We start from the raw sequence: 72,089 nt of genomic DNA on the forward strand, positions 1-72,089 counted from the left end.
ATATTTCTTTGTAAGTGGGTATATAAAAGATAAATCCCAAGCTAGGCGTTGCCTTAATTGATATTATTGATTTACAGTTACAGGTTATTAGCTTTGTATCGGGAAATATGCACGAGTTCTTCAGTGGAAATATTGCGCAACTTTAGGAGCGCAATATTCTTCCGCAGAAGAACGTGTGCATATTTCCCGATGCAAAGATAGAAACGAGTATGTAATAATATCACATATTTAATGCATGGGTTACAATTTAATGTTCATTGTCAGCCTACTTTTACGTAAAGACGCATGAACACACATTGACACAGAGGTGATTTGTAATGAATATGCATGAGTTAAGACAGGCGTCCTAATGGTAATCTCAATTAAGTGAGCAATGTCAACTACAAGCGTTCCATCTCAAGAGCATGAACCATAAGTGAAATAGTTACATATATTCACTCGCTTATCATTTGGAATTTTATCTCTTTGGAAAACGTAGTTGGGGCACTGGCTAGTTTTCTTTCATAGTCAAACCATGGAGATAATTGCATGTCTTCTTTTAACTGCAGTAGCAGGTATACTTTAGCTGAATTTTAACCAGCTTATATCGCTTTTTACATTCGTTTTTCACACTTTATTTTAGTAATCAGCATGAAATGATCATTTACAAATGATTCCTATAAAATATGTAATGCCATTTTAGAATAACATGAAATTACATGTAAGGCAAATACAGTTGATTATCACGACAACTTCCACGTTATAATTATATGTTGAAATTTCGCCGAAACCATTTTTGAATGGTTTCAAGAGAAACTAAGCTTTCAAAATGTAAAGCATATCATCAAAAAAAGCGATTTTCGTGAAATTATTTTTCATACGTTTTTAGATACTTCTTTGTATATGGACCTTTTATCGTTATTATTGTTTTCACTGTTTCTAGATATCTTAAATCTTACATTAGACATTTGCAAATTAATACGTGTGAAAACAGAGGACGATTAATTTTTTCAAGTGGGTCATCTCAACATCATTTGATTAAATTATGCGCAGTAAGAAAAACATACGTTTAACGGTGATAAGATCTGTCTTTTTATGCTAACACGATGCGTTCAGGATATAATTTTGGATTTGTTTGTTCGTCCGTCCGCCTGTCCATCAGACAAAAAGTTGTGTTACACATATCGCCGAACGAATTGAACGGCCGTCATGAAATTGTATAGGAATGTTATTCAACATTAGGAGTTGCGCACTCTAGTTTTAGCACATCTGATCACAAAGTGCTCATTGGTAGCACATGTGTCTGTCGTCAGTCGTCGTCCGTCGGTCGTTCAACTTTATCCCAATTGTTATGAAAGTTAGACAGAATATTTAAGCTTACACCTCTTAGCAGATTTTTCACCTATGTCATCTTGGCTCAAATACTAGGTGACAAGTGTTATTTTTATTTTGTAAATTTGCTTCTGAGAATGAATAAAAGGTTTATGGAGCCATGTTTGTTTAAAGAATTGTGTAAAAGTATTAAACAAGAGGACCAAAATGGTCCTAGGTCGCTCACCTGAGAACAGCTAGAACAAGGTACTTCTTCGATTTGACCGGTTGAGCTATTTTTTGACCAAAGATGACCCATATACGAATCTGGCCTAGATTTCATAAAAACAATCGCCAGGAGGAAATTTTGTGAATATCTAGTCTAAAGTGCAGCCCCTAACGCTTACACAAGGTATTTCTTTTGTTTGACCGGGTGACCTAGGTTTTGACCCAAAATGACCCATATTTGAACCTGACATAGATTTTAACCAGACAAACAGTCTGATAAAACTTAACGAGTATCCAATTTAAAATGCAGCCCTTAATGCATATATAATGTATTTCTTTGATTCGAACGGATGACCTAGCTTTTGATTCAATATGACCCGTGTTTGAACCTGCTCTAGATTGCATCAAAAGAAACATTTTGATCAAGTTTAATCAATAGCCTGCTTAAAATGCGACCCCTTTTGCACAGGTAAGGTATTTCTTTGATTTGACTAGGTCGTCTATTTCTTTATCCTGCATAACCCATATTTGAACTCGACCTAGCTTTCATCAGTACAAACATTCTGATCAAAATGCATGAAGATCCATTGAAAAATGCAGCCCCTATTGCATACACATGGTTATTCTTTGATCTGACCAAGAGACCTTTTTATGACCTAATATGACCCATATTTGAACTTGACCTAACTTTTATCAAAGCAAACATTTTCATCAAGTTTCATGAACATCCTGCCTTATATGTAGCCCTATTGCATTCACAGCGTTTTTCTTTGATTTTACGGGGTATCCTAGTTCTTGACCCTGATGACCTCTATTTTAACTCGACCTAGATTTCATCAAGACAAACATTCTGATCAAATTTCATGAAGATCCAGTGAAAATTGCAGCTCCTATCGCACACACAAGGTTATTCTTTGTTTTGACCAGGTGACCTAGAACCTTACATTACATGACCGAAATTTGAACTTGACCTAGATTTCATCAAAGCAAACATTTTGATCAAATTTTATGAATATCCTGTCTAAAATGTAGCCCCTATTACATTCACACAGGTTTTTTGGATTTTACTGGGTGACCTAATGTTTGACCCCAGATGACCCCCTATTTAAAATCGACCTAGATGTCATCAAGACAAACATTCTGATCAAATGTCATGAATATCAAGTGTAAAATGCAGCCACTATTGCATACACAAGGTTTTGCTTTGATTTGACCGGGTGACCTAGCTTTTTACCCCAGATGACCCATATTTGAATTAAGTTTTTGACCCAACATGACCCATATTTGAACTTGACCTAAATTTCATCAAAGCAAACATGTTCATCATATTTCATGAACATCCTGCCTAAAATGTAGCCCCTATTGCATTCACAAAGTTTTTCCTTGACTTTACAGGGTGACCTAGATTTTTATCCCAGATGACCTCTATTTGAACTCGACCTAGATTTCTTGAAGACAAATATTTTAATCAAAGTTCATAAATATCTAATGTAAAATGCAGCCAGTATTATATACACTAGTGTTTTCTTTAATTTGACCGGGTGACCTAGTTTTTAAACCCAGATGACTCATATTCAAACTTGTCTTATATTTTATCAAGGCAAATATTGTGCTCAAATTTCATAAAGATCCATTGTAAAATGCAGTCCCTATTGCATACACAACGTTTTTCTTTGATTTGACCTAGCGACCTAGTTTTTGACCCCGAATTATTCATGATATTCAAACTTAACCTAGATTTTATCAAGGCACCCATTCTGACTAAATTTGGTGAATATCCAGTGTAAAATGCGTACACAAGGTTTTTTCTTTGATTTGACCGGCTAAACTAGTTGTTGACCCCAGATGACTCATATTTCAACTTGACCTAGATTTTATCCAGATAATCATTCTGATCCGCTGTAAAATGCAGTCCCTGTTGCATACACAAGGTTTTTCTTTGATTTGACCTAGTGACCTAGCTTTTGACCACAGATGACCCATATTCGAACTTGAAAAATATTTCACCAAGGCAATCAATTTCACGAAGATCAGTTGAAAAATACAGCCTCTTTCGCATACACAAGCTAAATGTTGACAGACGACAGACGACGAAAATCGAGCGATCACAATAACTCACCTGAGCATTGCTCAGGTGTGCTAAAAAATAAGAATGTAACGGCACTTGTCCCGAAACTTTCCGAACAACCCTCGTATTAAGTGATATCTTGAAATATTACAATGATATCAGTAAGTTTAGTTTATATATTTTTAATGCATTGTATGTTCTCATGGTTTTTTTTTAAATCCGAACATTAATTAAAGCTATCAACGAATAATTGTTGAATAGCTATGTCTTCTTTTCATATATTAATAAATTTGTTGGTTACGAATTTGCCCTCCTACTATCAAAAAGGATTCGGTGCGTGCTTACGTGCGTGCAAATGTATGTGTAGCCGTTACCGTTAATCATATGGGTGATTCCTCCAGAAGACTGGTTGTAATGTTTAGTAAGAAGATAGTGCAATATACAGAAGACGTCCTAAAGTGTAATTTCTACATCATCAACACATATACAAATGCTGGATATGGCTTTTTTCCAGGCATAAGAGACTATTTTATTGACACGTATTCAAATTTAAAGGGACTTTTCCACACATTTAGGCGAAAAATAATTTCTCCAAAAAAAAAAAAAACGAAAAATAAAAACATAAAAAGTGAGTACTCTGAAAGTGACTATTGCTACAAACTTATGGACGCAGATTGTTTGCAAGATATTCCTATAAATAACCAAAATCATTGTGCAGAAATTAGTAAACCGTTGCAACACCTTCGAAATAATGCAGAAAATTTACATCTTTCTTGCATTTTTAGCAATATCTTACTTTTATTTTCACATACTTTATCATTTTATATGCTTAATTCAGAAGAAATAAAGATATTGAAACACTTCCCAAATGTTGGCGAGTAGCTTTAAAGATTTGAAAGTGATACTGTATTAAAATTGCCATCGAGCGTGTGTTCACAACCGCCCTGCAATGGGTCCGCGCTGATGCTAACACACAGGTATTGAATCAATAACAACAATTTCATAATCGTTAGAATAACAACTAAATGTGGGATCGTTACTCCTGCAATTATAATCATTGCTATAGTCATTCCCCTGATGTTTGTTGGCAGATTAACAAGAGCTTGATCATAAATTCATTAAATTGTAAACTCTAATGATATAGAAACTTTCAGTTTGTGGACTTTCGGTTATTTCCGTGTTGTTACGTATTTTCTATAGGAGTTTCGGCATTTTTTGGGCTTAAAGTAGTTCAACTCACACCTAACATTTCGGAAAATGAAGAAAGGCATACGGAGAATACGTCATTTGCCGATTGTCATTCCGAGTCCACTACCTTTATAAATTCAAAAATATTATATTTTTCACAGTACAAGGATCGCATTCTGACCACCACCATCACCTGCACACTGACATCACAACTGACCAATCTCTTCCAGACCAACATTCACCTGACTGTCACGGACCTGAATGCGACCTTGTGAACCAAGCCATCAACAATATCGGCATGTTCTTTGATGAACACCTGTGTCATGCTTTCATTCATGTTGATTGCAACAACCATGTATTACCTAATGATGAACAAATATGTGCATCAGACGGACAAACGTATGATAATCAGTAAGTTATCTAATCTAAAGTGGCGCAAGTTCCGTTTTAACTTCGAGAGGTTTTTCATCTGTTTGTGCACATTATCAAACTTTCTTGTTATCAGAATATAAGCGTATCAGTTAAAAGTTTGGAAAACAGTTTAGTTCCCTTTAGTTTTGCACGGCTGACAAAATCACAAAATGTCCCAGTTTTTTTAAAAGATCCTTAGTTAAGCAATATATTGTTACATAATGAAACAAATCACTTTAATAAAAGTGTTTTCCCGGATAAAACTTTATAAAAAAAAAAGTCAGCGTCAATTGAAAAGTAACAGAAATGCCCCTACCTTTGATGCGAAAAATGGAAACGAAGACCAGTAAATTAATTTTCATATTGAATGCACATAGATATGCAGTGCATTCTGACCTATAGTTATGGAGCTCATTTCAACATTTTACTGGTGTTAACTGGTGAAATACTGGATAATAGCATTGAGATATAAATCAATATCACCCACAGTTGTTGTTGTTGCCAAAGTAAACATAACTGGATTACTTCCCTTGCCAACATGACGTTATCAGTTACATCCCTGGAATAGCGTATGTAGCAACAGATACCGAGGTCTCCTGAATAACGATGACAATTTGGATGAAGGGTTGTTGCAGTCGTTATTTGATGATAATATGATGAAAAACTTGGATGATTTTCCTACTGTTGAGCTAGATTTTAACATTTTACATCAAATTCCCTCTACAGCATCAAGCAGCTCAGTTGAACAGAGGTTTAAAGCTGCGTCATCTGAGAATGTAGAGAATCCAAAACAAAAACGTCTATCCTAGCGCATCTCACATATATGGGAAAGTCAACTGTTCTGAATTTAATGATATCCTTTAATGCAAACTATCTCTATATATTCAATGTATCATCGAAATCCTGTTAACTTTCAGAGAGAAAAACTGTAGCTTCTCTGGTTCCAGTCAGTTAAAAAGACTAAAGTTTCGCCATTGATTTGTGAGACATTAAAATAAAGATCTGAGTATATATATATGCAAATGTTGAACCAGTACGAATGTGTAGTGCAATTCGGGTGTGTATATAAAGCAGCATCGAAACTAATCTTATTGGGTTAGTTTTTAGTTCGTATAAACTCTCTCTCTCTCTCTCTCTCTCTCTCTCTCTCTCTCTCTTTCTCTCTCTCTCTCTCTCTCTCTCTCTCTCTCCTTCACATGATGCTAAACTTTTCTCATCTGCCATATCGGTTTAAGATATTTCTCTGTCGAGTTGTCAAAGGGCATATGAAGAAAGCTAAATTTTAATGCAAATTTTAACATGGCATAAACATTAAAAGTTGATGCTGAGTTTCGAAACCACACGGCATAACCCTTGTTTAGCTGTATACCTTACCACTAAGCTATTGTACTATTTATTTGAACTGTCAAAACATGTTTCTGGCTTTCATGTTAATCTTATTTACGCGTGAACAGAATATAATGAAAGCCGGGAACATATTTTGACAGGTCAAATAAATAGTACAATAATTTGTAACTGGTACTAAAACTAGAAAAGAAATACTTATATTTTAACAAGTTAGAAAAATGTTGAATTCCCAATGTTCCATTTTAATCTATATATTGTCATGGTTATCGTTGGGGCATAGTATTTACAACAATCCGTTGCTTCAATAATGGTCGCTTCGGTACCTTTAGTTTTTTAAAGTAACAGGAGAAAATATGCCATTTCTTAAACGGGAGATTTGTGGACTTTTCACCTTTTATATAGGTAGGTTGAATTACAGTGCATGACATGGTACGATATATGTCGGCGCGCGCGCGCTCTGCGGTGCAGGAGCGTAGCCCAAAAAATCGGGTGCCAATGAGCGTATGTAGCAACAGATACCGAGGTCTCCTGAATAACGATGGCAATTTGGATGAAGGGTTATTGCAGTCGTTATTTGATGATAATATGATGAAAAACTTGGATGATTTTCCTACTGTTGAGCTAGATTTTAACATTTTACATCAACTTTCCTCTACAGCATCAACCAGCTCAGTTGAACAGAGGTTTAAAGCTGCGTCTTCTGAGAATGTAGAGAATCCAAAACAAAAACTTCTATCCTAGCGCATCTCACATATATGGGAAAGTCAACTGTTCTGAATTTAATGACATCCCTTAATGCAAACTATCTCTATATATTCAATGTATCATCGAAATCCTGTTAACTTTCAGAGAGAAAAACTGTAGCTTCTCTGGTCGGTCCCAATCAGTTAAAAAGACTAAAGTGTCGCCATTGATTTGTGAGACATCAAAATAGAGATTTGAGTATATATATATGCAAATGTTGGACCAGTACGAATGTGTAGTGCAATTTGGGTGTGTATATAAAGCAGCATCGAAACTAATCTTATTGGGTTAGTTTTTAGTTCGTATAAAGTCTCTCTCTCTCCCCCCCCCCCTCTCCCCCCCTCTCTCTCCCCCCCCCCCCCCTCTGTATATATATATATATATATATATATATATATTGTGTATTCATTACGCTTTAGTAATGCTAGGTCATATGGCGACTTTCCTGCTTTAATGGTGAAGGAAGACCCCCAAGGTGCCATTCCGTGCATTATTTCATCACGAGCGGGCACCTGGGTAGAACCACTGACCTTCCGTAAGCCAGCTGAATGGCTTCCTCACATGAAGAACTCGACGCCCCGAGTGAGGCTCGAACCCACATCTTTGTTTTGTTTTGTTTCGTTTTGTTTTATTCATTTTTATTTGTTTACGCTGCGCTGCGTAGTTATGACTGTTTCCAGTCAAACTAATCAATCGTAGGCCCAGCGAGATTTGAATTTTGAGACCCGTTGCCAGATACAATACAGGTCGAAGTCTGGATTGTTTCCAAAGAATTAGATTCATATGATATAATTAAACGGGGGCCTTAATTCAAGGCCCGGGTGTTAGTTTTTGAACACGTCTGGGTCTTGGCTGGAGTATTTGTTGTTATTGTAATGTTTTGAAATGTTATACCCCCCTAAATTATGTCTAAATTGCCAAAAAATAAATAGATTATGAGATATATATTTAAATTTATTAAAGGACATCGGACATTATGCTAGGGATTTTGCCCTAAGTTCAATGCTATTTCTTGACTTCAGTAGCTGATAGTTTTATATAACAGCTTCAAATACTGATAAATAAGTTATATTCCTATCAAACTGTCACAAAAAATAGTTTTATTTTATATTCGTTTTCTTGAAATTCGAACAGTTTGTAACTAAGGGTCATATTTTTGAAAAATTTTAAATGTGTATTTTTAGTTAAAATAAGCATTGGTATTTAAGGTATGTCTACTATGAAATATTTTAACACAATAAATAAACTGATACCATAGAGATTATCAGTTTTATTGACATTTTTCAAAATAAACGAAACGGAAAAAAATAAGAGTGGAACAAAACATTTGGTCCCTAACTGTACTTCAAGTTATTTCCACCCGAGTGCCCATGATAACACTGATGCATTGATCATATCCTATTGTTTGTTTTCTATATATCTATTGCTATATACTGTATTTATACACATGTACAATAGTGACCGGTCATTATGTGGAGGATTATTATTGAATACATGCAGTGGTGTAGCTGGCCACACATTGGCGTAGTTGGCCTTTTTCGGTTGAAACGGAGGGGTGCAGGAGACTGCCTATTCCATTACGGGTTCCGGGATGCCTTACTTTTAGCATTTTATATCAGTGGAACTTCACTAGCTAGTATCAACCTTATTTATATAGATATTCTTGGGGTGTCTGTGTTAGTTCTTTGAGGTCCTTACTAGTATTTCGGTTGGCTTTGAAATAAGTTTCAGATGTGTGAGCGAATTGATGTTAATTCTGGCGGTGTCAGTGTTAGTTATGGGCGAGTCCGTATTAGTTCTATGGGTGTCATTATAAGTTCTGGAAGCAATTAGGTTAGTTAATGTGATGGTGTCTGGTGTAGTTTTTGTTAGGGTATAGGATGCTGGATCAAATGAAAACAAATGTTGCTCTTAAAATGCATTCTATGTCCGCTTCAGCTGTGTCCTGCAAAAGGTAAAAAAATTGCACCTAAGTGGCACTATTCCCATAAAAGTTTGTCTGTATTTCTTTGTCTACTTTACGTTGAAGATGCATATGTAATATGTCGAAGCCACTTGCATGGTTCTTGACTTATGACAGATGCAGTTGTCTCAATCCTGATAACACTCAATCGATGGACTTAGACTGTCAAGAGGTAACAGATCTGATTGCAAAATTCATAAGATATACTTATAAAGATCTGTCTGCTTTCTAGCTTCACTTTCTGTGTCCCCTATTTATTTAGTTTAGTGTTTTCTGTGCTTGAAATATTTACAAAAATGAATACACTTTGTATATATGTAAGGTTTAGGAAACACATGCAATGAGTGTCAAATATTTATGTTAAAATTTATTTGCTGACACCCTGTACGTAGTTTTTTTCAATTTTAAACACTTTCCCACCCGTGACCATGTGTCATTTTTGCAGCATACGTATATAATAATTATTTACAAAGGCATGTGAACTATTTTGTTGCGTCACTGGTGGGAAAGATGTTTTAAACGTAAAAATGATTTATGTTCATATTTTAATAGAAAAGAGAGTGAGAAATGTCTACAAAGTCTTCTTTTTTGTTCATAAACTTGTAAAATGAAGTCGCGTTTATCAAGAAATGGTCTTCAACTATCATAACTATGCAATTTCAGAAGTCTATCCCTATGTCAAGTTTTCCTTAATCGGATAGGCAATCTGAATAGGAAAATGTCCGAGGTCCTTTGGTCATCCAGGGTAAGAGCCGCGATTACCTTACTTACACTCCTGAAACGCCTAAGAAAAACTGCCACTGACCATGGACTACATCTATACTCTACTGCTTTATTAACCATAAACTTTTTAAAACTTTAAAACTTTAAAAACACATCTATTACAAAACATTTATATACGTCCGATTGTTGCCGGTGCACAGGTTATTTATAGATTACACGCCACGCCTACTGCATAAATGTGTCTTATCGATAAATATGCTTATTCTATATTCTCGTAAGCATTCAATGTACAGTCTGTGTCTGATAACTTCGGAGTGACTATTTGGACGAGTCCAAGTCAGGGGGGTCATCGATACTTATCATTATCTAAGTGTACACTTTTATATTATACTACTAACTGGAAGGTTTACTTTGAAGTAGAAGATTAGTACCGGCCGTAGAGCGTTAGCCTTACATGTGCAATTCTCTTTATTTTCATTTTCGCGTTGGTTCGAATCCCACTGTGATTTATACTTTTTTGTATCTTTGTTTTTTATTAATGTTTTAAATACATTTTTTCAAAGACAATGAAAATATTCAAAATGCAGTAATACAGCACTACGGTATATATACAATGACGAAATATGGAAAAATGATGTCGCTTGAAATTTGTAGTATGCATTTATCACCATTCTTATACTGAACAATGTTTTTCTTTGCAACAACAGACGTGGACGCCTCTGACATGTTGACTACACTAAATACTGGCAATATACCAGAGAGGAATTTAACCTGCACGAAATTTCCGAGTGTTTTTGTGACTATGCATTCATAATACGATGTGTTTACACAGAGCTGATGGCTGGTCACCTTTAAACAGAAATTAATTTAATATATTTCTAAATATATTAATACATTTCAGGAAAAATGAATGATTATGGTGGTTACCCTGAAAGAGAAAAAAAAACTTTAAAAAAACACATACAGTGTTTCGAACTTACGACCCACATAATTCGACATTTCAAACATCAATGCTTAACCACTGAGCTACCGGGACTGACAGACGTGTTGCAATAAAATATACCTAATATTATTGTTTATGTAAGCTGCTTTACCTATTTTGTTAGTTTTATAAGTCCAGAAAACATAAACAAACGTGACGTCACTCCGAAGTTATCAGTCACGGACTGTACTTTACCGATACCGTTTTACTCTATGTTTTTAAAATGCTGTCATTTTGTCTTTTTTTAATGTTTTTCATATCTGTTTTTTGCACTTTATAGCCCAAAGTCTAAATTGTGTCCCCTTTCACCTAGAATTTAAGGTTAATTTTGATGTATTTTCACTATATCTCATTCTGATTGGCTTAGAGCCAAAGGGAAGTAACCTTTTTTTAACTTTTGTACTGAGTTTCTTCCCTTTAAATTCCAGGAATTAGTCTATTTTTAGAAATCCTATTTTTAGATTTTCAATATTTTAGGTATTTTTCTAACTTTTTTATTATAAGTCCTTTGTAAAAAGTAAATACATTTTTCTGTGGTAACATGGGTCGGTAAGACATTTTTTTGTATTCACTTTTAGTGTATCTCTAATATTAGAGATTTAATATATTTACTAGTATTACTATACTAGTATTATACTAGTACATTTGTGTATTATTTATATGTGGAAGCCCAGAATGAAGTACTCCAAAGACTAAGTATTTTTAAGATTTCTTATGGTTGCCATTCTTCTGTGACAAGACGGTATGGTGGGGTTATGAGTCACTCCTGTGACAGTTCTAGTTTATTTAATAGACCTATACTTATGAACTGTTTGCTTAATTATCTATCTTATTTGTAAATGCACAATATATGTCAAATCGTCAATTTTCTATATTGTACACTATGTCCTAGATACTGACTCTCTATAAGTCAGTATAAACCTTATAATTTATCTACACTAACAGTAAAGTGCTGTGGTGTTAGTTAATCCTATTGTACCTACACGATCAGTTAACCTTATATCGCCTGCGGCCTAACAATGTAAAGCGACGCGCACGATTTTTATGTGAAAGTTATGAATTTAACCTATTTTTAAGTGTTAGTTTGAGTGCTTTACGATCAGGTATTTTGATCATCAAGATCAAAATACCTTCACGTAGATAGATAGACCCTAAATACCTTAAAAGTGGCAGTTGTCCGGTGTCCAACGCAGATTTCCAACGACGGCCAATTAATCGAGTGGTTCTATGAGCATACCGTTGTAAGGAATAAGTCACAGGACGAGCCTATTTGCCCTACTCGAGAACCTACCGAAGCTAAGTATGACACTTGTCGATACTTTGCTATACCATACGTACGGTCAACGCACCGATAAAAATAACGTCTTATCGCTACGTAGCCAATATGGTTTATGAAGATGAAGATCGAACCCACATCGATGAGGGGCAAGTGATTTGAAGTCAGTGACCTTAACCACTCGGCCACGGAGGCCCCTGTATAATTATTAAGCAGTCGTATCAGACGGTCGTTTTATTTACTTGCAGTTGTTCCTACGCTAAAGCTCGATGTGACAGAGTACTTGACAAAAGAAATTACTACAATGGTGCGCTGACAAACCCGCTTTTATTGACAAATCATGGACCCTGCATTGTAGTGTCTACTGTCCCAGTGGCGACAACGACTATTTCCCGCATGGCAGTGTCCACAGATACTACAGGAAGCGGAAGTAGGTTTAACCGATCAAAAACAGTGGCTTTTCATTACTATTTTATCTTGAGAGGCACATATCAAAATCAGAAAAATATTTCTCCTAAGATTATAATTTCAAAATCAAAATAAGTTTCCGCTTGTGTCTAGATTAAATACCTTTTAATATATGTTAGAATGAAATTATTATCCTACTTGTGCACAAATAGAAGAAATTTCATATTTTATTTTCTTAAGAATATCCTCGTTTTCTTTTGATTAACATGTCAACCAAGTGTATATTACATATTACCTTTGCATTCGCCTAATTAACGAGGTGTCCAGTTTATATTTGAGCAAATTACAAACATAAAATGCGTTCAATGAACTCGTGCAACCAGTTTTCGATTTGATATCCATTATATTTAATACTGTAACGCTTAGATTAAGATGGCAATGTTTAATCTATCAGTTTATTCTGTTATTCTTCAGAGTTTAAGAGAATTAATAGTAGGTTTCTGCTGTCGCCCTTTTTGAGTTCCCCATATACCATAAGCTTGTCGAGCGATAATAAAGATTTTAAGTTTAATCATCGGAAGTTAAGAAACAGACTTTCGTGATTTTTGCAGATAGTCTGAAGTTCATATGTATAGCCTTGATGGAACACCAAATATCTCCGAAACATATATTTTTGTCCACAGCTTGTCCAAATGTTCTTAAATCGTTTGTTTTCCAGAATTTGAAGATTGCTTTAATTGATTTAATGACCATTCGTGTCTCAGTAGTATCCATCCTATGTAATGAATACATCATTTTCTTACGATCATTGTCAACTGTTTACATAGCACAACCGCATATGCCCAAAGGTTCCACCTTAGCAGAACATAGCCTCGTCAAAGCCGATTTGCACAATTCCTTATACTGCCTCCAGGAACATTGCGTTTCTTTTGTGTGATTTGAGCAATGAACTTTTTATGTTACCGTCTTTCCGTTATTTCTTTAGCAAGCCTCTCGGTAATTTAAATTGAAAAGAGTTCTATTAAAAATGTAACACCTATGGAATTATGCGTCTGCTTTGCCAACATTGATCATTATTAAATTATCAGTTTTACCAAAGTTCAACCAATTTCAACAAAGTACGAATTTTACATAATAGAATTATCACGTGACCATGGTTTTCTTCTTTGGGAGTTAATATATTTATTTTTTTCGATTTAATGTAGTTAGAACGAACTTCTGTCATTTTAACTCGGTAAGATATTGAAGCATTTGTAATCCGAGGTCTACTAAAAGGTACTTGGTGCGTGTTTTACTATTCTATCAATGCTTACACTGCTGTAAGTTTTCGGTTTAAGGATCATGCGTTCTAAGGACAGAACTTTTTATATTGCTTCTGTGTCCTTGTCTTCATAAAACTTTTCAGGTCTTTGTCTTCATAAAACTTTTCAACACATACACACATATACTTAATCTTAAGTTGTACGTTAGTGAAAAAAAAATAGTTCCAAACAATATATTCTTTCATATTAGACACTGGTACCACAGCAATGTCCCTGCAGAGTGTTCTTGGATCTGTCTTCTGCAAGAACAGATGGTCAATCAACTGTGGCCAGAATTTTGCCATTGTTTGCGGTTCAGACGGAAAATACTACCCTAACCAGTATGATTTTTTTAATCAGTCAAGCCTTTGCATTTGTCTTTGTGATGCATTTGTATATTTAGAAGCTCCAGACTTAGAATTTGACTAAGGTGTTCACTGTAAATAAACAGAAACGTGTAAGACATATATAATGCGCCATATATGCAGTACATTGGAAACTTTGGAAGATTTCAACCAAAAATTGGCTTACACACGGCTTCCCAGACACACATGCTATAACTATACTGTACTTATCTCCTTTACTTCCAGGTGCGAACTTCTCAAGTGGCAATGCGTACATCCAACACTAAGACAAGTATCGGATTCAAATGTATGTGCGTCTTCTTGAACTGATTCTTCTATGTTTGTACACAAATATAGATATATATAGATATACATTACATTTTTGTATTTATTATTTGTTGTATGAATAACGACGTATTATCCAGTATATGGCTTTTTACTTAATAAGGTGTTTCTATCAAAACAAATTAGGAGTTTGAAAATAACTTAATAAAATGTTTACTATCAATAAACTCACTAACACTTTGATTATATGCGGTCTAAATGTAGGGATAACGCATGTTTTTTCGTGTTATTCAAATTACAGAATCCCGAGGAATTAGTTGGTACCCGAGTCCGTTAGGGCGAAGGTACCAACGATTCCCGATGATTCTGGGGATATTATAACACGGAAAACACATGCGCTAACGTTTTTCTAGCATAAAACGTGTAAAACCAAGTAAATGAATATATTGTATCTAAACGTCAAATTTCCATGAATTTGCGAATTTGCCACGGAACGTGCATATATAAAAAGTTGTTATAACCACGTGAGCGCTAGAATCTCTCTGTTAACACAAGTGTTCTCTCCTGTTAAAACACCCCCGAAAAGTGACAATAACAGCATTTTTATGCTAGAATGTACCTTAATTTTCCTGCTTCTCTTGTTGTTTCCCCAAGTATATTCGACGTGCAATGAATATGAGAACAACCTTTCCCAAAAATGTCACATTAATATATGACCATTTGTTAACAGCCTTTTCGTAAATTATAAATTAAGGTTCATTCTATCGGACAAGATGGATCTAAATTATTTACTAATCCACCGATAATTTTTGACAGTGACATCATTTTGTCAACAAACTATAAATAACCACAGTATATCCCCAAACGGATGTATACTTATAACAGATAGAAGTATGTCCTTATCACATGAGACTCTATAAGTAAGGTATGACCCAGTGGATATGTTGGCTACTTGTCAGTCAGGCGATGTAAGTTCGAAACCAGAGGTAAGTGAGGTATATTTTAAATTTTTTTTGTAGCAAAAATATATTGTTTGAAAGACCAGTTACATTTACTTTTCCTCAAATGTTAATGCAACATGCATTGTGTTTTAGAATACATTTTGCTTTCTCGTTATACTCCAAAGGCTTGTTACAATTTAAAACGCGTTCATAGCCATTTTAGCCATTTTATGTGGAGTGAAATGACAAACGTTTTCTACACACTTTTTCTGTACGCATAATTCGTGGAACACTAAAAAATCAAGATAATTATATAGATGGATAAGAAAATACTAAACGGGAAAAAAGTTCCGCCGACCGGATTCGAACTCGATATTTTTCGGTTACTAAGACAGCGCCATTATCCTTTGTGCAGGCTGTAGGTAAAGAAACATAATCATAATCCAGTAAAGTATAAGGTAAACATTGGAAAGTAAACATAATATGACGTCACTGTAAAGTATACTATTATACAAGTCCGTGTCTGATAACTTCGGAGTGACGTCACGTTTGTTTATGTTTTCCGGACTTATAAAACTAACATAATAGGTAAAGCAGCTTACATAAACAATAATATTGGGTATATTTTATTGCAACACGTCTGTCAGTCCCATTAGCTCAGTGGTTAAGCATTGATGTTTGACATGTCGAATTTTGCGGGCCTTAGGTTCGAATCGAGGTAAGTGGTGTTGTTTTTTTCCAGTTTCTCTTTCAGGGTAACCACCATAATCATTCATTTTTCCTGGCTGGAGTATATTGATACATTTAGATAGAATTATTATTAAATTAATTTGTGTTTAAAGGTGACCAGTCATCAGCTCTGTGTAAACACATCGTATTATGAATGCATAGTCACGAAAACACTCGGAAATTTTGTGCAGGTTATATTCCTCCCTGGTATATTGCCAGTATTAGTGTAGCCAACATGTCCGAGGCGTCCACGTCTGTTGTTGCAAAGAGACACATTGTTCAGTATAAGAATGATGCTAAATGCATACTATAAAATGTTCTGAAGGTTATTTCAAGCATCATCATTATTCCATATTTCAGTTCGTTATTGTATACCGTAGTGCTGTATTACTGCATTTTGAATATTTTCAACTGTCTTTGAAAAAAAATGTAATTAAAACATAAATAAAAAACAAGGATTAAAACATTCAAGTATCACGGTGGGGTTCGAACCAACTACAGAAAAAATGACCCTCCGGTCATAGTATTATGACCTCCAGATCATAGTACTATGACTCCCCCACGTGAAGTAAACTGAACCTCACGAAGAATATTGACTCCCATAAAAAAACGACCCCCGGTCATTTGGTCAAATTTAGTGATAACTCATGTATCTAAGGCCTAATTGCTGCATTTTATGCCCCCACTCGGGGGAGGGGGGCATATAGATTTGCCCTTGTCCGTCCGTCCGTCCGTCCGTCCTTCCGTTTTACCATTAGCCCCAGATACCATCACTTGACACAGAAATCAGAGCATTCCGCAAGGGGAAAGGGGATTCTATTTCTAGACGCTGTATCTTGGTGTATACATTTTTTTCAGGAAAATAACAATTCACAATACGTTCACAAAACACACCAGTGTCAATAATCCCTGCAAACTTCGGTATGAAGTAATTCTTCAGAAGAAAACTGCACAAGAAACTGCTAGCATAGAACTTACTATTAATAGAAGTTGCAATACATAGCAGTGGCAGTAAAGTACGGTAGCGGCAACAATAGAAAGTAGTAGTAGTAGTAGTAATAGTAGTAGTAGTAGTAGTGGCAGTGGTAGTGGCAGTTGCAGTAGCAGCAGCGCAGCAGCAGCAGCAGCAGCAGCAGCAGAGGAATAAGTGACAGCAACAACAGCAGCAGGAAAAGAAGAGGTAGATGTAGAAGACGTATTAGTGAAAGCAGGTATAGTAGTATCAGTAGTAGCAGTTGTAGTAGTAGTAGTAGAAGTAGTAGTAGTAGTAGTAGTAGAAGAAGAAGAAGTACGTGTAGTAATAGCAATAGAAGTAGCGGCACCAGTAGTAGTAGTACAATCAAAATGTTAACTATTGGCAATGGAGGGTATTAGAGTTGTAGATCTAGTAAAATTGTCCTTTAGGTTTGGTGGGGATCACTTTTTAATAGATATTATCGTCGAAAGTCTTTTTAGGAGCCGGTGTTTTACACGGAAAGAGTAACTTTTTTAAATAGAATAATGTCCGGGAATCGATATTGTATGAGAGTTCGAATGTAGTAATTTCGGCAGTGAGTATTTCACATGGAAGGCGTCACTTTTTCTATAGAATAATAACCGGGGTCGTTATTCTATGAGATTCGAAGGGAGTCATCTTTAGGGAGTCAGTATTTTACTTGGAGGGGTCAGTTTTTCTATAGAATAATGACCGGGGGTCGTTATTCTATAGAGTTTTCAAAGGGAGTCAGTTTTTTATAAGGGGAGTCAATATTTTACAGGAAAGGAGTCACATTTTCTATAGAATAATGACCGGGGGTTCGTTATTCTATGGGGGTCGAAATACTTCATTACACTGCTTCAAAATACAGGCGGAGAACATTTAAAAAGTATTAATATACAGAAATGGCATGTATTTAGTTCCTGCAAACCTTTAAATTACACAACATGTTTTTGAAGGCAGACAATTCACGCTTAAAATATACTTTAGAATGCTTCAAACGATTGTTTTCATCGTCCTTTGTTGATATGACGGAATCGTCCTTTGTTGATATGACGGACTACCTTAAAGTTGCTATAAATATTAATATTGCACATATAAATCGTGTTCAGTTCCCGCAAAAATATATAGCTCTTCATGCTGTTTACTTAAGAGAGAGTTGTTTATCCCGATGACCATTTTCGACAAATGTCATAGATCCAATAGCACTATTCCAATGGTATAGTCAAAATGTATTTCAAAAATAATTAACAGGATTTTTTGCAAAATATTCTACAACATCAAATAGAATCTAAATCATGTGCTTCATTAAAATGTCTGACATTTATCAAACGGTCTAATTAATTTAATAAAAGTATTATCGTTCCAAACTTTGTAAAAAATTCTTTCTTCCAAGGACATTACGTCTTTTGAATAATTTGACTACCTGACTAGTATTTGTTAACCTTCAGTCTGCACGCAAAAGTGATAATTAAATGTTGTAACACTTTGCTAGACCCTTCGTCCGAGTTATGTAATTGAGTGCCTCTCAGAACATTTTTCGCACACTTTAGTATACGTTACGGTTGGATAGCTTCTTCGCAGGAAATATATTTTGCATCGTGAATAGCGTTTCGGATACATGTAGTTAAATGAAGCACTTCGGGCACTCGACAGCGACCTAAAAGGCCATAAAACATAAGGACAAACACGAATCCAGAAAATTTCATTTGGGGCCTGTTTAGAACGAAGGCGTTGCCAGCGAGACGCATAGCTCCGAGCGGGAGTAGGTACAGGATAGGTCACCGCCCCCCCCCCCCCCCCCCCCCACACACACACACCAGCTCGTGTTAGGGCGGGGAGAGGTAAGGTAATCTCCTCTTGGAAAGTTTTGAAATATCGGTATCATCGGAAATGGTGATCTCAGGTGCATATTTAGTAAATATTTAAAGGTACGGGAGGGGGTACTCCCATCATTTAGCGGGGTCAGGGTGTCCATATCGGTATGAAATGATTGCTTCTGCTGTATGTTTTAGTAAATATTTAGAGGTACATCATTTTAGGGGGTCAGGGTTCTCCCCCTAGAAAATGTTGAAATATAGGTTTGAAACGATTGCTTCTGGTGCATTCTGGTCTGAATTATACAAACAAATACAAATACAAATTGTTTATTGGAACTAAACTGATACATAGAAATGTGTTTTCCAGGGCATATACTGAGCAAACAGCATTTAATTTAGCATATGAATAACATAATATGATTCAACAACAAAAAAGAACATGAAATAAAAAACATGAGCAATTATGAGTACGGGAGGAGAACTCTATCATTGTAGGAGTCAGGGTGTTCTCCGTCTGCAAACTTTTGAAATATAGGTATGTAATGTTGGCCGTTGGTCGATGTTTGGTCTGAATTATGAGAAAATAGTATCGCCAAAATAGTTGGGTGCAACTTTGATGGGCAAGGCCGTGTAAAGGGCAAAGTATTGAAGCCGCTGCTCATACATATGCATTATTTTGAACGACGTTTAAGGGCCTTCGGATTTATGTCAGAAATGTCTGTTTGAAAAACATATAATTATAAGTCTGAACAATTACGGTAGATATTACAATTCCGTGATATCACACGCCAAATATCAAGGCTCTTGCTATAATTGATTCAGAGAAGAAGATTTTCAAAGTTTCTTATATAAAAGCCTATAGTAAGTACTTTTCAGACACAGGGGCATGGCCACTGTGTTTACCTTAGGGCAATAATTTGGACAAGTATGGTCGAGAGTCAATGCCAAATATCAAACTCTAGAAGAAACTTTTTTCTAAAGTCTGATAGCCGAAAGTCTAAGTTTTTAAAAAAAAAGAGCCGTATGTTCAATGAACCGGAACCTTTGACAAATTTGCAAGCGGACTACCAAGAGATTAAGTGTGTAAAGTTTCATCAACATCCATTCAGTAGTTTTTGAGGAGATGCTGTTTAAAGAAATTGTTGATGAAAAGTGACCAAGCCCTCTGGCGGCCATGTTTTTTGACGAATCAAAATAATTTTGAAAAGTCTTGTTAGAATGTTATACAATACCTAATCCTTGAAATTTATTTTTCTCTAATTCTCTAAATTTATGTCTTGAAATGTGATTGTTTATTCTGTATGGTCCATCAAACAATTCAGTTTTTATTGACCAAAGCTGCAATCACTTACGGCCCTTTTAGTCGTTTTTTACACTTGTGTAAATCTTACAGGTTTCGTTCGTTCATTAAAACCACAAATTTTAGAATACAAAATGTAAAATGTTATATATTAGAATTATAACAATATTAGCCTGACAGATTTTAACTATTAAAAAAAATGTCAAGACTTTATTACGAAGTGGAAAAGCGGTACCCAACACAAGTAATAAAGACTAAGACCTATGAATTTTGACAGATGTTATTATTTGTCTACATTTCTTCATACATCTTCATTTTCAACTAACGCTATGCAAATGATCACTTCATGTCTTAAACAAGGGAGGGTCATAGGCTATATCGCCACAGGAGATAAAGATTTATTAAATCTTGGAGACCATTTATTTATGTTTCCAAATTTACTAAATGTATCATATAAAATTGCTTCTGCATGAAATTTGTATTACATAAACCAATCTGGGTTTCTACCAGGAAGATATATAGGAAATAACATTCGACTTCAGTGAAAACCTTAAACATTAGATAAGAGTGTACAATCTTGTTTTACTATAAATGATCACCTTTCAGAGTGGTTCGGCATCCAGCGTGACTGTCTTCAAGGCGTCCCCTATCCCCTTATCTTTGTATCGTCAGTGCAGAAATTCTTGCAATTTTGATAAGACAAAACCAAAATAGTAGAGGCATTAAACTAAGACTGTGATTCAATGCAGAGTTGGAGCGCCGGTATAAATTACAGACTCCGGTACATACCGGATTAACTAAATTTGAACGAAAATATCTTAAATGTATATATTTTGTAACCATGGTGATACTAACCCTAACCTTTAGTCAGTATGTTATGCATATTGTACACTAAATACATGCGGACATGCAAAAATATGCATATTTTTGCTGTGCGCTACAACTGATAATCACTTTCGGGCATGCGCAGAAGACCGCTCCAAGTCTGCAATGAGTTACATCGTTAAACTAAATAACAGAGTTACTACTGTCCATATATGCGGATGATACAACAGGATAGAAATGCCACGCAAACACTGGATATTTTTGCCAAAATTTCTGGATTAAAGGAAAACGTTGACAAAACAAAAGCTGTTTAGATTGAGTCTATGAAAAAACAGTGTCTTAAGGATTTGTCCACAATCATGTCGTCAAGGCGACCCCTTATAGGCGTGCGTTTGTGCGCTTGTGAGTTTAAAGCGGTGCCCTACTGTGTTCTTGCATCTTATTTGTCCGTTTTTCTATGTTAGTTAGTTTGGGTGTGGCTGTGTGTTTATCTTTGGTACATGAATGTCTGCGCTATTGTGGTTTACGTTGTAGTGTAACTGTGATTAAGAAACGTAGCATTCATCCTTGTTCTACTTACCCCTTCCACAACCCTCTTTCCCCCCCCCCCCCCCCCCCCCCCTCCCCACCATCCCTTTTTTACCCCTTACCACTTTCTCCCCCTCTGTATTTGGCATAAATTTATATGTACTTGTTAGATTTTTGAAGGAACCCGTCTGTAATACTTTTCCATTACGACTTCTTTTTGTTGTGGGCCTACTCTGCAAATACGTGGCTCTGAAGCTGTCTTTTTGGTGCTCTGTGTCTCCAAGAAACCTTCCCTTACCTATTATCTTTTGTATGGGAACAAAAAGAAACATTCAAACATTTCGATGTCAGTTTTACGCTAAATTTGAATGACAACATTAAAGCCAATTATAACCCTAAAATTGAAGAAATGAAGAAACTTTTTATACATTTGTCAAAACGAATCTAACTCCCCTTGGTAATAATGTAATTATTAAGACCTTAACCAAAATATTTAATCACCTTATAATGAGTCTAGCAAGTCATAATTTGGACATAATTAAATCAGAAACTTTTTAAAAATTTCCTATGGGATTCTGGCCCAGATAAAATAAAGAGAACTGTTATCACGCAGACATATGAATGTGGTGGTATTAGCATGGTTAATTTAGAAACATTCATGTTAGCTTTGAAAGTTATATGGATTAGAAGATTTATGAACAATAATACAAAATACTTCAATTTTCTTGAAGCAGAATATCCATTCTTAACAACCTTTACAAAATACATAGGTGATTAGGTAACAAAATAACCTGAATAGGGTCAGTAACAAGTTTCTGGAAAGATGTTTTACATGGATACATACAGTTAAGCTCTCAGTGACCAAAGAAATGGAGTGATTTTCGTGCATCAACAGTGTGGTTTAATAATTTCTTTACAATTGGTGGAACAAGTCTTTACTTCCCTGGATTTTTAGAAAATATGGTGATCTTGGTAAATGACTTTTTGGATAGGAACGGTAACGTACTGTCTTTTAACAATTGCATTGAGAAATATAATACACAAACTAACTTCCTGCAGTGTCAACGCGTTATTGAGTCAATTAGCGTGCCTTAGATATTTCAAGATTTCCACAATATGCAATAATGGAAGAAACCCCACTTCAACCGTTTTATAATGAAGGTCATTAATGCCAGGAAATACTTTATGTTAAAAAAGCAAGTAATATGCCTATCTCCAGCAAATGGATAAACAAACTTAATTTCAATGTTACTTTTAATTTTAGATATGCATACAAATTTCCTTTTGTTGTTACCAAAAACCCAAAAAAGCAATGGTTCCAGTTCAAAATAAACCATAGAATCATAGGAACAAATTACCCGTTACAAAAAAAAAACTGGAATAAAGAACGATTGTAGGTGCTTTTTTGCCATACTAAGACAGAAACTGTTGAACATTTATTGCTGATTGTCAGGTATCAAATATTTTTGGGAGGACATAAAGAGACGGATTAAATCATTTTGCCCAAATGTCAATACAGACTGCCAAGGACAGCCATTTTGTAAGGGAATAAAACTTTAAAGGATGCCATAATGAATGTAATACTGATTGCTAAAATCAGTGAAATCAAATGAAGAGAAATTATTTCCCAATCTGCAAATATTTAGAAATAGATTTAAACTTCTGAACAAAACATGACTAAGTTTGAATCTAAATGGGTTGAATTCAGGTAGTTAATAATGATCAATATGATTAATCATAGGTGTGTAATGATCAATATTAAGTTGTATCTCCAAGCCCCATCTCATCAGCATTTGTTTAAAAACTATTTTTCCACCATACTGTAGTTTAACGTATTCTTCTCCGTTTTTAGCTCGCCAGAGCACGAAATTCTCAGGGTAAGCTATTGTGACCGGCCATTGTCCGGCGTGCGTCGTCCGTCAACATTAAATTTTGCCTTGTGAACACTGTAGGGCAAAATTTGTAATCCAATCTTTTATGAAACTTGGTCAAAATGTTAGTCTTGGTGATCTCTAGGTCAAGTTTAAAACTGGGTCATGTGCGGTTAAAAACTAGGTCAGTAGGCCAGATCAAAGTAAAAGCTTGTGAACACTCTAGAAATCACAGTTGTAACTCAATCTTTATGAAACTTGGTCAGAATGTTTGTCTTGATGATTTCTAGGTCAAGTTGAAAACTCTGTTATGTGGGGGTCAAAAACTAGGTCACTGGGCCACATCAAAGGAAAATCTTGTCAACACTCCAGAGAACACAATTAAAATTTAAAACGCATGAGAATATGTCAGAATGTTTGTCTTGATAATCCATAGGTCAAGTTTGAATCTGGATCATGTTGGGTCAAAAACTAGGTCACCCAGTCAAATCAAAGGAAAATCTTATGAAAATACTAGAGGTCACAGTGACCAAATATTTATGAAACTTGGTCAGAGTGTTTGTCTTGATGATTTCGAGGTTAAGACTGAAACTTGGTCATTTGGGATCAAAAACTAGGTCAGTCGGCCAGATCAAAGGAAAATCTTGTGAACACTCTAGAGGCCACAATTGTGGCTCAGTCTTTATGAAACTTGGTCAGAATGTTTGTTTTGACGATCTCTAGGTCATGTAGAGTTAAAAGTAAGGTCTTATGGTCAAATCAAAAGAAATAAATTGTGAACACACTAGAGGCAACAGTTGTGACTCAATCTTTATGAAACTTAATCAGAAATTTTTTCTTGATTATTTCTAGGTCGGCTTTGAAACTCAGTCATGTAGAGTAAAAAAAATTAGGTAACCTTTTCAAAGCAAAGGAAAAGCTTGTGAACACTCTAAAGGTTGTGACCAAAGCTTTATGAAACTTGATCAGAGTGTTGTCTTGATGACCTCTAGGTCAAATTGGGTCATGTGGGGTCAAAACCTAGGTAAGTAGGCCATATCAACTCTGGTAAGCGATATAGGACCATCACGACCCTCTTGTTTCATGTTTTCCTCTTGGCCAGACTGCACCTCATACGGGCCTTTTTCCTTCTAAATATTTTGTCTCGTCTTTTTTGTTCGTTTTTTTTTTTTGTTTGTTTGTCCTTTTTGTTTTAGTTTGTTTGTTTGTTAAATTGTTTGTGTGTTCTTTTTTTATTTTGTGTTGTCTTGCTTTTTGTATGAATTGTTTTCTTATAAGCTAAAATATGTTACAAGAAACATAATTACTGACAGTATGTGTCAATATCTTAGTTGTTTCCCTTGAATATGAATAGTAACAAAATACTAGTTTTTTTTCTGTGCAATTTTCGTTGTTTTTATGCCCCTGTCCGTGAGTCCGTGAGTCCGTGAGTCCGTGCGTGCGTCCGGTTAATTCTTGTCCGGGCTGTAACTCTTCTTTTGAAATCACTTGGTATAAATGTTCACCATAATGAGACGACGTGTCATGCGCAAGACCCAGACCCATAGCTCCAAGGTCAAGATCACACTTAGATGTCAAATGTTATCATGGTCTGTTTCGTGTCCGGTCCATAACTCTGCCATCCATGAAGGGATTTTCAAATAACTTAGAATAACTGTTTACCATAATGAGACAACGTGTCATGCGCAAGATCCAGACCCCTAGCTGCAAGGCCGAGGTCACACTTAGAAGTCAAAGGTTAACAGGGTCTGTTTAGTGCCCGGTCAATAACTCTGCCATTCATCAAGGGATTTTGAAATTATTTGGCCTAAATGTTCCTCATAATGAGACAACGTGTCATGCCCAAGATCCAGATCCCTAGCTCTAAGGTCAAGGTCAAACGGTCAAACTTAGAGGTTAAAGGTTAATATGGTCTGTTTCTTGTACGGTCCATAACTCTGCCATTGATGAAGGGATTTTGAAATTACTTGGCATAAATGTTCCCTATAATGAGATGATGTGTCATGCACAAGACCCATACCCCTAGCTCCAAGGTCAAGGTCACACTGAGAAGTCAAAAGGTTTTCCTGTCTGATTCATAACTTTGCAATTTATCAGGGGATTTGATAATAATTTGAAACAAATGTTTACCATATTGAGAATGTGTGTCACGCTTATGACCCGGGCCTCTTATATCAAGGTCAAGGTCAGAAAATGATGCTTGATTTTTTACGCATACAGCTGTAGCATTCTTGGGAACGCTTCGGGGGCATTTGTCACCAATAGTGACAGCTCTTGTTCGTTCTTTTGTTGCAAGATTGTCTTAGGTTTCAATGTACTTTCTATTTTAAAATTACTTTCTTCTTACTTTTCTTGTATAAAACCTAATGGTTTGATTACCTTGTCCTTGTCAGGATACGAGTTATGTGACCCAGGGAAGTGCCTGCGCCTTTAGTATCTTGAATAATGAAATGGGTCCAATCGCTAAGGTGACTATGTCTTAGACTAGCTGACAAACGAAATAGAATGTCCTTTGTTAAAACGTATAGCTGGTGAGACCAAATATCTCATATATAGAATTTTCCTCTGGCTACCTTGCCTATATGATTCTTGTACCAATGATTCGTATGATTTTAATTATGAGCTAGACAATTTCAGGGATCAAGCAAATCACAAAAATGTTTCAAACTAACAATCTTCAATTAGCTAAAACTCCTATAGGCTGGAGACTCTATACTTGACTGGTCTTTTTGTTGAAGTTCCAGTCAGACAATGTCTTTGAGTCCACAACATACGAGTCCTATCGCATAGATGCTCGGTCTTTGTCCTCTTATTTAAAGTTACAACTCTATATAAATACCCTGACTCCTGGAATGCTCAGAGCCTATATACTATTCTTGGTATATTACCGATGCCTTGGCTGTACTTCGCAAATAATACTGAACCGTCTATAAGCTGGAACTCTCCTAATATCTCAGTAGATTACCAAACTCTGGGTCTCCGTGCTCAGCCTTTATTTGCTTTTGTCTATAGCATTCAACTACCGTTAAGGTAAAACTCCTATGGCCCTATAGCTCGAAACCTTAGTGAAATTCTGCTCGTTTTCTTTAGTCTATCAACTTCCAAAGTATTCTTTTTAATAATTTATCCACCCTGACAGGGTAGTTGCAATAACCTCCTTATCAAGCTACTGGGATAAATTATTAGTTGAATCCTCGATGTGTCTTCTTCTACCGCTGGATACCGAATGTCCTCATCAATCTACCTATTTATACCTTAGCAAACGTGCTATTTTTAGAACTTGTTTCTGATTGGTCCAAATTTAAACATAGCGTTTTACAACGAGTACTTGCTCTATCAAATATCTGGTTCCCTTTAACTTTTTTATATGACATAATGTGCTATGCTGGGATCCAGCTATCCACATAATGAACCCAAATCAGCCACAAATGACCCAAATTCTATTATTTACAGCAATTCAACAATAATTATAGCAATGACAACATGAAAAGGGAGTCAAGCACTATCTGTGCTTATGTGTTACGTTATCAATATATTACATATACAAATCATTTTGACAGTCCTTTCAGTGTTCTTTTGTTTTGTTTCTTCTAAATGGCAAGGAAACATTTTGATACGTTATCAATATATTACATATACAAATCATTTTGATAGTCCTTTCAGTGTTCTTTTGTTTTGTTTCTTCTAAATGGCAAGGAAACATTTTGATCAACGTAACAATATAATTCAGTAATAACTTTTATTGAACCCTAAATAGAAAAATATGACCTGGTAAATTGTAGGAATTTCGATGTCGGGAAAGAATTTACTATTTTCTTTTATAGTACATACTTTACCATCTGTAGTCTATATACTTGTATTGTAGTTTGTTTCACCTCGTTTATGCTACACTTCCTGCATTTTAAAGCGACTAACCCACACATTGTGAATTGTAACATTTTTAAAAAAAGTATCACCAATAGTCAAAATGACGCCGCTATTTCATATATATACATGAAACTAAATGGTTGATAAGTTTCTAGTTTCCAGATTTACGGGAACATTCGAGTTTTCGCAGTTTTTCTCACGCATTTTTATAAACCGTTACAGCGCTTTGTTTTGTAAACATTGGCTTTATTTTGTAAACATTGATATAAATATAGAATGAGACGCGACAATACAGTCCATAAAATAAGCAAACGTGAGTGTTAAACATTGACGGATCCAAACGGAAGGGGAAGAAGCATTTTATCGAAATATTTCGATGGAAAAATACAATACATAACCGTAGCCTTGACCAGCCTATAAACCGGGCCAGTCTATCTTATAAGTGCAACAACACGTGTGGCCATTTAAACGAGTTGTATTTTATGACACTTACTTACATCACTTGGGCAGCAAACCATATACTATGGCGTGTAATGTGTTGCAATATTACATCTTCTTTAATTATTGCCAATCTTTATATCCATATTCAATGTTATAAAGTATTTTTTGTAAAACTGAAATATTTTTTCAGTGTTTTCCTATTTTTTTTCTATCTTTTGAAATATCTATTGAAAACCTAAAAAAATCTGCAATGCGACAAAATATTCAATATTTTCAAATTATTTATTCAATCCTACAAAACATTTATTGCAAAATGAAAATATTTGTTCAATAAAACTATTTATTCTATCTGCTTAAAATATTTGTCCGAAAGAATTCTGGGTAAATTGCTATTTTGCGGTCAATCTGCGGCCAACGCATTTTATTAATACGCCGGTTTAAAAAAAACCGGACGTATTATGTGATGTTGTGTGCGTCCGTCCGTCTTTTTATATAGGAAGATGGCGATGAAATTATGTGCAGAGCACTTGTAACGGTTCTGTACGTCAAATGTCAAGGTCAAAAACTGCGCTAAAAGGTCAAAATTGACCATCATATTTCGTGTCCGGAGCATAGCTAAATAACCATGCAAGGTAATGACTTCAAACTTGGCATTTTCTTAGGTGGCGATGAGACAAGGTACAGAGCACTTAAACCGGCTCTGAAGATCCAAGGTCAAGGTCGCAAATTGAGCTCAAAAATGAAATTTGTAAGTTTAATTTCATGTCTGGAAAAAAACTTATTAACCATTCAAGGTATCGACTTCAAACTTAGGGTGTATGTATGTGGTGATGAGACGATGTGCAGAGTGCTGAAACCAGGGTGGACGGTCAAAGGTCAAGGTAACAGCAAGGTCAAATGTCCCCATCATATTTCATTTCCAGAGCATATACATCCCCGGCCCACAAAAAAATCTTTATTTTCATATACAGCCTCATCACATTCTACATTGTACCCCCGCCCCTGCCCCACCAACCCCAAGTCCCCCATTTATTTTTTCTCTTTTTTACCTTTTTTTTTAATTTGATTTCTTGCCCTGTAGTATTCTGTCACATCCAAACCCCAACCACTCCCGCACCCTGCATTTTTTTATTTAGTTTCTTGCTCTTTGATAAACTGTCTCCTGTCACCAGCACCGCACACACATTCTTCTCCCCCTACACTCCCAATCCCTCACATGCCCCGCCAAAAAAATCTTTAGATATGTGTCTTCTTTAAATTTTGCTTCTTCTCTTCTCTTCTCTAAAAAAGCTTTCGCGCTAGGCGAAACTCTTGTTTGGTATATTTATGTTATCGATGATATTATACCCTCAAACGTTTTTTTTACTGAAAAATCAGTGATAAGCATAAAATACATGTAATTGTTTTATCATTGAGGTAATAAAATTTTGCCGCATGACCGCGGAATAGGGATGTCCGCAAAATAGCAATTTACCCAGAATTCTTCCGAACAAATATTTTAAGCAGATATAATGGATATTTACGTTTTACACACTATTAAAATCGTTGCATCGAATAAATTGTCTGTAGGTTTGAACAAATAATTTGAAAACATTGAATAAATATTTTGTCACATTGCATTCTTTTAGTTTTACAATAAATATTTCAAAAGATAGAAACAATATATGAAACATTGAAAACAAAAATGTTTTACAATAAATATTTTAAGACATTGAATGAATATATAAAGATAGACAATAATTATAGAAGATATAATATTGCAACATATTACACGCCATAATACACTGTACACGCGTTCTTTTTTGCTTATAATAATAGAGAGTTTCTATAGGTATCGCACAGTATTGTGTCGTTTTTGATTAAAATACAAACAAGAACAATAAGTAGCACCCTCGTTTAAAATGAAGATATACGCTGGAAATCAATAGATGGTTTCACAGCGTTGTAGATGAAATTTGAAAAATAAAAAAGGTCAGATGCAGTACTCGAACAATCAACACTGGCATGTAAACGATTTGTCCGCGCAGCTACTTGCGCATTCGATATAAGTTAAATTATAAAGTAATTTATCATGCAACTACTATGCAAACTGCAAAGTGCCTGATATCACTTGCCTGATATTGATGGACTGATTTTTGCATCAGCTTCCTTTCACGTCGAATTTTACTACAGATCCACTGTTTTGATCTTGCATGACTTTAAAAAAAAACAAATTTTGTAATCTCAACTCATTTCCTTAAATATGCTTGTCTCCACATTTATCACACAGACAATATCACTTACTGACGTCACTGTGGAGCGTTCATCATGACATCGCAATGTTTACATGCCATTAGATCAATTCTTGGAAAGGTTTACAATACACTTGACAATTATTCATTTCCTTAAATATGCTTGTCTCCACATTTATCACACAGACAATATCACTTACTGACGTCACTGTGGAGCGTTCATCATGACATCACAATGTTTACATGCCATTGGATCAATTCTTGGAAAGATTTACAATACACTTGACAATTATTCTTGACTTATGCCTGCATCCGTTTTTGTCAATTAGTGGCAAAAATGTTTGTGTTATTATTATTTCTTGGATCAGTGTAAATTTAGTGATTACATTTTTAAGTATCTCTGAGTCTGGAACTGGAAGTGAAATTTTCAGGGCTTTGGACATGTAGTTATCTGAGTCAAATGTTTATTAATGTGGAAATAAAGCATGTTTTGATTTATTCAAGAGGATGATTTTTACGCAGATAAGAGCTTCATTGATATTATATTTTATAGAATATCAGAAAGTCAGAAAACATTGTCGAAGTTCTCTATGACTGCCGTATTGTTTCGTTCAAGTGTTCATATTGAAAATATTTTATGTTTTCAGATCAAAGCTGATTTAAATTTAAATGCTTGAAAAGGTCTTCATCTGTCAGATTTCAATATGATTTACATCATACTAGTATTGACTGGTATGTCATAAAGGGATTGACTTAGACGTAAAACCTTTTTCTATTTTGATGTAATTAAGGAAGATAAGACATGAACATCAAAAAATCGGCCAAGGCCTATCATTTATATTGACATACAAAATATCTTATCATAAATTGTAGACCAACATTGTATGAATGAACCTAGTTAACTTGGATAAAACAAAGTATGGAGAAATTGTTTACTATCAGCGTTATATTAATCATAACAGGTAGCTAACCATATTTTGTTGTTTAATATACATGTACTACAAACTGCGGTCTGATGATGCAACAATACCAGGATGAGGTTGCAGTGTAATAGATTTTCCTCATTTATGAGATTATCTTAATGTGTTTTGTCGCATTAAAACGTTCGTCAAAATCGGTTGTTGTTTTTTTTTTTCAAATCTTTCAAGCAGAATAGTTTTAAAAATATTAATGCGGTTATAATAAAAATGATTATTAGCGTTTCATCAAGATATTTGCATTCATTCTTTCTGTACTTACCGTGTTGCCCTAAAAGTATCAAAATATCTCCGCTGCAGACCTATTTCTTGATACAACTTAGATAACATTTTATTATTTTCAACTCTTTTTCTTTTAAAGCAAATGGAATTGTAAATGCTGATCATCACGATTGCCACGGAAAAGACTGCATTATCGTAGACTTGGCAATTCAAATCATCGAAACAAATTTTGACCATGATCTGTGTCATGCCTTTGAAGACGTAGACTGCGCTAAACATGTTCTTGCAAACGATGAACAAATCTGTGGATCTGACGGACACACGTACAGAAATCAGTAAGATTATAATAATCTATATGACAACTACTTTTAGATAATTTTGTACCATAAACATATTATATTCAAAATACAAAGATGTCACTTAAGATGTTGTAACCAAATTTATTGCTTTGGATAGATAAACCAAGTCAACTTTAAGATATATTTGAGCTTGTTCTAATATAAAATAACTTATCTTTCGCCTAGTTCCAAAGACGCATTTTTGTGATGAAAATACTATTTATAGAATAAATCGTGTACAGAAATATCTAATGTTACCATTTTGATTTTTAACAGTTGTTTCTTCGCAAAGGCTCGATGTGATAGAATTCTTAACAAACATAACTATCATCACCATCAGCTAACTAATCCACTTCTGATCGTGTCTCACGGACCATGCGGCGTGTCTACACCAGCAACTGCACTTACGTCAAAATCTCTTGGTAAAACAAATGTTTAACATTCAAAGATGAATATCGATGCTATGCACCAAAAATTGCCAAACACCGCTTGATACAGAACTTAAAACAAGAGGGCCATGATGGCCCTATACATCGCTCACCAGAGTTGATCTGGCCTATTGACCTAGTTTTTGACCCCACATGACCAAGAGTTTAACTTGACCTAAAGATCATCAAGACAAACATTCTTACTAAATTCCATAAAGATTTGTTTACAACTGTGGCCTCTAGAGTGTTCACAAGCTTTTCCTTTGATTTGACCGGTGACCTAGTTTTTGACCCCACATGACCCAGATTCGAACTTGACCTATAGATTATCAAAACAAAAATTCTGACTAATTCCCATAAGTTTCAAACTTAAATTGTGGTCTCTATAGTGTTGAAAAGATTTTGTTTGATCTGGCCTAGTGATCTAGTTTTTGACTCCACATGACCCAGATTCATACTTGACCTAGAAATGATTAAGACAAACATTCTGACCAAGTTCCATAAAGACTGAATCACAAATGTGGCCTCTAAAGTGTTCACAAGCTTTTCCTTTGATTTGACCAGGTGACCTAGTTTTTGACCCCACATGGCCCAGATTGAAACTTGACCTAAAAATCATCAAGCCAAACTTTCTGACTAAGTTTCATAAATATTGGGTCACAACTGTAGCCTCTAGAGTGTTCACAAGCTTTTCCACTGATCTGACCTACTGACCTAGTTTTTAACCCAACATGATCCAGATTCAAACTTGACCTAGAGATCATCATTACTAAAATACTGATCAAGTTTCATAAAGATTGGGTCACAAATTTGGTCTCTAGATGGTTCACAAGTTATTTCTTTGATATAATGCATTGACCTAGTTTTTGACCCCACATGACTCAGTTTCAAACTTGACCTAGAGATCATCAAGACAAACATTCTGACCAAGTTTCATAAAGATTGGGTCACAAATGTGGTCTCTAGAGTGTTCACAAGCTTTTCCTTTGATCTGACCTACTGACCTAGTTTTTGACCCCACATGACCCAGTTTCAAACTTGACCTAAAGATTAACAAGACAAACATTCTGACCAAGTTTCATAAAGATGGACGCCGGACAATGACAAGTCACAATAGCTCACCTTGAGCACTTTGTGCTCTAGTGAGCTAAAAACAGATTCCTCATTTTGCAATATACTTGTTTTCAAAAGGTTTATAAATATATAACTTTTCATAAAGAATATTACATGAGTGTCTTTCATAATGAATTTATTAAACGAGTTGAATAAAATAATAAAATGCGAGGTTCTACTGAGCATTTGGTCAATTCATTCAAGGAATCTAATATATTCAATGTGGAATGATACAAGTGTAATATTCTTTTTATGGCATGAAAGCTTTTTCCTGCTGAAACATCAAAAAATGTTCTTTACCTATAATAAATCGAGTAAATTCGACCGACGTGTCCTATACTTAGAATAATATTAAAACGGCTCCAACGTTACAGACTTATTACACTGGTGTAATACATTCTACTTAATTTACGTGATGGCTTAATTTCACTCCCACGACGTCAAACATGCGATAAATGATTGTTGAAATCTTCTATGGATAATATTAATGAATGTTTGTACTATATTCACTTCTATTGAGTATACGATTTACTCGCAACTCAAAAGTTATATCAAGATACCACACGAAATCAATGCAAGGAAGTAACAGGCAAGGAATAAGTAGAAGGAAGATTTAGTGTTCCATCAATGTCGATTTACTGCCATTTTGAAATTTTACTCACATTTTGAAAGATCTATTGTTAATAAGATTTCAAACTTACAGCAAAATTTAATTGTGCAATCAAATTATTTTATTTATCTAATACCTCAACCTATTTTGAAAAGAGTCCTAAAATACAAATTGATAAAAAGTTTGATGGTTAATTGTAGTTATCTAAACAGAAGTTAAATCTGCATTTTTCTCTTTTTGCTAATTATTCATACATAAATAATTTGACTTCGTTTAGATCAGCATATTTCGATCAGGGACAAATCATCCATAGACTTTGCATTGCATTTGCGTTTTCTTTCATTTTGCAAGTGTTAATTGCGAGCAATGCCCATCAAAATATAATGTCCAAAAGTTTGCCAAATTTCAAAAAGTGGTTAATTTAACTTTTAAGATGTTAGCAAAAATTAAGAACATTCATTTTAATGAAATGTTTTGCCACATGAGAAATATTTGTGACGCTTCACAAGTAAACTGTAAAATGCAAAATTGACTCATTGCACGAAAATGAGCAGATTTGCAGCCCACTGGAAACCTGCCTAACGATTCGAATATCTTCATTCCAGTTTACTAAAGAAGATATTTGCCAAAAAATGAGACTGCATGTAGTTTACACCTTTAGAACCGTTCGTCTTTAGAGAAATGCATATATAAATGCAAGTACACATATAGTTGTGGTCTTATTCTTGGACTTATAAAAACAATTTAAGAGACCCTTTTGTGCGCCCAGTAACTACGTCATTGACGTTATATTGTTCATTTCTTTGTTATATTTCGTGAGGTATTTGTCAAGATGAAGTGCTGACATTCCGTTTTATTTTCATTCAATTATCTTTTTAGTGACAAGGTAGTTGAATTGTCTAGCGTTGTTGTCCTCCGATAGCTCTTGTTCGTAGTTAAAGACCAAAGCATCCCACCTGATTCCCTGCTAAAGAAGCATAATATGCTTAATTATTGTCGCCGATAGCTCTTGTTCATAGTTAAAGACCGCTGTATCCCATCTGATTCCCTCCTCAAGAACCATATGCTTAAATAATGTCGCCGATTGATTAAAATCGCCCCCTTTGAATTCGTAATGATTGCAAAATGATTTTTCATTGTTTCTTGTGGACCTTGAATTGTAATAAGCGTATTTCTACACATGTGTTACTTCTATTAAGGAAAGTTGCCCCGTGTATTACAGTTATCATCAGCTCTCAGTACTCTCCATGCTGCTAAAGCAAATTATTATGACAGTGTTTTTTTACAATCAGGTATTCTGCTACTGACATTGTTGGTACTCAACTGAATAGAGCGGATGATACTACCACGTGTACTAGATTTGAAGCGCGCGAGGTTGAACAGTCTCGAACTTGATTTCTTTAATCATTCCGTTTGCTTTTCTTTCAGAGAATGTAGGAATGCTGTTTATTCTTTAAATATACTGTACTTGTTTGCATTCCGTCTTAGAATTTCACACAATTTAAAAGCGGAACCAAGCTAAATATTAAAAATGCGGTTCGATCGAGTATGTTCATGAGTAGTAATGAAATATGCAACTAGAACAGGAGTAAGCGAAATACTACTTAAGTCTGTTTAGGAAAGTTAATGAATTATACAACGTCCTTTCGGACTTAAACTTGCGAAGGTATGTATCAGAGTTTCGTCTGAATAACTTGTCTGAGAAAACATGTATTTGTCCGTAGTAAAATCGCATTTGTCTGTGATATAAACCGTATTTATCAATGATAAAAACTGTATTTGTGTATGTTTCTTCGCTATCAAATGTTATGTGTGTTAACAATGGTCCTGTTTATTGTTTCTTGAATTTTATACTGCTGTAGTCATCCTCTATTAATCTTGATACATATAGCGCCTTACTGAAGTTACTATTAACCCGATTTCTTATAAAAATTTTAGCAGTGAAAATAATCAGATTTGAAGTGTTAGTAAATGAGAGACACACCGAGATTTTTTGTGTACTTGTCTGCAGCAGACAAAACAAGTCAATGTGGTAATATTGTCATCGTTGCTAACGTTTGCACATTTTACTAATTCACCCTTTCTTGCAATTTGCAAAATAATCATCTGTTATTTTTTCCCCTTTAAAGGAATTGTAACTGTAAAAGATGATGATGATGATGATGATGATGATGATGATGACTGTGACGGAAAGGAATGTATTATCGTTAACTTGGCCATTCAGAACATCGGAAGTAATTTTGATGAAGATATTTGCCACGCATTTAAACACGTTGACTGCGGTCATCATGAACTATTAGTGGATGAAAAAATCTGCGGATCAGACGGACACACGTACAGTAGTCAGTGCGTATAACAATTTTATTACATAATCTATGCAAGTCCATTTAATTCAATTAAATATCTGCTACTTTAGCATATTATACTCTAAATGCAAATTTATATTCGCAGAGGAAAGTGATTCTTAAATAATGATTCTGATAAACTGGTTATGCTGCTCTAACATACTCAAACGTTAACTGAGTTATAACACTTTATAAACGAAATATTTTTTTCAGAACTATTCATGGTATTAAATATTTCATGTCATTCTGTTTATCTCACACAGTTGTTCCTTTGCAAAAGCTCGATGTGACATAATTGTTGACAAGCACAACTATGTCCATCATAAACTGTCTAATCCACTTCTGATAGCGGCCCACGGACCTTGTGGGGTGTCTACAACCCATCCTTCCCCTCAAACCACGATGGTATCAAAAGTTACGTCAGCTTTAACGAAGGCCACGTCCGTTACTACAAATAGCGAACATACTGGTACGTACAATGTAATGAGCGATCAAACAAGAAATAAGAAGTATAAGTGAAACATAATTATCATGTAAAGTTAAGCATTCAATGCCATGAGCGATTAAAGAACAAACATTGATAAAGTACAATAGATTCACATCTACGGCGGAAATAAGTATTGTAATTTTGTTAATGTAGGGAATTTAAGTAAACATTCCGCAGTGCTTTTATATTTTTATATGTTTGTTACTTTTATTTCTCTGGTTAAAAGACTCTCAACGACATCAGACATTCTCCAAAATATATGTAAAAGCCAGAAGTTACTATATTCAATTTCTTCCAAATAAGGACAGAAAGTCTGCGTTTTTCTAATCAACGTATGTGCATTTTGGAATAAATATATATATATATATAGATGTATAATATGGTAATTGTGAACAAAGTTTGTTTATCTTATTTCCTGAGATATAAATACTTTTCTTATAATACAAGACCTCTAATTGTTTTCTTTTCCAGTATCCTCTACTACCGGTCCAGCAAAAGCTTCAGCTACACCAGTTTCAGCCACAAAAGCTCTGATTTCATCTACAGTACCATCTACCACAGTATCAACACTCCAGATTCTAGGATCTGTCTTCTGCCAATATAAGGGATCTATCAACTGTGGCATAGCTTTAGCCGTCGTCTGTGGCTCTGACGGAAACTTCTATCCAAACATGTATGATATCTTAACCCTTACCCTGCTAAATTTCTATAATTAACTTGTCCATCTTTTAATTTGACAGCGACATTAACTGTTAAAATGGGAGGCTTACCAAAACGATACTGGCTGAATAGCGAACATTGCATATCATGATCAGACTGCACGGATGTGCAGGCTGCTGGTCGCAAAGACAGAACCAATCGTGTCCAGCATGCTAAGGTTTAAATACAGAAACAGTCATTATATCTGTTACAACCATTGCATGTAATAAAAACTTATCTTTTCATATATGTGTTTCTTTTGCCGAAAACTATTTAACGCATTTTAAATTTGATGAGATGTATTTTGAAGTTTTACGTATCTTCATTTCATAAAGCTTAATGGATTTTTGATACATTTTTTCATAGTGAAACTTTCTAAACTTTCTGGTTCATTTTACAAATGATATTCAATGTGGTAACATTAACGACAGATACGCCTCCTCTAAATACTTTGCGGACAAATATAAATCCTTTTTAACAATTACATTTTCAACATAAATTTGGGCATACCTACGTACATCCATTTTATCACCAACTATGCTGTTTTGTAGGTGCGAGCTCTTAAAGGTGCAATGTGGAGATGCAACAGTTAGACAAGATCCGGATGCATCACACTGCAGCTTGCCTCCTTGACGAACTTCTCTTATTTCCAAATTTTTCTATGAATTTTTAATCGCTTTAAATAAAAGAAGTGGGTACTCATCGTGTTTTATTTTGCTTTGCCTATTAACGCATGCCTGGAATCAACAGTTTAATTATCTGAAAATGCGATATCTTCTAAACTCTAGTAAGACATTTTGTAAGGCGTTAAAATTTATTTAAATTCTATGCCATCATAAATTAGAAAGGATAAGAAAATTTACTAATGATTGATAAAATTCGGCACAGGATTTTGTTACGTTGTCATCTTTGGATAGTCATACATCTGTAAATTTGGTAACTTGTTACACAGGACAACTAAAGACTAATGTTGCGATAGTTTAATGATATGTAAACGAAGATCTTTGTAAACGTAGGATGTAGCCACGCTTACGACGGGAAATGAAACATGTAACACTTCTCAAACCCCCTATCTCCGGGTAAACTGAACTCTATTGCCGATAAACATTGAACGGACATCATAATCCAAAATGACCAGAAAATATTATAACACCTAATTCCATGTACGGGGAGACATTTTACGGCCTCTAAGCGACACTGAAAGACGGCTGTATCAATAGCTATTTTAAAGACAGGGACCCGTTTTAGAAAATATTAATATCTGGAATTGCGGCTTTACAATAGTAGTTACATAACTCTAACTATGTCATTAGAAAATGAGTTATCAAGTTCAGAAGTTTCACCTTTTTTATTTTTAATGACATGCGCGTATTTCAAAAGACTCTAAAGTGTAAATTTAGTGTGCTATTTTTTATAATGAGTCTTCATGAGCTATTGTATACGTATTTTTGCATGTAAATTATAAAAATAATAAATAAAAAATAAAGGTAGCAGTTGACTCACTGGAAGCACTGAGCATAGCACACACAGCCAGAGACACACATCGTAAAGTAGGCCAACTACAAATAGAAACTGTTGTAGAAAGGTACAACAGATAGGTTGCTTCAAATTTCCGTACATTTTGATTATATGAAAGATATAAAAAGGGATGGGATAAGAAAGGATTGGGTTGGGGTGCGTGTAGGTAAGAAGGGAAAGGGTTATTAAAAGGGAGAGGTGGCATGGAAGGGAGGTTAAGTGAAGGGGAGTAACACCACCGCTAAACAAGACAATATTCTTAGCATACTCGTATTACACAAAAACCGGATAAAAAGCAAATAGACACATAAAAGTTGAAAATTGGGACACCGCTTTTGAACAGTCAGTAACTTATATAAAGGAAAAGAAAACTGGTGAATCCAACCTCACATTCACCCTATTTTCAGCTATATAGACGAGACAGTGTAAATAAAATCAATCTCCGCCGAGAACAACTTTTATAATAGTGACCAAACACCAGACTATATAAAGTAAAACACATACACAGGGTAAATCAGAGGCCCCAATAAACCAGTGTACTCAAAAACATTGAAGCAAGAGTATAAAAAGACTACTTTTAAGGACACGACTGGGTAAGTTCACTCCCTCCGTCCATTTTTGTAGAATGTAGGATAAAAGCTTGACAGGGTATCTCAGTAGTTATCGTACTATCGGATAGGAAAGCGTAGCTAATAACTGAAGTACGAAAGACCCGTGGTGACATTTCAACTTCATTATTTCACGATTTCTGCTTCCTGATTTCACGATTTCCACTTCATGAATTCACGATTTCACGATTTCCACTTCATGAATTCACGAATTCACGATTTCACGAAAAAACTTCACGATTTCTTGATTTCACGATTTCATGATTTCACGATTTCTTGATTTCACGATTTCCACTTCATGAATTCACGATTTCACGATTTCTGCTTCCTGAATTCACGATTTCCACTTCTTGAATTCACGATTTCACGATTTCCACTTCATGAATTCACGATTTCCACTTCACGAATTCACGATTTCCACTTCATGAATTCACGATTTCACGATTTCAACTTCATGAATTCACGATTTCCACTTCACGATTTCACGATTTCAACTTCACGAATTCACGATTTCCACTTCACGAATTCACGATTTCAACTTCACGAATTCACGATTTCCACTTCACGAATTCACGATTTCACGATTTCAGCTTCATGAATTCACGATTTCCACTTCACGAATTCACGATTTCACGATTTCAACTTCACGATTTCAACTTCACGAATTCACGATTTCCACTTCACGAATTCACGATTTCACGATTTCCACTTCATGAATTCACGATTTCACGATTTCAACTTCATGATTTCACGATTTCCACTTCACGGATTCACGATTTCACGATTTCAACTTCACGAATTCACGATTTCACTATTTCAACTTCACGAATTCACGATTTCCACTTCACGAATTCACGATTTCACGATTTCCACTTCATGAATTCACGATTTCACGATTTCCACTTCATGAATTCACGAATTCACGATTTCACGAAAAAACTTCACGATTTCTTGATTTCACGATTTCATGATTTCACGATTTCTTGATTTCACGATTTCCACTTCATGAATTCACGATTTCACGATTTCTGCTTCCTGAATTCACGATTTCCACTTCTTGAATTCACGATTTCACGATTTCCACTTCATGAATTCACGATTTCCACTTCACGAATTCACGATTTCCACTTCATGAATTCACGATTTCACGATTTCAACTTCATGAATTCACGATTTCCACTTCACTATTTCACGATTTCAACTTCACGAATTCACGATTTCCACTTCACGAATTCACGAATTCAACTTCACAAATTCACGATTTCCACTTCACGAATTCACGATTTCACGATTTCAGCTTCATGAATTCACGATTTCCACTTCACGAATTCACGATTTCACGATTTCAGCTTCATGAATTCACGATTTCCACTTCACGAATTCACGATTTCACGATTTCAACTTCACGATTTCAACTTCACGAATTCACGATTTCCACTTCACGAATTCACGATTTCACGATTTCCACTTCATGAATTCACGATTTCACGATTTCAACTTCATGATTTCACGATTTCCACTTCACGAATTCACGATTTCACGATTTCAACTTCACGAATTCACGATTTCACGATTTCAACTTCACGAATTCACGATTTCCACTTCACGAATTCACGATTTCACGATTTCCACTTCATGAATTCACGATTTCACGATTTCAACTTCACGAATTCACGATTTCACGATTTCCACTTCATGAATTCACGATTTCACGATTTCAACTTCATGAATTCACGATTTCCACTTCACGAATTCACGATTTCAACTTCATGAATTCACGATTTCACGATTTCCACTTCACGAATTCACGATTTCACGATTTCAACTTCACGAATTCACGATTTCCACTTCACGAATTCACGATTTCAACTTCATGAATTCACGATTTCACGATTTCCACTTCACGAATTCACGATTTCACGATTTCAACTTCACGAATTCACGATTTCCACTTCACGAATTCTCGATTTCTCGATTTCCACTTCACGAATTCACGATTTCACGATTTCAACTTCACGAATTCACGATTTCCACTTCACGAATTCACGATTTCACTATTTCAACTTCATGAATTCACGATTTCACCATCGTGAAATCGTGAATTCGTGAAGTGGAAATCGAGAATTCGTGAAGTGGAAATCGTGAATTCATGAAGTGGAAATCGTGAAATCGTGAATTCATGAAGTGGAAATCGTGAAACCATGAAGCAGAAATCGTGAAATAATGAAGTTGAAATGTCACCACGGGGTCTTTCGTACTGAAGAGAGGAACTGTGCACTTCGATTTTTGAACCGCATTCTTTCTTAATCATTCTTAAGCTAAGCATTGTGTTTAATTTTCTTTACTTTATAAATTACACCCCATTGGTATACGGGGTGCCGCTGTATACTGGGTGTGTAAGAACAAGTTTAAGAAATGTTTTTCAAATTATACTGACTGTATTTCTTTAAAAGTTCGGACGATCTGTGGTTAAATTTAGTTAAAGCCTTCCAAAGTTTGTGATAGCGGTAACACTGTTTTAACATTTTTAGGTAATATAAAGATTTCTATAATCACATTCCTCCTACTTTGAGCAAGCTCTTGCAAAACGAACAAGTTGAGAAATATAGTCACCGCATGATGACCAGGTGGGGAAATTAATATTAGTATTATCGCATTTGGTATGGTTTCTGATTTCTGTCCTATAATTTGCATAGTTTCCTGAAGTACTTTTGACCCTATTGGGACAATTTCTCCGGGAGTGAATTCTATGTCCACACTCATTGATAACTCGACTTTCTCTGTTTTCATTTGGTAGCCTAATTTGTTTTAGTGAACTCTATTTCTGCCAAACGATAGTCGGTATCACTGATAGACAAATTCTAGAACGACTGCTGTACACTTCACCACTGTCCGTTTTCTATAAATCCTGGTAGGCAAATGATTTTTAGGAAAGTATCTGTTGACAAAATTGTTTTCAGCATCACCATAATTATGACATTCACTGCCACTTCCGACCACTCAATACTCTCGAATTGTCATTCCCTTTCCATATTTTTCTTCTACGTTCTCATATTTATTACTCCCTTCGCATTGGTCCGCAACTATCCAGCCAGCAATCGGATACTATTCAAAAGGTCACAGTCTAACCGTACTGGTCTCGGCGTCTTGAATCTAACTTCCCCACTAAACGTTTCTGAAATAGCCACGTCAAATTCCTACAAATTCTAGGATTGAGCTGCGGTCCTAGTACCGACTTCCTAGTCTATGGTAACAATATCTCCCTGAGTAGTGAGGTATTCTTTCAAGTTCAAATGGAATCGACGAAGTACTAAGGAAAAAATGTGTACTCGTAGTAGGTCTAGTGCAACAAGATATCTATTCACTAATCGATAGATAACTTTAAGAATGTCACCAGTATTAAAAGCAATACTAAAAAGGGAACCTTTTTATGAAATTTTACTCACTATTTAAACATTTAATTTTTCTTTTAAAAACTCTGGTTTTGAAGGTAGGTACACTGTATCTTTGTTATCGCCATTTTACTGAATCAAATAAGTAAAAAGACTGTAAACGTTTAACACAGCTTCATGGAAAATTCCAATAAATTAATAACTTTCTTCGGATTCAAGAAACTCAGATATACAGCTGAATAAGCCAAAAGGGAACACATCAAGACAGGCTTTTATTAAGATTTTACGTGAATGATCTCCCTTTAACTAAAATCTTTCCTTAATTCTAGATGAGGTAATTTAAACGTGTTACAATGGTAGAATAGGTTCGATCCGCGTTACGACGTGTGTTAAAGGCTGAAAATATGACAGACAAATGAACCAAATGTAAGGTACACGTGTTTATCAAGGGGTTCTTGTCCTTGTTTATTCTACGGCGTAGATAGCTTTCCGGAAGCATGTCACCAACTAGTGCCCTGGTAACGGATGGCCAGACGTCAAGAATGGTGTAAGAAAACAATTGAAAATTTCGAAGATACCTTTCATAGTATGCAAGTAGGGGGGACTCACAGAAAAAAATAATTACGATATTATCTCTAAATTACTGTAATTTATTATCAAAATATTATTATCGAATATATGTGTAAACTAAGTACTAAAAGAATTCTGTCCAAATGAAATATTACAACAATTACAACAATTTCTGGAGACATCAAAAACTAGGCGGTATCTAAGGAAACTTGGCTAAAGCCATACTCTGTGTTCAGGTGACCCGCCACCGAGCATGCGCACAACTTACTGACTCGGCAAAGAGCTGTGCATGCATATTAAAGTATTGACCCGGCACAACGTTTATCTCTCACAAAAGTTATATATCAGAGTCAAACCTATTCCCTTGATCACCTCTTTTAGGAATGTTATGTTCACACCACTAGTGGAACCAATTATATCAATTTACCAGTAGCTAAAAGTTTTGGAAACTGTCTACAACTTTTTAGTGTTCGCCTGACGAAAGGAAATATCTTATACATGTATTCTCATGTTTTCAAAAAGTTTTTCTAAAAGTCAATTTAAGAGAGTAACTTCAATTTTCAAACATGTCTTTAATATTGTCTTTTGGCAGTTTCTGTGATATGCAAATTCCGAAACCTCAGATCCCCTCTTTAAATTCCAGTTTATTTAGTTCTGCCAATTGTTTTTCTCGTTTAAGGTAATCCATTCTTTTAAAGAGAATTCCTATAATTTTTTTCCTTTCATAGATTTTTTTTTAATTCACATATATGATAGGAAAATTTGTGCTGAAAACAATGAACAAATAAAAACAATGGGTCACCAGGCTTGTTTTTGTGAAATATTGTTTTGAACACACCCACTGTTGCTGAAACTGCCAGCGATTTTTCAACATTTTCATAATTTTCTGCTTTTTTATAAATACCAACCAAAATATACATCAAGTCAGCACAATAAGTTTTTTTTCTTTTTACAGATTTTATTATATATTTATTTGATATCATAGTCATATTTGTAATACTCTATCCTTACAATAATGGATACAAATGTAAAAAAAATATTGTTTCATATTCACTTTTGTAAACTTTTTTCAATGAAAAATACCCATAGTGAAGAATATTTTTTTAAATTTTGAAAAAACTCTTTCATAGAATTTTTTCCTGTTTTTCTTGTGTATAGATAATTGTATTGTGAGCATAAAAATGGCTAAAAATGTATGGGTCACCAGGCTAAATTTTATGTTAAGACCGCTAGAATACAACACCTGTTCGGACGGGAAATGGCGCGAACCTGGCCAAATTGATTACATGTATGTCTGCTAGAAGTTAAAAAAAAGTTTTAAAAATTCTTAATTCTTTCTATAATTGAATACTAAATAATCTGAAAGGTGATATTGTTTTATCAGTACTAAGTCAATTATCTTACATTATATGAATAACACTGTCTGTATACTAAAATGCGATGTGAAAACACAACCACAAAAATAGCAAGATACCTGTCAGGCATGATACTTGTCAATACAACATAAAACAGTATCAACATTTGATTACTGATAAAACGTATCAAAAATGTTATTTCATTCAAGATTCCTCATATTTAAGATTGTCTGTCACATGTTTCAACAAATGTTGACTTCAGTTCAGTTTTCCATAGAAAGATGCGCATAAAAAATATAGGAATTCCCTTTAACCAGGGGTCATACGCCGCTTTTCGTGGCTTTGACTATCACACTGTGATTCATTGAAGGTTTTATGTACACCGCCGTATGAATACATCTGCGAGTGTTTTTCCCCTTTTTTTTTTTTTTTTTTTTTTTTTGCTTTTCTTTTGGTACATGTGACATTTGTAACTTTCTGCACAACCTTGGACTAGAGGGCGTAGACGGTAGCTTGCATTTCCACTGAAGTCTACTTTTCAGTTTTGAAACAGGCGTTGCAAACTTGTGCAACACATTACTCTTTCTATTTCAGATTTATTTTCATTATTTCCTTATTTTTGTTACAGTGTTAAATAGAAATTAGGGTCAAAAAGGCTATGACAATTTTTGATATAAAATTTCAGGCACTATTCTTTTGTATGTTTTTGAATATCCATTTCATATCTAAACTCATACTAGTACATATTGTATGCTCAATACGGGATTGTCCTCCTACCAATACTTACCTTTTGTCAGGGTACTCAATATTCGGGCCCTAATCGATAGGGAATGTATATAGACATATATAGCAAAACCCCGCAAAACCATTTCTTTGTTTCATGAGATTGACTGAAAATCTGAACATTTCAAATGGTCAAAGTATGTCACGTCCTTTTATCTATTCTGTCATATACATGTAGATAAAATATTTTATCATCTGGTTTTGACAAGGCAAATTTGTTTAAAATCAGTGCTCATCAAATATGGAACAATTCATCAATATAATCCTTATATTGATACTATCAGGTACCAAACATTTTTTAAATATGTTCTATCTACTGTAGCAAGACATGCACTAGATTACTTGCACTACATGTTGGGGTATAGTGATTGTTTCAGTCTTGGATCTGGGTCTTATATTTACTATCTATGCGTTAATCTTATTATAATGAAGCTTTTTACATACACATGTACATGTAGTATCTTTAAATACAGCTTTTATACGTCTTTTTGGAAAATCGGGACGTACTATGTGATGGCGAGTGCGTCTGTCTGTCCGTCTGTCCGTCATAATTCGTATGCCTGGAGTACAAACATTAAAGGTATTGACTTCAGGCTTGGCATAGAGGTAGATGGCGATGTGCAGAGCGCTTAAACCGGCTTTGTAGGTCAATGGTCAGGGTCACAAAATGAGCTCTAAGGTCCGTCATAGTTTGTATCCGGAGCATAACTAAATAACCATGCGACGTATTGACGTCAAACTTGGCGTGTAGGTAAGTGCCGATGAGGCAATGTGCAGAGCACAAGAATTGGGTCTGTAGGTCAAAGGTCAATGTCACAAATTGAGCTCAATGGTCAATCAGTCCGTCATATTTCGTGTCTGGAGCATAACGTACTAACCATTCAAGGTATTGACTTCAAACTTGACATGTAGGTAAGTGGCGATGAGACGATGTGCCGAATGCATGAACCAGAGTGGTAGATCAAAGGTCAAGGTAACAGCAAGGTCAAATCTGTCCATCCTATTTCATGTACAGAGCATAACTTAAAATATAGTTTTTATTTGGCAGATCCCTTTTTTGTGGACTTACAAATGTTTTATAGAAATACTTCCCTTTGTTGTCACTATTAATGCTTATTTTGTAACTCTTTTTATTAATGGCCTTTGGGAAAACCGAGACTACTTTTCTGTGGTACAACACGGATGGTACCTCAAAGTTTTAGGTGTATTTAGACATATCTGTACCTGGTAAGGATTGTTTTGTTTACTTAAATTTTTTGAGGATTTTTTAAGAATTTCTTTCCTTTGTTGTACCTATAAATAGCTGATTTTGTAACTTTTTTATTATTAGTCATACGGAAAAGCCAACACCCTTTTTCTGTGGTGCAACATGGATGATACATCAATTTTAGGTGCATTTTGACCAACTCTACCTGGTAAAGATTTTGTGGACTTTGAATTATTTTTGTGTGGATGGTCGTTTCTGTTAAGGATGTACGAGCGTTTTTTTCAGGATATCCGCCATTTTGAAAATGTTTCTTCAAATATTGCCTTCCAACAAAAATTTTGCCAAAAATTAACGCTAAACCATTAAAATATGGCTAATAAAGTTCCATTTAAGCAAATAGATTCTGCTTTTTGCGAAAAAAGAATTTTCACCCTTATTTTTGGCTGGCATTTGTCTAAAATTGACGTAAGTTTTACAACGGGGTAGGGGTAGGTAATTTCAAATATCTATGAAAGTAGATCAGGTTTCGTCTTGATATTTTCCTGACTGATATATATAATGATAAGCTATAATTGAAATAAAAATTTTCAAGATATCTCTTTATTTTATCTGGAAAATATAAATTAAATAAAAAAGAACACAAAATATCAAAATTCACAAGTTTTTGACAGTTTTTTCTTAATAAATCTCTTAGATGCACGGTGACACCTACTTTTTTTCTTTCCGTTTTAAAACATTTTTGTGCGTCATTAAAGCTGCAAAATATTTTTAAAATCTTACCGTCAGAATTTTTTTCGTAGATCTAAATACATTTTTTCCATTGAAAATAAAGTGGGTGGGGTAATTATGTCAACATATGTAAAAATGAAAGAGATTTGTTTGTGACATTTATGCTTATATAATACTGACATCACCTTGTATTCATATTAACCTGTAAGACATGAAATCCCTATAACATTAAATGGAATATTATATGTTTTATAAAGTACAACCATTTTTTCAATTTTACAAAATTTCAGAAATGCTTAAACAGTGGGTGTAGAAAATGCCCTATAAAATTAAAACGAGTTCGGTGACCTATGTTTTTTCTTCTCTTGTTTGTCTTGAAAACTAATGTTCTTCAAGCTCACAGAGTATGAAAAAAATCTTAACGTTAGAAAAAATTCGATCGTACATCCTTAAATATCTTTAATTTTGGTCAAAATATTGAAATGAAACTTGTTTTAATTGGCTGAAATGTTTGAGTCATTCAGACGGTGTGTCAACAATTAATGGGCTCGACATTGTTGCTCTGTGGACTTCAACATTCTAGTTCTTTAAATTTTGCTCCCGTCTTCCTCTGATATAACCCTTTGGGTGTATATTGCCCCGTAGCGTAGTGACGTAGCTCTTGTTCAAATTTTTAATTTTCTGACACTAATCTGGTTCGGAAAGTGTAGCTAAAGCAGACGCCTGTAGTTCTATTGTCAACGTTGTATAGTGGTTGCATACAAACACCGCTTTTAATGTGTTCCTATGTGATAACAGATAACATTTCTCTTTTAAGCAAACGGAACTGCAAAACATACCGATGACTGTCATGGTAAGGACTGCGTTGCCGTCAGCGAAGCAATTCAAAATATTGGCAGTTACTTCGACGATCATCTGTGTCATGCATTCAAAGACGTAGACTGCGCTTATCATGTATTAACAAATGATGAACAAATCTGCGGATCAGACGGAAACACTTACAGTAATCAGTAAGTTTCCTTTACACGTTTGAATTAATAGACAGCTGGTGAATATACGATATATGAACATGACGTTCATGCGCAAAACTGAAAATGGTCACACTTGAAGTAGCACAAAATAAGTGTAGTCGTATTGACAAGTGTTCGATAAAGTATTGCGGCATTCTCCGGTTGCTAAGAAAAAATCAGTTTTCAGCTATGCCAAAATAACATATAACGAAGTTTCCTTTTATTTTTAATGTCAAACAGCATTTGGCCGACAAAAGTGACTCGTGTATATTGATGTCTAATGTTACCTATTTGATTCCATACAGTTGTGTCTTCGCAAAGGCACGATGTGTCAGAGTTCTCGACAAACACAATTATGTACACCACCAGCTTGTTAATCCACTTCTAGTAGCGTCGCACGGACCATGTGGCGCTTCAACAGTCAATCCATCCGCTGAAACGACATCAATAAAACTGACCACAGGTTCAACGGGGACTACGTCTGTATTTACAAACGGCGGAAATACAGGTAAGATATGAGCCGTGCCATGAGAAAACCAACATAGTGGGTTTGCGACCAGCATGGATCCAGACCAGCCTGCGCATCCGCGCAGTCTGGTCAGGCTCCATGCTGTTCGCTTTTAAAGCCTATTGGAACTGGAGAAACTGTTAGCGAACAGCATGGAGCCTGACCAGACTGCGCGGATGCGCAGGCTGGTCTGGATCCATGCTGGTCGCATACCCACTATGTTGGTTTTCCCATGGCACGGCTCATATATTATATGGTTGGCATACAATATTATAAGCGAACAAAGAAGTAATCTATTCAAAGATAATGTTGATACGCTGTCTGTAAGTTATGTTATTTCATTTACGAAATCATAAGCCATTTGATGTTTGTTACCACTTTTACTGTGATAAAACAAATAATACAAACAATTAATTACTACAGACTAAGTCAAAAGGATAAATACAGCCTAACATGCCAACCACTTATTTTAATCTTTCTGTCAATTATAATTTTTCGATCAGCATTATACTTACAAGATCTGATGAGTAAGAATTCAAGTAACGATTTTATGGTGATTTATTGAGACACTTGATAAACCACATTTCAGTATTGTCTAATATGCACCCACGCACTATTATGCACATACATATATACGCACGTACGTACATAGAACCCTACAACATAACACCTAATATTTACAACGAATGCACTAATACAATGTAGTGAAAGATAAGATAGCGTATTTGTGATGTGCTGAACATGTATTTTTCGACTTAAGGTACGGTCAACTTGAGCACTTAACTGTTTCTCTACCTCAGACAATTAAATGTTATGAGTCTTCTTAAAATACAATGTATTTGTGATTCCTGGTGGTATAATAGTGTTACAAATGTGACTGGATGGTGATATACACAGTGACTTTTGTCTTTTGGATATGGACTTCTCTAGAACCTGTCATTGATGAAGTCAAGACTTTATTACAGTGATTGAACTACTTCTGTGACCGTAGTTGTTGTCGAGGTAGTCTCATCAAAAAACTGTCTGTGGATGCACTTTTTAAGTGTAGCAGCTAAAATGAAAAGTAGAACCTCTGGCCTTATGGTACTCCAGAATTTAATTCCAGTTATTTTGAATTTCGACCTGAAAAGTAAGACTTGCTAATATGTGTCAGTTAGTTAGAATTGGAACTACTTAAATAGTTACGTGTGAGATATTGTATTCTTTCTATCTGGTAATTAACACTTTATGGTTATCAAATCAAAATTCAAACGCCTTGGTTTAAACAATATTTATTCAAGAAATATCATGTAATAACAATAAATATATATGTCACAAAGGCAAGGGATCAAGCAGAAAGCTAATAAGCTTTTTTAGAAGCTCTTTCCCAGTATTATCCCAATAAATGATAAGAGGAAAAACAATATTATCATCAAACTTTATGTAATAAATAGGCAATAACTTTAAAAATCATATCTATTTTTTGGCATTTATTTGTTAAAAGAAATATGTTTGTTGTTAGACATGATAATCAAAAATAGAAAACATATTTAGGAATATATTCCAAATTTTCCTATGTTTTAGGAAGAAAAGCAAGTGAAGAAAAGCAAGTTTTTATTTTTTAAGTTACAACACCTTCAAATTTGATAAATGTGACATTCACTCATCAAAAGTTTTATTTTACTGCTTTCTGAATATTGTTAAGGACATTTATCTAAGATTGAAAATAAAACAGTGTGCATTTTGTTGTTAAAAAGTAACGAATGAAAAAGTACCCTTTATGCAACATATTATTGAAATTGAAATTCAGTATAGATGAAACAATAACTTGATTTTATCTTGTCATATTATATTCCTGTTGTAATGATTGCGGTTATAAGAGAAAATCATTTCTTCATTCCTCTTGCAAGTATTGTATATAAATAAAACGGTAAGATCAATTTCACCGGTATAACCATTTGAGCCGTGCCATGAGAAAACCAACATAGTGGGTGTGCGACCAGCATGGATCCAGACCAGCCTGCGCATCCGCGCAGTCTGGTCAGGATCCATGCTGTTCGCTAACAGTTTCTCCAATTCCAATAGGCTTTAAAAGCGAACAGCATGGAGCCTGACCAGACTGCGCGGATGCGCAGGCTGGTCTGGATCCATGCTGGTCGCACACCCACTATGTTGGTTTTCCCATGGCACGGCTCATTTACATAATTATGATATTGGCAGATATTGTCTGTCAGTACTAATAAACTTTGTTAACGTGGCAGTTGATCTCAATACAACCGACACTGTTATTTTCCAATACAGGTAAATCCGATAATTGCTTTGCATAGACCTATGACGGATTATCTTTGAATACGCCTGGATTTATTGGACTCGACTGCCACATTATCAAAGCTTATTAGTACAAAGGACTATAAAATGTGCTTTATTATAAATGTTTTATTATTACTATATTTATTATTGTTATCGTTGTTATCATTTTTATTATTATCATTACTATTATTATTCCTACATCCTAGTGGTCTAGTGGGGACCGCTGCTGTGCTAGTTGCCCATCAATTACCTACTGTTACATAATCGCTGATACGCCGGAGTTGTTTATTGGATTGGGATTGGTCACTTATATAGTAGTGGAACTGGGCCTTTACTGACAAAGTATTCTATTATCTGTGGAAATCGGGTGGTGGGAAGTTACTCATGTTCCATTGATACATTAATGAAACATTTGTTGAATGTTTTTGCTGCGTCAAGTGGATCATGTATGACCGTGTCTAACTAATCACTGATGGAATTATTCATTACTTAGGATTTTCTAAAAATATTCCTTCCAATTTTTCCATAATCTTTGGGGAGCTGATTGCATCGGTTAAACGTCGGTTATGAGTATTTTTACTCTTTTGCACCAGCGGTAGAAGTTATAGGTGTCACTGGATCGACTGACGTTCTCACGTTGCTTGATTGTCCGGGGTATTTCTGGTATTATGAACAAAACCGGCAAACTGATACTTTAACACGTTTTAACATGTGAATTTTATGTGTCAATGGAAATATGTAAAAACAGTCAAATATATGGTCTATATTACCAGAGAACGAGCGAAATGTATACCAGTAATTTTATCGAGGTATTGTCTATTTAAAATAATTTTGGATAAGATATTACTTTACTGTTGTTTAACCAACACAGTATGATACCAGAAATATAATTGTTTCCTTTTTTATTGATATTTTTGACCTCTCAAGTAAAGGGTACGACCGTGCCAACAACGACTGCGCAGGTGATATCAACAAACGCACCAGTTTCATCAACAACCGCACCATCTTCTCCAAGGCCTTTTACAGTTTCAACGTCGTTTACACCATTCTCGGCAACTACAACTGTTTCAACTGCAGTACCATCTACCACAGTATCGACACATAGTATACTAGGGTCTGTCTTCTGCCAGTTCAAGGGGTCTATTAACTGTGGCACGGATTTAACCGTAGTCTGTGGATCCGATGGAAAATTCTATCCAAACATGTATGTTGTCTTAAATACAAAGATAATGTCTGAAATAACTGTAATTATTTTCATAAAAATTTAATTGCAACATTTATTGGCTCTAAAGCTACTCGTCAACATTTTGGGTGAACTTTTTCAACATGTTCATTTAAACCAGTTCTGAAAAATGATAAAGTGGGTGAAAATAAAAGTAAGATATTGGTAAAAATGCAAGACGAAATGTAAATTTTCTGCATTATTTTAAAAGCTTTGCAACGGTTTACTACCTTATGCACAATATTTGTGGTTATATATAAGAATATCTTGAAAAAATCTAATATCAATAAGTCTGTACCACTAGTCACTTTCAGTGAACTCACATTTTATGAATTTTTGAGAGAAAATATTTTTCGGCTAATATGTGTGGGTTTTTGCCTCATTAAGATCTATTTGTCCACTTTAAAAATGTATGCAAAATTTTGCGGAAATCTATTCAGAAGTTCGTCATTGTCACCGATCACATTTACAACACCCTCAAGTTCACATTTTGTTCCTCACTATTACGAGAATTGTTTTCTGTTTTGTAGGTGCGAACTCTTGAAGGCGAAATGTGTTAATGCAACACTTCGAGAAGTTTCAGATTCATCTTCCTGCAGCTTGCATCATTGAAGAACTTAAATTCTATGTAATATCGTGGCATAGAACAAGTGTAATAAAACTGGCGCTTGTCTTTATTTATTTTGCATGGTATACTTTAAATTTCTGTCTTTTTATCTAACAATTTATTTGTATTGAGTAGGCCTTCATTCTCTTGTAAAAGATATATATATATATATAATATGGTCCGTCCCATGAGAAAACTTGTATTAGTGACAAAAAAATCAAAATCGAGGTAACAAAATATTCATAAAGATCATTCTTTTACCTTTCAAATCTGAAAATTTGAAATAATTATCTTCACTATTTTAAGAGTTACAATAATTTTAAGTAAGTCACCGAAGGCATTGTGAGACGTGACGTTAATATCCTTAAAGCAACGTTAAAGCAATATGATGTCTCGCATGGAGTGTATTTATCAAGGCATTAGTGCAACACATTTTGCGTATCACCCACTAAACATCATGGATTTGAATATTTAGGAAAAGTTCCAAATGAATTTACTGTAAAATAACTTAACTGTATAATCTTTGGTTCCATCAAGGACCTTTTATCTACACACCTCTGTATTTTCATGATGCATTGGTACTTTGGAATTTTCGTTGCCATGACAACACAAATAACATTTATTTGTGAAATATTCTAGAATTTGATTTCCCTTAGATAACTGTATTACAATATACATTGTACTAGTTTCTAGTTTCTGCATGAACAATGTTTTTTTTTTTTTTTTTTTTTATTATTTTAAACTGTTTATTATGCATTAGTTATATTATGTACCTAATAATACAGGTTTTTACGGTGCCCCTAAAGTGACATGTTACACACATTTTTTCCAATTAGATAATGTGAGACTTCTTTTTATTTCGTTTAAACGAAATGATTTCGTTTAAACGAAATAAATGATTTCGTTTAAACGAAATAACTTATTTCGTATAAACGAAATAACTTATTTCGTTTAAACGAAATGATTTCGTTTAAACGAAATAAATGATTTCGTTTAAACGAAATAACTTATTTCGTTTAAACGAAATGATTTCGTTTAAACGAAATAAATGATTTCGTTTAAACGAAATAAGTTATTTCGTTTAAACGAAATGATTTCGTTTAAACGAAATAAAAAAAGTCTCACATTACCTGATTGGAAAAAATGTGTGTAACATGTCACTTTAGGGGCACCGTAGGTTTTCTCATGGAACGGTCCATACTAGTATTATTTGAAATTTTACAAAGATTATTTTTTCCTTTTAAGGTTAACATATACAAACTGAATTATTCATGAAATATTATCTAACATTTATACCTATTTGAAAAAGGTCGTGTTGGACATGGCCGTCTTCCAACCAAGGAAAATGTTTTGTGTAAATGTAGGCCAAAGAGGAAATATTATTTAATAATGAATTGTATGCATATTAATTAGAGAAAAAATAGTGCTATCAAGAAGTACTATGTTCGATATACACACTACATTTCTGTTAAAAGTTCCGGGTAAATTTACTTAATTGAGATAATTCAAGATGTAAGAAAAGTATAGTGAAGGTTTTTGCACCCTAAGTCTTTTGTAACCGTGAAAAGTTTATCACAATTTCCTCAATAAGTTTAGAGTTCTGCTCCTAACAACGTTTTATGAGTAAATTAAAGTCTGTTTGTTTAGGTTTTTATACAGAAGTTTAGTTATGTAAAGGCGGGCAGCTAACCTAACCAGTGTTCCTGGATTCTGTACCAGTACAAACCTGTTCTCCGCAAGTAACTGCCAACTTCCCCAGGTGGAGGACGAATGATTTCAGATACAATGTCTTTTATCAAATCGTCACGGAGAACATATGCCGCGATGTGTCCTCTCCCTACTGAGCTTAGCGGGCGGGCTAGTAATTAAAAGGATGATAATTCAAGAAGTAAGCCAAATTGAGTTACGATGATTAACACCGCACTTTAAATGGTCTCTGACATTGCCTGAAGTTGTAACAGAATCCCCTCTAAACAAAAATGGATAGAGTTAGAAATCTTTTTACAGTTCACTTTCCATGTATAACCTCCATCTTTATATGCAGACTAAATAACATCATTTCAACAATTCAGAAAGTAAGCAAGATATAGATATGTTTTTTTTTGTACATAGCACTTTCTCTCGATGGCCTCTGTCATTGAGTGAAGTTTTAACAATATTTCTTCGATAGGGCTATATACTGAACCAAAAAGCTAACCTGCCATTTGCTGTTATGCAAATGGTTTAAAAATTACTGAAAGTACATATTTTAAATGTTTGGGACAGTTAGATCGATCTATCAATATTAACATATCAAAATTTAATTAGTATTAAATTACACAAAAATATAATTTTATACATTTTACTACCAAAGCCCGTTTTTAAACAAGATGAAAGATGCGTTTCTAGAAAATGAATGTATGCTATTTATAGAAATAAGGAAGAGTAGATTTTGATTTTTCATTAGGAAATGTTTAAATTTCACACACATATTAAATGCTCTTTTACGATAGGGCATGACAACGCAATTATTTTGTTTTGTTGCAATTTTTTTCCCCCTCATAACGTTTTTCGCTAGTTTGTAAATCCTAGATGTTTTAGTGTATTTTTGTGACTTTTCAAAGATTGATTGAAGACGTGAAATGAGCTATTTTATTTGATAGCATATTTTTTTTTTGAAGTTTTAGAAACTTATCACATACATATTGTTCTAATCGTAGACTTAATTTCAAAATTGTACGTTCAGTAATTTTCAAACTACTGGCAAAAGAACTAATGGCGGGTTAGCTGTTTTGTCTAGTATAATAATGCTCTAGAAAAATATTTTAGTCAATCATAAAAAGGGAGATAAATAAAAAAGCAAAGTAGATTGATGATTCTTTTTAATTGCACGTTCTCTTAATATGTTATTATAATAAGTTTTAATAAATACCCTTCAATAGTTTTGGAGTCATGTCCGAACAAAAGTGTTATGACCATGATCTTAAATGTAAGCAAGTGAGAGCTATGATTCGTGTACATTTCACTTCCTTTCCACAGTCTCTGCCGATGTGTCAAGTCTTTTCACATTATTACTTCAATGTAAAAAATGAAATGTTTAAATCATAAAGGGAGATATTTCCAAAAGAAAGCAACTTTCATGAGTTATATTTCTTGTATATTGCTTTTACTGTCTTTGGTTTCTGTCATCGTTCGAAGTTTTAACAAAATCCCTTAAAAAAGTTATCCGGACAATATCCTGTTTTCTCATATTCTCGGGGGCTTAAGGGGTTGTTTTTATTCCCAGTAACAGATTAACCATTTCATAAACAGGTTTTGGGTGTTATTTTGTAGAAAATTCATTTGTCTTTCAGATGGAGTCATAAAATGTTACAGAAATTATCCCATTTAATTATTTTATTACTGTATTTGATACCACCCTCACCCGCAGAAATGGACCAAGAGTTTCCCGTATTCCCGTGGATTTAGATTTGACTTTTCACCACAAAAAGTTGTAGAATTTAAAACATTAAAATTACCATTGTGTAATAAAATTATATATTCTGTAGTAAATACATCAAGAAATATGACCATTAATTGCATAATCAATAATTTATGACAAATTTGCTAACACCACCAGGAAACAATAAGGACTTTTTTAAAAACTGAGTAAAATGCTGATAGTTTCGCCGATATGCGTTCAAATTACTTGAAATTTTCAGTGTGTCAGTTTTGTACCATGCCTGTCTAGAAAATAACAAACACTAAATTATTTGACAACTTTAAGGCAAAAAACGAGGATATGAGAAACCCCGAGAATACGAGAAACAGGGATAAATGTTACGCACGTATGGACGGACGAACGCCCGAACGCATGCACTGACAGGCGTACAGTAGCTTTCACAATATCCCTTTCGCTTTCGGCGAAGGGATAAAAAGCCTTATTTGAAGCATACATACACACTGTTGATTTTGGCTTAACGATGCTCCAACACAATATAGAATCAAAGGCAAAGGAGGAAGAGCATATGTTGGCACCTTTTCTAACTTTCAAGGTATTCTCTATGTCTTTTCCTCCCCAACCCATTCCGCACACACAAACTTTACTTTCCCAAACGTTTAAGCGCTTGCGTTAAATGGCTGTAGATTAAATTTGTACTTTTTTTATAAGCATAGCCAGATTTATTTGCCCCATTTGTGCTTGGAAAGGGTTTGTAAAGGGTTGGCGATAAGAAAATAACGCAAACGATATACATAATCTACCGCTAAACATTGCTTTAACTTAAAATCAGTATACACAACAATGAATGCTAAATATATTCACTTCAAATACAAATTGCTTATTGTGATTTTTCATTTGAAGTCTGTTCGGATCATTTGCAAGTTAATATCATTTTTTGTAAAAGTTACGGCCTTTTCTCGAATTAGAAAAATATATGTTTTACTTAAAGTTTGACTGGAGCAATTATCTCCCTTTTATAAAAAGAATAAATTTGATTTTTGAAAAAAACACTGGTTGCTTTTCTATTCGCTGTTCGTAAATTATTTTTTATTTTATTTTATTTCATTTAGAGCTGTTGATGTCTCCTGTGAGAAGTAATGCATCTGATAAAAACACACATACACACGCACACACACACACACACACACACTAATAATAATGCACTCGAGGCATCTGTCCTTTGTCAACGAACTGTTGAGTCGTTTGAAGGTTATTTGGTATAGTTCTATCAAGGAATGTCCGTTTAAATATTCAATGTTCGCTTACATCCACATTTGAATGCCAGACAGAAAAAATGTGAGACTTTCTGATTTTATCAGGTCTTTTAAATTTTGAACGACGTTTGCGTGACCTCTTCGTGACAGAATTTTTTTTACTGCATGGTTCAAACTAAATAGAACATTTTCTTTTATCTTAAGTGTCAATAACGTGAGATTTAGAAATGTCTTATCGTGTTATTTTCCTACACGTATTATCACGCCAAATTTATTGATCAAATCGCTGAACATAGCAAGTATGAAGACATTGATTTATCTTACCACATTGGTGTTTTCAGGTATCTTTCATTTATTTCATGTGGTTTTTCAATTTTCTTTTCATTTTTTAGAAAAGCATTATCGAATCCTCTGTATTGATAATGAATGCATAAATACTGTACGTGTCATTTGTTTTGTGGGCAAACTGTCCTATGTAAGCAAGGAACGCGCAATTGGCATTATTTAGCCAAACGCTTCTGTTTTGTCAGCTAGGCTAGACATTGTACGTAGAATTTATGTTGTCTGTGTAACAGATCGTTGTGACTAAGCTGTTGTGGTTCAAGTCTTTATCTGGTGTAATCAACGTCGTTATCTTTTGGCCACTTTTTAGGTACACTGAATACGATGGAAACCTGTAAGTCTAAACAAATATATAAAGATCTGACTTTCATTATGATGGAAACCAGTAAGTCCAAAATGATATAAAGATCTGAATGTCTTTACGATAGAAACCTGAAGTCTAAACTTGTATAAAGATCTGCTTGTAATTTACCTTGGAAAAATCAAAACATTGTTTAAAAGACAGGCCAGAGCAAGGGAACCTGTTCGTTGAACAATGTCTTCGCTTTTTCGCTTAAATTTATGAACAGTAAAAGCGGCTTAAGTCTCAAGTGATTAACGTTGGTATTTTTAGTTCACCTGTCACATAGTGACAAGGTGAGCTTTTGTGATCACCCTTCGTCCGTCGTCAGTGCGTCCGTCCGTCCGTCCGTGCGTCCGTCAACAATTTCTTGTCTGCACGATAGTGGTTTCATTTATGATTTTATTTTAACCAAACTTGCACACAACTTGTATCACCATAAGATCTCGGTTCCTTTCTTGAACTGGCCAGAGTTATGGCCCCTGAAAGGGCCAAAAATACCTATTTTGACCTTTTCTGCACAATAGCAGCTTTATTTAGGATTTGATTTTTACCAAACTGGCACACAACTTGTATCACCATAAGGTCTTGGTTCCTTTCTTGAACTGGCCATTCCCTTCAGGGTTCCAGAGTTATGGCCCCTGAAAGGCCAGAATTAGCTATTTTGACTTGTCTGCACAATAGCAGCTTCATTTATGATTTATTTTAACCAAACTTGCACACAACTTGTATCACCATAAGATCTCGGTTCCTTTCTGAACTGCCAATTCCTTATGGGTTCCAGAGTTATGGCCCCTGAAAGGGCCAAGAATTAGCTATTTTGACATTGTCTGCACAATAGCAGCTTCACTTATGATTTGAATTTTAACCAAACTTGCACAAACTTGTGTCACCATAGGTCTTGAGTTCCTTAGTTAACGGCCAGATTCCCTAATGGGTTCCAGAGTTATGGACCCTGAAAGGGCCAGAATTAGCTATTTTGACCTTGTCTGCACAATAGCAGCTTCATTTATGATTTGATTTTAACCAAACTTGCACACAACTTGTATCACCATAAGATCTCGGTTCCTTTCTTGAACTGGCCAGATTCCATTATGGGTTCCAGAGTTATGGCCCCTGAAAGGGCCAGAATTAGCTATTTTGACATTGTCTGCACAATAGCAGCTTCACTTATGATTTGAATTTAATCAAACTTGCACAAAACTTGTGTCACCATAGGATCTTGATTCCTTAGTTAAACCGGCCAGATCCCGTAATGGGTTCCAGAGTTATGGACCCTGAAAGGGCCAAAATTAGCTATTTTGACCTTTTCTGCACAATAGCAGCTACATTTATGATTCGATTTTAACCAAACTTGCACACAACTTGTATCACCACAAGCTCTTGGTTCCTTTCTTGAACTGGCCAGATTTCTTCATGGGTTCCAGAGTTATGGCCCCTTAAAGGTCCAAAATTGGCTATTTTGGCTTTTGCAGCCATATAGAGACTTTATTTATGGTTTTATTTGATACAAACTTCCAAAATAACTTCAACAACAATAATTCTTGGATTCCATGACAAGTCAGATCCAAGCGTAGGTTCAGAGTTATTTTATATCTGATTACCTCCCCTGATTGTAATCAAAATGGATTTATATCAGTAAGTACTTATAGGACTTATTTGAAATTTCATTATTGTCATTAGTTGGACTGAGCCAATCAGGGTAGATAACTATGGACTGATTTTATGTCAAATTACCTCCCTTTACTTCAAATTAAAATGGGTATATCTCCGTAACTAATGAAGATACTGATCTGAAATTTCATTTATGTCAACATATTTATTTGACAGATCCTTCTTTCGTTCACTTACAATAATTTTTTTTTAAATTACTTCCCTTTTACGTTACTATAAATAGCTTATTTTTAGTAACTTTTTATTATTGGCCGTAGGGAAAAACTGAGACCACTTTTCTGTGGTACAACATGGATGGTACCTCCAATTTTTAGGTGTATTTTGACATATCTGTACCTTGTAAGAATTTTTTTTTCTTTTTAGTTAAATTTCTTCCCTTTGTTGTTACTGTCCTTTGGACTTAGATATTTTTTCTAAGGACCTTCTTGTCCTCAAGTGCAATGATAACAGGTGAGCGATATAGGGCCATCATGGCCCTCTTGTTTAAACACGGACCGGACCAATACAGCTGGCTTAAATCTAATCATGTACAAAGCAATATAACGTTTAATTTTCATGTAATCCATCTGTTGTTTCGTTTTCAATTTTGTTATATTATAGTAATCATGAACGGTAATTTTGTCAGAATTCATTGGGATTGTAAACTGGTAAACTATATAGTGCGACCCAAAGCTGACAATTATCAAGATACTTGAAAGTTGTTTGGTCGAAATTTTAAGTATTAATATAACTTTCTATTGCATTCTCAAACTTAAGATAGGTTTATATGTAATGGATGATTATATAAAAAACACAGTACATATAGTTTCTTGGCACATTCTAAGTCTATGCATAAATTTTACTTCATACACAGGATGAGAAGGAGATGTTACATTTGACGTGCATGTTGTACGCCAGAATGAATAATCCATGAACTAAAAGTGTTTCATATTTTTAAGCAATAGTATATGCCAACAAAGATAATGCATGTCATGGTCATGGCCACCGGTGTGGTCTTGTGGACACTGCCATTCAAGATATAGGCATCAACTTTGATGACCACTTGTGTCATGCTTTCAAAGACGTAAACTGCGATGGTCATGTACTCGAACACGATGAGCAAATCTGTGGTACAGATGGAATTACTTACAGCAGTCAGTGGGTGTCAATACCACTATTTTCATAGTCGCAATTTTTAAAATTAGGAATATATGATTAATAGTTTGATTTAAATTCATTTTAAGAGAAAAGTCACTTCCAAGCACTGTAAAAATGTGATAAAAATCATAAAAATGCAACATCGTCGTCTTATTTGTATTTCTACCAGAACTAGCTTACTGCAATATTCAAGCAGTAAAGATGATGATCAGGTATATTCTTTAGCTATTTTAAGCTTTTCCCTCCACGACATTACTAGAGTTAAACGCCAACTATAACATTAAAAAAAGTTTAAGTAATTTATTGCTACTCCAGATGAATGATGCTTTATTCAATATTAAAACAGTATGTTCCAAATTAATTTCAGATTTAACTTGAAGTTGCGTTGGAGTATAACTAAACCTCACCATTTCCTTCCTTTGCAGTTGTTCCTTTGCTAAGACTCGATGCTTTAGACAACTAGATAAGCATCTTTCTCCTCTTGACGTCGCAGCTCATGGACCATGTGGCTCATCTAATGGGTCAACTACACGTACTTCCGGCTCCGTACTTATGACCACAGTAACAAGAAGTGGTGAGAGTACTGTCTCTTTATTGCCGGTGTATTCTAACCATAACCTAAAAATTAAGGCAAACAGAAGGCACAAGGAGAATATTGATGCTATGCATCAAGTTGCCGAAAAAAATCATTTAACATTAACTTAATTCTCTCTTTCTCTGAAATGAATTTCATAATGAAGAAGCACCAGTTTTCTTGCTTGAATAAAACTATTCAGTAAAGCAGCTGGATAAGAATAAAGGCCCAGTGGTTATTAAATCTAATAAATAATCTTTCATAATGGTAACGAAGAGTACTTAAGTGTGTACGATGTGCATTTCAAATGCGGCCTAAATATTCTTACCATGCATACATTTCTTGTACAACAAATATAAACCTCTACTGGTTCACTGAATAATCCAGGTGATAGTAGCTTCCTCCTATGAAGAGATTATTCTGTTATAAGAATTATCCTAAAGCTTATCATATAAAGCCACCAGCTCTTGCTGACGACTAACAATAGAAGTAGCAATCATAGAAGTGTTTGTGATCAATACATATTTTATCTGTTTAATGGCAGGGTTTCAAACTGTTACGTATTATAATCAGAATCGAAACAAAACGTATCTCATAGTAGTAAGACATATATATTCTTCGAATAACAATTTCCAGTCGCCGCCCTATCAAACCAGCACAGAACAGTAATTTCATACATTTAATACGAACAATTATATTTAAAACTTTGCTACTTCAAATGACGGTTATGAAAAATGCCCAAAATGTATACTATTGCTCAACTAAGTATAAAAAATAGATGAAATACCCTATGTTGGTGCAACTATATATTATAAAGAAGCAAAAATGTAATAGCATTTTAGGTTTAGATAAACTAACCTCGCATCTGGACATTTATCTATGAACACACTTTCAATTCTACACAGGTGAATCTTTAATTAATTGCGTATATATAAAATATTGTGTTGATACAACTTGTATAATTTATTATGCCATTTTATCGATGTTTTGGTTAATATTTCATCATTTCTAATGATTGTTAAGCTCCCATTTCAGTTCTCATATTCTTCATATTTTAAGCAAAGCAATGTCATTCCTGATAGACTAAATCAAACTTAAATCCTTGTTTTACAGCATCAACCACAAACACACTTGTTGCTACTACTAACGCACAAGTTTCAACTACGTCTTCGTCAACTATAGTATCAATGGAAAACACAACGGTGGCCGCTTCAAACGCACCAGTTTCAACAACATCGTCTATGCCAACAACAACAACTGTACCAGCCTCGGCAACGTCGGCGTCTTCAACTGCAGTACTGTCAACTACCATATCAACGCACGCAATTCTCGGAACTGTATTTTGTCAGTATCAAGGGGCTATTGTCTGTGGCCAAGGCTTATCAGTTGTATGTGGTTCTGATGGAAATTTCTATCCAAACAAGTATGATCTTATTTTCATTCATGTTTAAACTGTCTAAAATTATGCTTGAAAATGTTTTTCCATCATAACATTAATTTCAGACTATAGATATATCTGTTTCATCTTAAACATCACTTTTGACATAACACAACTTCAACTGCATTAACTTCCACTGAACATATATTTTATGTCAATTTCCGCAATAATTATTTAGAGTACTTAGATCCGTCCGGATGTCAGTTCGTCAGTCCATTTGAATTTGTGTTGCATACCTCTGCAGTATTTTACCTGTAGTCATCAAACATTAGAGTATAATTATTCAGCATTCACACAGTCAGACCAGAAATACGGACATTAAAATAGTCAAAGATATTAAGATGTGTCGCACGTATCTGAAAAAAATATTTGACTCAGAGTAATGACACGTTACAGTTATGTTGTTCGGCATGTAAAGTTGTGCACCAAGCATTTACATCTATCCCTATGCTAATTTCCCGCCCAGCCACTCTCTGCAAAAATACTCAAGAGATATGTTACATGTAGTTATCTTTCTTTAAACTTTAATTCTTCATCTTGTGTTTCTTTAATTCTTCATCTTTAGTTTCTTTAATACTTAATCTTGTGTTTCATGATGGTGTTTTGTAGTATCAATACCCCATCCCCCACCTTTTCAGTTCACACGCATACCCAAGGTAATTCGAAAGTTTGCTATATCTTACATTGTCAACCAGTAACATACAGTACACTGACATTAAGTAGGTGATCATCATTATTATTTTAGTTGCTTGGTTTGTTAGTAACCAACCACGGAAGTGGTTGTTCAGTATGATAACTGGGGCAACGAGACTGTAGAATGTTACAACTTATGAGAGATAAGCCAATATCGTATGGACACACATCTTTTTTTTATATCTATCATATCGACGGATAACTAGAAGAACCTGTAAAAAGTGACAATAGACTTCGAAATTGGCGGCCGCGCAGCTGCAACTTAAATTACTACAAGCGGTTTTTTGTCTTTGAATGCTACTGGAATGTTTTGATCACATGCAATAAGTGCATGTCAAACATCATTGGTTACCAACTTTCGTGAGGGATTTTTCTGAAACTCAAAAATCGCTCCATAAATTGAATTATACTTCTAGCATTACTTTAATATTGAAATTAATATTTTATATTTTAGGTGCGAACTATCAAAGTCACAGTGTTCTGACCCGACACTTAGAGAAGTTTCTGATCCATTACACTGCAGTCTGTCTCCGTGAAAATAAAACGTGTACCGCAACTAATGCATTGTATAGAGACATTAGTGATTTTTCTAGTTTGTCTTAATACAAATAAAATACGTCATGTATGTGTTCGTTTCTTCATTGCTGTAGAAGTTCAAACATGAAGACATTTTTTAAACTTTTAACACTAAATTTCTGTCATTTTTTCTGTCTTTTTTATTTTTTGTTTTTGTTTTGGAGTGAGCAATTCAGCCTATATTTGTGCGCGCTTTACAAAACTGAACACAGTTTTAATTAGTATGTTTCAATTAAATATCATTATCATCTTTTGTAGATATGTATGAAAAGACTGCATCTGTCACGGCGAAACAAATGGTAGAACTGTCCTTTGCCAAGGCAAAATGCACTATCGTAGAAAATGATTTTGCCATGGCATAACAATCCATCATATTATAACAAAAGTTTGCTTTAATTTAAAGAATTCTTTTAATCGATGTTACATAGGCGTAGGAGCAGGGGGGGGGGGGGGCAGCCCCCCCCCCAAGATAGGGGAGGGGGGCCAACTATAGTTTGCCCCCCCCCCCCCCCCAATATTTTGGAAAAGAGAAATAACTTGCAGTCTAATATAACATTTACTTACTTAGTTAGCATCATATAATTCTTTTCAACCTGATTTCTGATTTGCATTTGGCCTTCCCTTGTATTCTGACTTGTCTCTTTCCGTAGTGTGAGTACTGAAATCTGTACGCGCCATGCCAAGGATTGTTTGATTATATCTTATAAAATATTATATCATTCAGCGCAATCACTACAGTTCCGGTTTGAGCGTCTGCAAAATCTATGTAACTATTAAGCCTGTTTACGCATGTAAAGGGTATGTATTTTTTTGTTTTTCATTTTCCATTCTAGGGAAATGATATTTCCCCAACTTTATATCACAATTAGACAAATGCAGCGCTAATTGATTGTATGTCCAGGGTTTCGACAGAACAATGTAAAAAAAAATAGCACAGTTAATTAGAACAATACATAATATGACTGATTAAGACAGTTCAGTGCCTAGTCGTATGTCATCAGAATAACTCAATGATTGCTAAAACATAGAGGCTTGAGAGGGCCTATGGCCCATTTGGCCCCTGAACAAGGCTTTGTCATGAATTATGCACCGGGGGTATCTTCCCGCCCCCCCCCCCACTCGCCCCCCCCCCCCCCCCCCCCCCCCCCCCCCCCCCCCCCCCCCAAAGTTAAACTCGATCCTACGCGAAACTCGATTAAACGTGAAATAATGACGGTAAAATTTGGCATTACATACTTTTTACTATATTGATTATTCAAACACAAATAAATGTATTTTAAGAAATATCCCACGGCGTTTTACTCCCACTTAGGCCATTATTGGTAAACTGGGATAACATCCCCGGCGATACCACACGCTTGTAAGCAAAAACACCCTGCGAGATATGAAAACGTGAAATGCAATATTATTTTACACCAAACAATTTCACGTTTGACGAAATTTTGAAAAACTGTAAAGTCGTGAAGTCTGAAATCGTGAAGTTCATGATTTCATTCTTCGCGATTTCACGTCTTCAAGTGTTCAAGTCTTAAAGTGTGAAACCGTAGAGTAAGAAATCGTGAAATTAATGATTTTATACTTCATGATTTTATGTTTTACAGTGAAGTTGAGAAATCATAAAGTTCGTGACTCCGCGATTTCACGTTTTCTGAATATTTTTACATACTTCATGATTTCATACTTCAAGAATTCGCGCTTAAATGTGGAATCGTTAAATTTGTCATATGGTGCTTCACTTCTTCAATTTTTAAATTGAAAAATTTGAGATCATGAGGCACCGTTGATCTTTAGAAGAAATCGCATGACTTCGCTTAAATTACTTCATAACTCCTTGATATGCCGGTTTGTCTTAAAATAAAAAGTCCCTTATCATAAATCTTATCAGTAATTTTCGAGCCTCAGTCTAAACTAATGTTATTGTTGGTAGTTTATTGCATCAAAGAAACCGTGGACAGAGGAGTAACCATGTTCTAAGAACACGCCCACTTGAAACAGAAAGGAACAGCTGTGTATGTATAGCTGTATATGGAGGGACATGTAAAAAAACATAGACAACGGGGAAGAAATAAAAAAGATATATAAAGTAGCACTGTGGTGTATCACACCACACGGTCAGTGAAAAACAATATCACTGTGCAGAAACCCCAAGCCTTAATCTTAGTCACAAATTTGTTTCGAAGTACGAAATCACATTGACAGAGAGTGCGATATGTATGCCGAAGACGTGCTCGGGCAAGAAAACCCTATGCCTTTGCAATGGCAGACTCCAAACATTGCACTTTTATTGTTGTTGGTGTTGGTGTTGTTTTAAAAAGTGAATATCAAAGAAATGGACATGTATATATAAAATATATGCAGTTCTTTATACACGTAAAGTGAAGGAAGGCTAGCTACTGTACTTTACCCTACATGTGATAAGGTTATCGTTGATGTCCTTTTTCTGTTCTATATCGCTCGCTTATCATGTAAGGCCACTTCATCGTGTTCACTTACAAACTTTCTATAAAAGTCAAGACATGGAAGGATTCGTTTTTCTCCTTCTAACTTTTGCGTTAGCAGGTACATTTTATTCGTTTGTTTTTAATTTTACACGTAGATATGTAACTGTAAAATTGTGGTTATAAAACAAACTGTGGACACTAGTCTTGTAATGGAATTTCATAATTGTGTTTTTGATCACTGATTGAATAAGAAGCTGGAGGGTTGAGGCTGGCCCTAATTTCAGAAAATTAAAGGTCCATTACTAAGGGAAAGTGAGTTAGCAATTTTTTTCATAGCCAGTGCATAGACTTCTGCAAGACACTAAATAATGAAGATTGGCAGGTCAAAATTTACAAAAGGTCTTTTGAACTCAAAGAAATGTATGTGTATTATGTTGAAATTTCAATGAATCGACAGAATGACCTCCCAGGTCTTTTTAACTTTCTTCATACTTCATAGAAAAATAATTGTACATATACTGCGATTTATTTCGAATTTCTACATACCAACTTTCATTTTCCAATAAAATGAAATAGTTTCTGTGCTTTTTAAAAGAAATTAAAATGTTCACTTTCCTTAGTATTGGACCTTTAAGTGATTACTTAGTTAAGTCTGTTATTTTAAAATCATGCTATTGCTTAAGTTACTGTTTTTAATGTTGATTTTTATTCTCTTACAATGTATTTATAGCTAAATTATACTATGGTTAGTAGTATTTGTCTGCAGTACTTATCTCAGTCATGGAAATATGATATTTCTATTTAAGCATAATGTAACGAACTTAAGTATTTGCTTAAGTATATTTCTTATTTCTATGCTTCGTTTTCTGTAACATTCAGAATTGTTGTGTTTTGATCTATGAAATTGTCATATACGGTTCTTATATAAATGAAACAATCAACACTGAAGATCCATAAATGGCAAAAATACAAGCACTTGAAATAATAGATTTAGCTAAGCAGTTACTTCAGTTTTTTCGTGAAATTGGGACTCTCAAAACTCAGGGCATACACTAAACTATTAAGATATTCTCACTTTCTATTCATCTCAAGAACAGTTCTTTCGAAACAGATCAGTGGTTTCGTCCAGTGTGCAAGCCTTATTTCTTCTAATGTAATATATAAGTTAGAAAAAGACATTAGTAAGTCTAATCTGAATATCTCTTTAATTAACGTGAAAATTATGATGATCTGCGTAGGCTCTGTAACAACAATAGACGTCATAATTAGGAATATGCAAAATGTACAAAAATGTGAGACAAACATTTTTTTTTATTTTCAATTTTTAGCTCACCTGTCACATAGTGACAAGGTGAGCTTTTATGATCGCCCTTCGTCCGTTGTATGACGCCCGTCCGTCCTCAATTTCTTGTGAACACGATAGAGACCACATTTTGCAATTGATTTTAATCAAACTTGCACCCAACTTGTATTGGCATAATATCTCGGTTCCTTTCGAAAGCTGGCCAGATCCCATCATGGGTTCCAGAGTTATGGTGTCTTAAAGAGCCAAAATTTTGGCTTGTGAACGCGATAGAGACCACATTTTGCAATCAATTTTATTCAAACTTGCACATAACTTGTATTGGAATAATAACATTATGCAATCAATTTTAATCAAACTTGTACATAACTTGTATTGGCATAATATCTCAGTTCCTTTCGAAAACTGGCCAGATTCCATCATGGGTTCTAGAGTTAATGTCCCTGAAAGGACAAAATTGTCTATTTTGACACTTTCAGCCATATAGAGGTCTCATTTATGCTTTGATTTGATACAAACTTGCACAGAATATTTGTCTTGATGATCTCTAGGCCAAGTTTGAAACTGGGTCATGTGGGGTCAAAAACTAGGTCACCAGGTCAAACCAAAGGAAAGTCTTGTTAACACCATAGAGACCACATTTATGATCCTATCTTCATGAAACTTGGTCAGAATGTTTATCTTGATGATTCCTAGGCCAAGTTTGAAACTGGGTCATGTGGGGTCAAAAACTAGGTCACCACGCAAATCAAAGGAAAAGTTTGTAAACACTGTAGGTCTCACATTTATGACCCTTGGTCAGAACTTGGTCAGAATGTTTATCTTGATGATTGCTAGGCCATGTTTAACAGGTGAGCGATATAGGGTCATCATGACCCTCTTGTTTACTGGAGCGACTCCTCAAGTTTTTGACAAAAATTAAATAAAATTAAAGTCAATTTCCTTATTTCTGTTTTACCCGCCGACCGTCTATCTTTTTGTTCTTGTGGTTTTACTGTACGAAAATGCATGATACATGAAAAAAAGCGGCCTACATGAATGAAAATTATGCGTGAAATTAAATAGCATAATACAGAAGTCTAGAAGAATATTTTGGTAGAGATAACGAGTATTGTAAACAGATTTGATCAAAGTAGAAATTAGAGCAGCAGTAACTGTACATTTGGAATAATCATCGAAAAATGAACCGGCATGTATCAAGGGTATCCAGATGCACAAATGCTGAAAATTCTGACATATCACATGTACGAGATTTGTTGTCTGTATATTTTGGTCGGACACCGATCAAATTCATGTGAGAATGTCAGAAAAATATCAAAATTCGATTGGCATTGAAAGAAACAGAAGGAAACAAAAATAGAAGAACAAAAGTGAGTATAAGTGTTGCAAAGAAATGTAAAGTCTCTATTTTATAAAAGAACAAAGACTTCATGCTAACAAGCTACACATAAGTTAACAACAATATACTAAGATGATGAGATTTAAAACAGTTCAGAATTGTTCATTTGGATGAATGCCTTTTAAACTTGAAAGTTTTTGTTTTCTTTGGCGTACAAGAAAAATATATATATATAATATTGTATTTTTTCGGACGTTTTATTTTTTATTATTTGTTGACTGCTCAAAATTATGATTTTTATGCTTAGTTCACATCTGGCCTGCGATGCGTCTATGGAGCCCGTAGACTGCCCGTATCCTCCTTTCCGTGCGGCCTCCGTTTCGGGAGATGGCGGACAGACTGACCCCCAGAATTTTAAGTATCAAGACTGCCGTCCTAGCTTGTACCGTCACCGTATCTTTTCCGCGCAGCCTCTGCACGGAAGAAGTACGGACGTCGTACGATTTCCGTGGAAAGCTTGCGGAGACTGCACGGCAGCTGCACTGAAATTGAACGATTTCCATATAATCTCCGCACAGCGTCCATACGGATTTCTCCCGGCCTTCCCTGAGAGCCTGTACGAGAAATGGCACGATGCTCGTATATAATGTGAATACATACGCCGTGGCCCGTAGCCACCTACGATGAAAATAAAACGCAAGGAAAATCGTAGACTAATTTATCGCACGGCGCCCGGGTCAAATGTGAATTAGGCATAAGGTTTAGTTTTATTTGCCCCAACCTCCTTTCCCGTTCGACTCAATCTTTCGAAAAAAATCTCGCGTAAAACAGAAAAAAATGCTGGCCTAATAGAGGTAACTGGCTTTTAATTTTTATAAGAATAAATGTACATGATGGTTCATTTCAATGTTTTAATTTAGTGTTTCAAAGAGGAAGTAAAAATGCAGTTATCTTTTCCAAACTGATAAGCTTCTTGACAACGATTTTTAGAGTGCAGAATTGTAGTTTATCAAGTGCTTTAACCTATTTCTGTTGCTCTTCCAAATCCAATTTTGTATTAACAGAGAGAGTACTAGTAAGAGGATTGTCTTCCCAAAACTGGAATCAGTGTTAAAGTATCTACTCATTTTTCTTGCAAGAACTGTCTTATTCTCATAGAAAATAAACACACGAAACCTATATGAATCTTTCTCATAAATGACATGACCCTGTTTACACCGACGATACGATTTGATAATATTGTATTTTAGATACACAAAGCTTAGCTGAGTTTGTCAAAACGCACTATGTGTTTTTATGTTAGTCTTTACGCTTTTGTCAATAACAATGTACGAGCAAAGATTCTTCCCAAGTCCTGTACTTAGTCGAAACGTTGTGCAAGTAGAATAAAAGAAAAAAGTAAAAAGCAAAAAAAAACCCATAAAAGTGCCAATTTTAGCTTCCGTTGGTACCTTTCATTGGAGTCATCAGATTTCACAAGTTTGTTCTAATTTGATTTCTAAAGTGGAATTATTCAAATATATTATATATAATGATATATATTAAAATAATGTACTACAATGCTTATGTTTTAAAATCCTTTGAATACTGCTGCATCATTTCAGGCAATATAATAAGTTTGAAATTTGATTTTAAAAAGAGAAAAATAAAAACAGCGGTTACAATAATACTAAAAAACAAACTCAGAAGTGATGTTTATATATTGAAGAGGCCCTCCTTTGAAAAACGAGTTGGCCATCACATGAGAACACTTATATACATAATATAGATAGATATTTAGATACAGTCTAACCTGTACTAACGGTCACCTCCGATTAGCGGTCACCTCCGTTCAGCGGTCATTTTATGAGGCCCCCGACGGATTTTCCTCTATTTTATCACTATATTCAGCGGCCACCTGCCGTCCGCGGCCAGCGGCCACCGAAATTGCCTCCCGACCGCCGTATTTGACCCCTTTCAGCGGCCATTTTTTCTTCCAAAACCAATTATTTTTAGGCGATAATTGCCGATTTTTGAGAAGCACGTGATTGCTAAGTTTTGCGTGACTTCACCACAAGAACGACAAAATGACATGAGCTTCTCAAATAAAACTGATAACCAAAGGTGTAATCCCCTTTTTGTTATAATCAAATGGCCAGTAATTATCGGCAATTAGCGTGTCACCTCATGTCAATTTTGTTGTTCACAGTTTGATCTCGGTTAAAGAAAATACTCGATAACTAATTAGTAGCATAATATTTGTGATTTTTTTATACTTCTGTCATCAAAATGCTATTAAAATTTATACGAAATTAATTGTGTTTGAAAAAAAGTAAACCACTCTATCTTTTGCGGAACGTAACGGCAATCTTAGATTTTAGCTTAGACAATAAGCGCGGAGAGTAGCTTCCCTTACCAAAAAGGCGAAAATTGTAAGCAAACTTGTTTTGAAGTTATTTTTGTTGTAAAAAAAAA

At 34.8% G+C, this 72,089-nt stretch overlaps 5 protein-coding genes across 5 annotated transcripts in view; all 5 read left to right on the forward strand.

Moving 5' to 3' along the window:
* Positions 1 to 423: 423 nt before the first annotated feature.
* Positions 424 to 14,652, forward strand: LOC128547389 (uncharacterized). The gene is made up of 5 exons (XM_053520054.1): positions 424 to 554; positions 4,936 to 5,185; positions 12,469 to 12,650; positions 14,141 to 14,270; positions 14,520 to 14,652. The coding sequence occupies exons 1-5, from the start codon at positions 515 to 517 to the stop codon at positions 14,596 to 14,598; spliced, it is 681 nt and encodes a 226-aa protein (XP_053376029.1). The 5' UTR covers positions 424 to 514; the 3' UTR covers positions 14,599 to 14,652.
* Positions 14,653 to 30,916: 16,264 nt separating this feature from the next.
* LOC123535069 (uncharacterized) lies at positions 30,917 to 37,998 on the forward strand. Its single transcript, XM_053520051.1, has 7 exons — positions 30,917 to 31,049; positions 31,426 to 31,621; positions 31,901 to 32,046; positions 35,905 to 36,121; positions 36,384 to 36,589; positions 37,079 to 37,280; positions 37,858 to 37,998. Exons 1-7 carry the CDS (start codon positions 31,007 to 31,009, stop codon positions 37,937 to 37,939), a joined length of 1,092 nt encoding a protein of 363 aa, XP_053376026.1. The 5' UTR covers positions 30,917 to 31,006; the 3' UTR covers positions 37,940 to 37,998.
* A 7,674-nt stretch (positions 37,999 to 45,672) lies between these two features.
* On the forward strand, positions 45,673 to 53,174 carry LOC123535068 (uncharacterized). Its single transcript, XM_053520052.1, has 5 exons — positions 45,673 to 45,816; positions 48,286 to 48,478; positions 48,784 to 48,986; positions 52,203 to 52,479; positions 53,028 to 53,174. The coding sequence occupies exons 1-5, from the start codon at positions 45,774 to 45,776 to the stop codon at positions 53,107 to 53,109; spliced, it is 798 nt and encodes a 265-aa protein (XP_053376027.1). The 5' UTR covers positions 45,673 to 45,773; the 3' UTR covers positions 53,110 to 53,174.
* Positions 53,175 to 57,992: 4,818 nt separating this feature from the next.
* Positions 57,993 to 64,601, forward strand: LOC123535072 (integumentary mucin C.1-like). Its single transcript, XM_045317604.2, has 5 exons — positions 57,993 to 58,119; positions 61,073 to 61,271; positions 61,697 to 61,845; positions 62,959 to 63,268; positions 64,431 to 64,601. Exons 1-5 carry the CDS (start codon positions 58,080 to 58,082, stop codon positions 64,510 to 64,512), a joined length of 780 nt encoding a protein of 259 aa, XP_045173539.2. The 5' UTR covers positions 57,993 to 58,079; the 3' UTR covers positions 64,513 to 64,601.
* Positions 64,602 to 66,998: 2,397 nt separating this feature from the next.
* The window catches only part of LOC128547388 (uncharacterized), a 12,114-nt gene continuing 7,023 nt past the window's right edge, over positions 66,999 to 72,089 (forward strand). The window contains exon 1 of the mRNA XM_053520053.1: positions 66,999 to 67,111. Coding sequence (XP_053376028.1) covers positions 67,069 to 67,111 — 43 coding nt within the window. The 5' untranslated portion in view covers positions 66,999 to 67,068. The remainder of the gene's footprint in view (positions 67,112 to 72,089) is intronic.

The sequence above is a fragment of the Mercenaria mercenaria genome, chromosome 12 (assembly GCF_021730395.1).
Source record: "Mercenaria mercenaria strain notata chromosome 12, MADL_Memer_1, whole genome shotgun sequence".
NCBI lineage: Eukaryota > Metazoa > Mollusca > Bivalvia > Venerida > Veneridae > Mercenaria > Mercenaria mercenaria.

Excerpts from the sequence above, each read along its gene's own strand:
- LOC128547389 (XM_053520054.1), top strand. The coding sequence starts at position 515 with ATGGAGATAATTGCATGTCTTCTTTTAACTGCAGTAGCAG. Across the intron at positions 555-4,935 it reads TCTTTTAACTGCAGTAGCAG|TACAAGGATCGCATTCTGAC; the intron begins GTATACTTTAGC and ends TATTTTTCACAG. Across the intron at positions 14,271-14,519 it reads GGAAAATACTACCCTAACCA|GTGCGAACTTCTCAAGTGGC; the intron begins GTATGATTTTTT and ends CTTTACTTCCAG.
- LOC123535069 (XM_053520051.1), top strand. The coding sequence starts at position 31,007 with ATGGAGAAATTGTTTACTATCAGCGTTATATTAATCATAACAG. Across the intron at positions 31,050-31,425 it reads CGTTATATTAATCATAACAG|CAAATGGAATTGTAAATGCT; the intron begins GTAGCTAACCAT and ends TTTCTTTTAAAG. Across the intron at positions 32,047-35,904 it reads ACTTACGTCAAAATCTCTTG|GAATTGTAACTGTAAAAGAT; the intron begins GTAAAACAAATG and ends TCCCCTTTAAAG.
- LOC123535068 (XM_053520052.1), top strand. The coding sequence starts at position 45,774 with ATGGAACAATTCATCAATATAATCCTTATATTGATACTATCAG. Across the intron at positions 48,479-48,783 it reads GGAAACACTTACAGTAATCA|TTGTGTCTTCGCAAAGGCAC; the intron begins GTAAGTTTCCTT and ends GATTCCATACAG. Across the intron at positions 52,480-53,027 it reads GGAAAATTCTATCCAAACAT|GTGCGAACTCTTGAAGGCGA; the intron begins GTATGTTGTCTT and ends TCTGTTTTGTAG.
- LOC123535072 (XM_045317604.2), top strand. The coding sequence starts at position 58,080 with ATGAAGACATTGATTTATCTTACCACATTGGTGTTTTCAG. Across the intron at positions 61,846-62,958 it reads GACCACAGTAACAAGAAGTG|CATCAACCACAAACACACTT; the intron begins GTGAGAGTACTG and ends CTTGTTTTACAG. Across the intron at positions 63,269-64,430 it reads GGAAATTTCTATCCAAACAA|GTGCGAACTATCAAAGTCAC; the intron begins GTATGATCTTAT and ends TTTATATTTTAG.